The sequence below is a fragment of the Cupressus sempervirens genome, chromosome 3 (assembly GCF_028749045.1).
Source record: "Cupressus sempervirens isolate cs-2001-9-10 chromosome 3, ASM2874904v1, whole genome shotgun sequence".
Lineage (NCBI taxonomy): Eukaryota > Viridiplantae > Streptophyta > Pinopsida > Cupressales > Cupressaceae > Cupressus > Cupressus sempervirens.
In genome coordinates, this window is record NC_143120.1 from 506,842,213 (window position 1) to 506,914,301 (window position 72,089).

The following is a 72,089-nucleotide window of genomic DNA, read 5'->3' on the forward strand; positions in this document are numbered from 1 at the left end:
GGAAAAAGTAGATTGACGATGTTGAGATTCCTATCACAAGCTTCTACACTATTACAAGGAACAAGAGGAAAGTTCTATTTTGAAAATGTTGTGGAATATACAATAAATTAGTTCAAGTGGCTAAGTATGACTTGTTTATTTAGGTATGCTAGATATCAAAACATATTGCATCAGATACTGAACCTACAGCTTGTACTGGGATCAGAATGATAATGGGGTAAGTCATCACTACTGGAAATCTACTTATCTTGGACATCAGCATGGTTTGACTGGTTAATATTAACTTGAATCTGGAACCCACTGCAGTTACTATGATTATGAATACAAGTAATGATTCAATGTGATTCTGGGTAGATCGTTGTTCCTTCCATGATTATATTTACCATTAGTGGTCTGATTCATGTTTGCTGATATTGGTTTCGGGATTTCATTTCAAAGGTAATGTTGATTCTGTTTTGGGATTTCATTTCAAAGGCATATGGTAATGTTCATATTTATATGGTAATGTTTAGATTTATATTCATATATTGATGCTGTTTATACTTGGTCATATCTATATGGTAATGTTCAGATTTATATGATGTTGTTTATACTTAGTCATATTTATATGGTAATGTTCAGATTTATATGATGCTGTTTGTACTTAGTCATATTTATATGATAATGTTCAGATTTATATTTATATGTTGATGCTGTTTATACTTAGTCATATTTATATGGTAATGCTCAGATTTTGGTCTAAAGATACATTACTTGCAACACTTCCTTGGCTTTGTATCAGTCACAAAACTCAGAATTTGCTCCCTTCAATGATTGTGAATAACAACATGCAAGGTAATGTTCAGATTTTTGTCTAAAGATGCCTTATTTGCAGCCCTTTCTTGACTTTGTATCAGTCACAAAACTCGGGATTTTCCTCCCTTCAATGATTGTGAATGACAACATACAGGGTAATGTTCAGATTTTGGTCAAATTTGTGTCACTTTGATTGAGTAAACCACCTAAGAAAATCTCAAGTATTTATCTATTTTGCAGGGTTGTGTTTTTTTAATTTAGCTATAGCTTTCAGTGTCATCATAGAGGACTTTCACTGAGGAAGTAGTTGACCAAATCTTGTATGTAATTTCATTTGAAATTTTAACTCGAGAGATTATTTTCTTATTAGATCTTTATAATTCTAGTGAATTTTCCATTTCAGTCAAGTTTGATGACGAAGAATGATTTATGCAACTTAGTTTCGAGGTTAAAATTAATACAATTAATCAATGGACGTAAGCTTCTATAAGGAATGTTTCTTAAATAATATATCTTGCTAATTGAATGTTTCATTTTATTTGTATTTGTTCATATTTTATATAGGATTGATGGATTTGAACTTGCCAATGTGTGAGTGTGGTGTTGGCCATGTAGTGCTAAAGACCTCGCACACAACAACTAATCCGAAGCGTAAATTCCTCTGTTGTCCAAATGGAAAAAAGGTTATCACTAATTTTTGCTGTATGTTTAGTTTTTTTGTATCAACTAGTTGTTATGGAGACTACTAATTTAGATTTTGTATTGTAGGGGGATGGTGGATGTGGTTTCTTCCAGTGGGTCGATGATGTCTCATCGACATCTACCATAGCTAAATCTGTAGCTCCTGAAAGTACTAATTGCAAGTTGTGCAAGGTCAGAGAGAGTGAAAACATGTTTCTTCGAGGCATGTTGGGAGTAATAATTGTTTCCATATTACTAGTCTATTGGGACCATATGCGTTAAAAAGTCTTGTAAAAGGGTTTCAGGGACCCTTCAAAACCTTTTTTTCTTAGTAAAAAATTTGAACATTGTGAGCCATGTTTTATGGTTTTTAATAGAAATGATGGACATATTTAATAACAATTTGACTATTTTTTTTGTTTGAAACTTGTGTCTGATCGTATTGCGGTGACGAATTCTGTTAAAACGACGAATAAATTATACTAGTTGAAAAAATAATCTTTAAAAAAAAAAAAAGTAATACTAGTTTCATTACTATTTCAATTGATTGTAATTTAAAAAAAAAAAATCATAATTAAAAAATTATCCTTAAAAAAAGGCAATACTAGTTTCATTACTATTTCAATTGATTATCTCTTATTTAAAAAAAATAATTCATAATTTAAAAATTGAATTTTTTTTTTAAAAAATAAAAGTAATAGTAGTTTTATTACTATTTAAATTGATTGATTGTAATTTAAAAAAAAAATCATAATTAAAAAATAATTTAAAATAAAATAAAAGCAATACTAGTTTCATTACTATTTTGATTGTCAATTCATAATTTAAAAATTGAAAAAAAGTAATCCAAATCAATCAAATGTATAAATTAAAATATTAAATAATAATAAAAAATTATCTTATTTAAAAGTAGTCTTTAAAAAAAAAAAGTAATCCAAATCAATCAAATGTATAAATTAAATTATTAAATAACAATAAAGAATTATCTTATTTAAAAATAATCTTAAAAAAAAAAAGTAATCCAAATCAATCAAATGTATAAATTAAATCATTAAATAACAATAAAAAACTATCTTATTCCATTTCTGCTTTTGCACAATCAAACAGAGGTTATGGAAGAGGATAGATGGCCGAAAGTTGTCTTTAGTGACACACTATGTAAGCGAAAAAGGACATGGATGCAACAAAACATCAAGTGGATGAGTAAATGGAATATTCATTTCAATATGTGCCCCACAAGTAATAAAGAAATAAAGGTCTTTGTTATGGAGAAATTCTACAAGAGAAATTGGGGAAGCGAGATTGGGAGGAAGAAACTATATTATATAAATGAGTTCAACCCCACTTGTGATCAACTCGAAAAAGTGTACATAGGAGCCAACATTTCTTGGAGAGCTAAAATTCTTATTGCTCAGCTGAGAACCAACTCTCACCAACTTCGTTGTGAGACCGGGCGTTGGAAGAGGCCAAAGGAGGCTTGGGAAGAGAGAATTTGCAGATTTTGCAATTCTGGGAAAGTGGAAACTGAACAACACTTTATTCTAGAATGTGAGGCCTACAAGGATAGCAGGGATAAGTTTGCGGATACTATATGTGACAGTTCTTGGCATAACCTGTTCAACGAAGAGTACATTGAGCAATTGGGGGGGCTCATCATTAGTCTACACAAGAGGCGAACAGCGCTACTTAAGTCTGCTTGAGTTGTCTTGCTGTCCCATAGGCTATTTTTGGCCTCGTGGACGTTAAAATTTTATCTATCTATCTATCTATCTTCCCTATCAAATTCTAGGTGAACCAAACAGAGAATAGGAATATGTATTCCAATTTTGTATTCCTGGAATAACAAACTCGGAATAAGTATTCCTATTCCTGTATTCCTATTCCGCTCACCAAACAGACCCTAAAAGTATATGCCACTACGTGGCACTTGTTCATTCTAATTTCAAATCTAATAAAACATACATCTCCAATCCCAACATCTTTATCATAAATTACAAATTTTATTCAATATATTTTAATTGATGTATTAAATTATTTTTCATCAGTATATAATGTAAGCACCCACGTTAGATGTGATTCACGTCCATCTCTATCCAACATGCTGAACCCACCTTTAACAAAAGTAGTTATAAAATATAGTTGGAAAATAATGACAAGTGGATTTACAGATATATATATTTTTAATGTGTTTTCTCTATTATAACTTGCATCCATCGTACAATTTAGACGTTGTCCCTCAATTCAACGAAGCCGCCTAACGTTACCAGTCAATTTTGATACAAATATAGTGACAACTTTATTTCAAAAGATACTCTTTCTAGCAAAGAAAGCTAAAATAGCTTGCATGCTGCATAGTTTCCCACCAAAAACAGCACAAAACAAAATAATCGTATACTCCATAATTGCAGGTAGAGTACACGTATCAACCTCTACATTTCAAATCTTCTGGAAGCAACAGGACCATGAAAAATCTGTTATACAAATCCATAGAACAACCAAGTCAACCAAGGCACAAAATTTATGAACACAGATAAAAATTTTCTCATTCCGATTTTAAAATTGACTCTTGGATCTTTTCGTTTGATTATGATTTAACTTTGTTTTTTTCCGAACTTCCAGATGTTGTGGGCATTTTCAATCTTCGGTTGGTATATTTAATTATCTCCATATTCAACGTTGACAGCATGTGTTTTACTTTTATATCCATGGACGACCTCAAATCTACCCAACAAACCCATTTTTTAAACGATAAATTTGGTTTAGTTACCATTGGGTGTATCCCAAATTTATGTTTTCTTGCAAGTTTGTTCAGCCTTCTCAAAAACTACAAAAGCCATCGGATATTTTGGTTTCAGTTTTTGATTGGAAGAGAGCATTCAAATTGGAAACTGTACTGCACTTCGAAGTTCTTTGATAAGATTTTTGTCACAGATCACTAGGCTATGGTGATTTGCTTTCTAGGGATTTAGAAGAATGGCACATATTAGATGGATGTCCTGTCTCAGGGTTACTTATGTCGTCCTTGCCTTCTGTGCGGCGCTTTGTTTTGGAGCTTTGAAAGGTAATTTTAATTTCGTTATGCGTTTTGTATGCTTTGAGAAACATTCGGTTTAAGGGCTGCATTAGCTTAGATTTAAGGTCTTATGGGAATCTGTTCATCCTAAAATCACAGGGTCAGTAAAATAAATTAAGGACACGTCTGCAAGATTTTAGGAGTAAATTGTGTGAGGATTTTTAACATCAAGGGTTACAATCACACTAATGATCCATCATAACGGTGATAAAAGTCCATTAATAAGCTTCTAAATGCACCCTTGCCTTTAAATTTTTTTAATATCTGCTCCATTCTTTTTATCACCTTTTATACTGTACTAGGGATATATTAATGGGTATATCAGGGTAAACAGCATAAATAAAGCATGCCTCCCATGGGTTTCTACAGAAATTCATTCTTGGTCCTTTCTAATGAGCCCTTTAGAATGCTACAGTTCCCAAATATCAGTTAAATAACAAGTTCATGAATATTTATTCGTTTGCCAGTGAATTTCCTAATCATTTTCATCCTAATATTATTCTTCCATTGCTTCTAGGACCTGTCTAATAATTTTTGTAGATTATTAGTGTTTCCTATTTCCTATCAGATAACAAATTCAAAGATTATTCCTTTTTTCCCAGTGGATTTGATTTTGACATTTGTAATGATCAACTTTATGAGTAGTGCCAAAATCCAATAATGTATTTTTTTATCAAGTCCTAGAGCAATTCTGTGCCAGAGGTTATCTCCTTTGTTTCCTTTATTGTTATTTTTATTTTGGTGGTGTCTTTTTGCTCAGATGTATGAGTCTGATATAGGCGATACTGTTAAGAAGGCAGGTATTCTTAGTTTTAGATTGTGTTTTAAATTTTTAATTGTTCACGTATCTTCTTTTTATCTTGCAGGGCTTTTAGTGGGTCCTATTGCAGCCTCACTACTTATAATAGGGAACATCAGCATCATTTTGGGCTTATTTCCTGCTCACTTGGCATGGACAGGATATAGTATTGTAAAGTATAGTCTTATCTTTTCTAGTTCTTTGATAATGTACTCAGAAGAAGGCAAAATCTTAAGATTGTGAACGAAGCTTCTTTTACGTGCTATTTTTTCTTTAGACTCAATGGTCAATCATCTAATTGAAATGTTGGTTGACACAGGACCCCTTTTTGTATATTTGGTCTTAAAATACTCATGTTAGTAGCTCTTCCACTAGTAGCTTGCATATGGTTGGCCATTGGCATTGGTGGAAGCTTCTTGATTGGGGTGGGCTATGGCTTTTTCACTCCATGGATCGCAACTTTTGAGGCCTTCAGGCAGGAAACAGAACCTAGCAGGTTCATTCATTTCATACTGGTGAGAATGCTCTTGCAGCATGTTTTGTATCCTTACATCCTTATTAAACACGTGTGCCTGATGACTTCCTTTCTTTTCTTTTTAATCTTTTATAAGTTGTTCCTTTTTATAGGCTCTTTTGAGGACATTGTTTCTGGCTATACACATCACTCATATTAAACCTAGTTTGATTTTTTGTGGATGTAGTGTGTTTTGAACTTTCAATTTTTTTTTATACCTAAAAGACTTGGCCTGAGTAATTGTAGGGCTCTTAGCACTATCACAAAACATTGTAAAAGAATTTTTTTATCAGAGATTATTGACATTCTGTTTGGCATTTGTGCTTGGAATTAGGATGGGACATGGAGTACAATCAAAGGAAGTTGTACAGTAGTTCGGGATTTCTTAGATATCTCCTATCATTCCTATAATTCATACCTCAAGGAGTTCCGTGAGAAAGAGTCAAGGCCTTGTGATATGAGGTCAGTAATTTTTTTTAAGAATCTGTTATCCGTAATTTCTGGATTAATTTGCCACAATTCAATTTTTTTCTCTTTTTTTGTTGGTTATGGAGACTTGGGAAGAACTCAAACCTATGCCACTGAGGGTAAAATCTGTAGGATTTGCCACTGGACCACAGCCATCATGCGCCATGATCAAATATTTACTAGGTTATATTTTAATCAATTTTCCTCTCTCAGATGACACAAGTTTAATGGTTGCAAATATTTTTCAAACCAAAACAGCCTCTAAGATTAAAAAAGTCTGCTGGTAATTGTCCTTTGGACTTTGGTAACCTACAGAAGGCAATTATCTGATGACAGCCCATCTTTTCAGGACTGCGGTTGAAACTTGAAAGACACCCTCTTTCCAATGACAGTGTCAATCAGTTGAGTGTAGAATCATTAAAATTGCAGCAATCAATTTGGAATAGAATGGATTTTCGCTGATACTCAAATACCAAAATAGTGTACTAGATGAAATCTAATTGTGATTGAGGCAGCATTGCTATATAGTAAATATTAAAGGTGGACAAAAGCAGTAGCTATTCTTCTGATTAGAGTGATTGTATGAGCATCAAAATAATACACAAAAAATGCATCAGAAGAAGGTGACACTAAACTAGTCAAGTGATCCATGGGCTTAAGCTTGCACAGGATGTGTTGGACTAGTAGAGCTTCTAGGTTGAGTTCCAAGTGTCTAGCAATGTCCTGGAGACAGTAAAAAACTGTTTCAATAGCTGGAAAACTTGTGGTTAGATCTGAAATGTTTGTTTTTATCCTGAAAAATAATAGATATCTAAGTGCAAGTTGCATGCATAAGAAAATAATTAGTTTAAGATGACATAATGTGGTTAATTTACAGCCACCTTATCATCACTTATCACTATCCCTTGTTAGGTAGGTAGCAATTCATATGGAGCATTTTCTACGGTGTTCTTTGAAAAGGGAGTCCCATCAACACAACATCAAAAAAAAATAAAGGCAGGCACCAACAACGGTGCTAACGTGGAAGCTCTTCTACTAGGATTAAAATTTTGCAAGCCCAGCAGAATCAACACGATGCGAATTGGAGGAGACACTATTATAATCATTAATGTAGTAAAAAGAAGGGCTCCCCAAATTGGAAATTTAATAACATTCTACAAGAGGCATAGTTCCTGTTTGATTCCTTGATGAAATATTCTTTGCAACATGCTTACAGAGAGGTGAACAAGGAAGCATATTTGCTAAGTTGGACATAGATCACCAAGTTGATCATAAATTATGCAACAAAGTGGAAGCTTTGGACTCTTATGATTTGACATTTAACCTATAATTAAGTTCAAATTTTGATTTTCGTTAATATGAATTCAAGGCTCATATTGGCAACATTTTGTTAGAATAATGAACTGACAATCGTGATTTGAATGTAGCAGCCAAAATGAATCTTCAACCATATGATTAGCGGTACTCAACCTTTTGATGACTAATAATCACATATCTTTGATATAAGGGCAAAATACAAGAATAAGAATCTGGATTTTGTCGTAAACCAAAAATCTCGAAGTGTTTTCTCTTGGTATGCTGATTCTCTGAGCTAGTAGCAATGGGGACACATCTCAGATTCATAGCAAAAAAGACATGGATAGCCATCCTTGGGGATGTAACATGCCTTAGGTTGAAAATAATCCTAAAATGGGAGGTTTGGGATTGTTATCTTCATTTTTTTGTGAACTTTAGGAGAGGATTTCCTCGCAGCAGACCACAAATACTGTGCTAATACAAATATAGCCTCAATGTCGTGGGACTGTCACTAGATATAGGGGAAGAGAAGGAGGTTATTCATGTTTCAGCAGAGATTCTCTTCAGATGCAGCATTTTAGGTGGATTGAAGAATGTCTTAGTCAATGATAATTTTAGATGTGGCTTTTCCATGCCAAATGATAAATCAATCACTTTATATCAAAAATAGCATTGTAATGGGGTCTTGGCTTCTATTTCTTGACAATCCCAAGGCTCAGTCTAAGGTGGTTCAAAGGAAAAGTGTGGCAAAAGCTCTGAAGTTTTCAAAGGTAGCTGCAGGTTTAAATTCATCAATGATAGTTGATTTGGGCGTTGCTTTGGGAAAATAAACACAGTGATAGCTGGTCTTGGTGATTGTAGTCGTTCCAAATGGCCATGGCAAGGTCCTTCATTTCTTTTTAATTATAGCCTAGGTCTTTGTTTTTCAATAGCACGCTGTTTGGATGGTGGATGTGACCCTTAAGCACTTTTTTGGTTCCCTTATCACCCAGGCAAACAATTTATTTTATGTTTTGCTGATTTTAGTAAATACATTAGATCCCCAAGACCTCAATTCACTGATTAAAAAAACATTTAAACATAATCTCGTAAGTTTTAAATTTTTTTCTGGACATAGTGATATCAGAAAGCAATAATACATGTTTGAAGCCCAGGAGCAGGTTTGATTTTTATTACAAATTAAAAACACTTACCGTGGAGAACAACTTCTATACCTATGAGTAAATGAACAAGAAAGGACATATGGACTCATAGTCTGTAATAAGCAAAGAGGCATAACTTATCAATCTACATAGACATTAAGTGTTAACAAAACTAAACAGTTTGCCTTATAATGGGTGCATTTTGATATCTTCAATACTATCGCTTTAAACAATGTTCTAAGCAAAGCTTTAATTCACATTAAACAGGGCCACAAAATCAATTACTCTTATTAGAAACATCCGCTTTTTAAACCTCTCTTTGATTTTATCCATTTCATTCTTCACTGTGTTGATGAATCATTAAGGGATCCACAATCCCATACTACCGACTCCTTCCACTAGCTAGGGAGAATTAGGAAGCATGTATCCTTTCTCCAACGATTCATTGCTAAGATGGAGTCAAGTGCACCTTGGGATTTACTTTTTATCAAAGCCTCTACCATGATTTTTACCTCCTACTCTACATTGAAGTTGAGAAAAATCCAAAGCATCAAAATAGTATCAAAGTTTACGCTGTATGTGTAATTAGTTAACGAGATTTAATGGCGAGAATGGTGATTTCCACTGTGGGCTTGAAAAATTAAATATTATAATGAAAAATATATATAAACTTTTTTATTTGTATCTCATTCTAGTAACCTTACCTCCTTTTTGTTACAAATGTTGTGTTTTTTTTTTTTCAAAACCAATGTATATATTTTTTTCTAAAGTCTTAATTATAATAGATTTTTAAGTTTCTAACTGAAAAATCATTTTAATTTTTAATTGTGTGAGAAGAGAAAATTGGCCTTATGTGGCCTTGTTGGCAACCTTCCTTATTAGCTACTCTAGTCGATTGATATATAGTTTACACTATTCCATAATTGTTTCACTTGGCAATCTGGTGGCTAAGTTTACTAAAGGTAAATGGACAAAATCACATGAAATCTGATGCAGGAGCATCCGGTGGTGTAAGGGCTATCTTGTATCACCCAAAAATATGTTTAGTGTTAGTTTTTGTTTAAAGTGTTTTCATTTCTGGATACCCATTTGGGTCAAATAAAGATTCCAACTCTCATAGTTCCACTATTGGTTTTTTGGGTTAGAGTTTTTGAGCACCTTGGGATATGTGTCAATGCAAAAAATGGGTTATTTTGTAATTGAGCCATAACTATGATGAGTTAGAGGGTGTAAGTTGGAGGGATGATTATATTTGTAATTTAAAACACTCCAGAAAAAGAATCAGGTCAAAAGGCTTTATGGTTTGAAAGTTATTGCAGTTTTAAGTTGCTTAGAGACCTCTTAAGAGTGCTTCTGGGTTAGGTTTGAGGCATTAAACGACCTACTACGGGCCCGAAAAATGGGGGACGAGCAAAGCTGGTCCATAGGGCTATAGAGCGCTTCGAGAGCTTTTCGGAAATGTAAATGGTTCGTCAATTGGAGTCCCGGATCAAAAGTTATGCCTCCCAAAAGTTGGACTATCATTTTTGGATTCTTCTAATTTTACATTGTCTTCTAACGTGATTTCTAGAAACTTCTGTTTTGGCGGTGGATTCCAAATGGCATATTCTAGAATGTATTCTTAACCCTAAACCTAATTGGGGTTTATTTAAGAACATTTCTAGCATTGTAAAGGCAGTTCTCGGTGGAGTTTGAGAGAAGGCACCGTGAGGAGGATTTTTCTCCAGGATCTGACCATTGTAAGCCCATAGGGCATGTCTTTTGGTCTATTTACATGTACTGAATGTAGAGCATATTTTACTGATAATAATATTTCCCTTTATCCCCTATTGCATTCATTATGGTTGTGGTTTGTGTCTTCATCAAAATCAGGTATCTATGCAGAAACACAGTTAAAAGTTAGAACTCAACGGCTTTGTATTGTAATTCCAATACTCAAGGTAAAGTAGGAAGAAGGCAACCTATGTTGCCTTTATTGAAGTTCTTTGGTTATTCTTTATGTGCTGAACTTTGAATCCTTCGCATTTGCACCTTATAGTTATAATAGTGATTGCACAAGGAATTTTACAAGATTCATTTTCTAAGAGTTTTTAAAATCATCTTGCTTTAAATTTTAATCATCACAGGGATGAGAATGCCCAAGTTTGATTGAGTGTATGGTCTTATAAGGATTTGAACTAATGGTCATGTGTATGTCCTTGTGAATGCTTTTATCATTATGCCAATACAAATTGAATGGTAGTTCCTATGGATACCGTTTAAATATCATCAATGATGATTAGATATGCAATAATCTGGTAAAATTGAATAAATTCCTTTTCTATTTTCAAAGTTTTAGGTAATATGCCTAACATGCCGAGGAATAGAAGCTTCCAATACAGACCAAAGGGTTTTTGAAGAGTCATGCAATATGCTACAAAGTTTGAGAAACAAGATGCAAAACTACTTGGAAGAGTCGTTGCCACAAATTTCAACACTTGAATGCAGAACCCGAAAAGTCTTGCAGAAGATTAGGAAAAACAATAGGTCATATGCCTAGATGAAGCAGAACCACAAGGGTTATAGGTTGAGAATGTTCATGCAGATGAAGTTGTTGAGGATGAAAGTGACCTTCCATATTTAAATGCAGAGCACAGGGCGATCTGGAAAATATCTTGGCACACTTTTAGAATGAAGAAGTGGAGTCAGATCTGAATGAAGAGCAGAAGGAGAAGCATCAAACTGAAAAAACAGAAAAAGACGGGAAAATTGCAGTCTTCCCCAAGGATGTGTCCTAATTTCTTAACCCATCTTGATGCATCCTCATTTCTGATGTCAGAGATAGGGGGACGCATCAGGGATGTCCCCAGAAGTTTCCAAATGCCAAAAACAAAACATCTTGGAAACTTGGGGATGGCAGTGAGCTGCAGATGGGATGTCTTGGGGGAGGGGGGATGCATTATGGAGGTCAGCAGACCTGTTTTCAATTTTTTTCAAAATGCCAAAAATGTCCCAGGAACTCATTATCATTAATTCTCTAAATAGTTTTAATTCAGTTACAATGACTTCATTTTGAATATTTTAAGAATAATCTTTGTATGTGTGTAAATATGCTTGTATTTTTCCTTGTTTGTAAGATTTTCATAGGTAGTCAATAAAGGGAACCCTCCCCTGATAATAGATGCAAGACAGTCCCACAATCTGTCCTTAATCAATTTATACATACAAGTTTTAGGGCTAATAAGTTGCATTTTGTGTATTTAGAGGCTAGAGCCTTACTCATCAAAACTAGATAATGACAGTCACTAAATTTAGCTTGCCAAATCACTATTCTCAATCTTCTACTTATATTGAGTAATGAAGAAACTTGAAGACACTCTTAGAAAACATTGCAGGGTAATTCAACTGACAATAGAGATCCCAGAAGACACAAGTGCAAAATGGTTTAGGGATGATCTGGAACTCTAGGAGTTCAAGGAAGATGCTGAAAGAACACTCAACGAGTTGAGCTAGCATAACACAAGAAACCCAAGGAAAGCTTGACAATGCTTTTTACTTTAGTTTGTGGCTTCCAATATAACTCTTTTAACTGAAAGCCAAACTGATTTATTTATATGAGATTATTTCACCTACCAATGGAATTCTTTTTGTTATGTGAAGAGTATAGGTTATCTGTTTTGGGTTGGAAGCATTATGAGATTCTATGTGCTTCCTTTAGTTTCTGATTCTCACTATTGTCCATTTCCTATTGCCAAGATTGTAAGGCTTTATTTTAATGGATAGTCCCTTTTCTATCAATAAAATTATTAAAATTACATATTCACAAACCCCGCGAAAGTTCACATGGCACCAAGGTTGGAAAGCTATAAACTATTCATAAAAAAAATAGTAATAAAAGCCCTCAGGCTGCAAGAGCTGTGCTAGCGGGGGGAGGAGGACCATGGCGATCATCATAACCCCATACATCAACAGGGTTAATAGGTGGTTTGGGCAAAGACCACCCATCTTCAGCAACTTCCTCCTCTTTCTCTTTTTCCTCCTTGGTCTTGGGAGGCGAAATTGCCAAGACTAGGCGAGAGAACAACCATTCTGACAAAGTGGCCCCAGGCCACGCAGAGTGTAAGAATCCTTGCTTAGTTTAATCAGAGAATTTAAACTTGGACTAGCGGAATTTTGTCAAACAGTTGGTGTGCAATCAAGGATCTTAAGCAATGGTACTGCTGTAATACCACTTTACTGATTATCAACATGAATACCATGGAATAGTTATATTAACAATGAAATAGTGACCTTAAGAACGTACATTAATAGTGATTCGAGAACAACAATTTGTAATATCGATTTATAACAGTAACAACAAACTAAGATTTGTTATACAAGGCACCATTGACTGGACTCCAAATTCATGTAAAGATTAACCTAAACGTACAGCAATTGGATATGCGGTTTAGATAAATGTAGTACAGACCTGTTTTTAGCAATGGAGGATGCCGTAGTGGAGGCCCGGCTGTATTGTTTGTGCTTGCCCAACGTCCAACGTCTAGTCACCCATTCTTCCTATGCCATACATTGCTTGTAGTCTGCTCGGCCCAGCTGCTATAGACTTGATGTGTTTGATTACCTTCACTCCTACACGTCTAGTTCAGACGTTGGATTTATGCATCACAAGTGCCACCACCCGCAAATTGCTTGGAGTCGCGTGGTCTCAAACCCGAGCACCTTTCTAGCTACTACGGCTCCCGTCCACCAAATATCTCTATGGTGTATATCAGAAAGTGCCAACATTGCTATTTCCAAATGCTACAACTGCCCTACTGTATTCAGAATGAACTTCCACGTGTACTAATAAGATCCACTAGGCCGTACTTGCCTTAGCCAATGATTCTTCAGTTACTGTCCAAATATGAGTAATAAAATTTTCACCAATTCTTTCCAAGATAAATCTCCGAGAAATAGTTGGGGCTACGTTCAGCTCTTCCACTTTGCTAGGAAGGGTTTGCGTCCTTAAAGTAACCAGTCACATTCAAGCAACCACTTTTCGAAGCAATATGTTAATATATTTCATGGTTGCAAATCCCAATGCATATAGTTTTGTTATAATCTCAAAGTGAGGGGAGATGCAAACAACTAAGCAATGTGAGATAAAAACCTATTTTGTCTTTTAGTCACTTAAGTCATTTTGTCATAAAATGACGTTAAATAATAAAGTACTTTTATAAATCAACTTAATAAAATAATGTGAGTTAACCTTAGGAGTTCGCACTTAAATATCTCCTCTACTGAAACCAAAAAGACTCCTGTGACTGGCTGGCATCCTAAAATTAAATGTCGTTAGCCTGTCCAGATGGAAAGATAGACCAACAAGGCGCTATTAGGTCTAGCACGGAGAAGGGGACATTACACAGAGCCATTACCAGTGGTGTTCCAACTATCAACAGGAACAATAGGAGCACCTGAGGACCAACTAGAGCTGCGCCACAACAGAGAAGCCGAGCTGCGATGCGAGCCATCATTCCAACCACCAAGAGAGTGGTGGAGAGCTTGAGACTGAGCAGTTTGGGAGCGATAGGTGGAGGTAAGACTTTTTTTAAATATCACATGCATATTGACAATGAAATCTGAAAGCAGTTTGAATTATGTTTTGAGCTTGACATTTGGCATTTGCTAATTCATCTGACTTTGAATCTGAGGTTAACTCTCAACATAAAACAAATAGAGGTTCTATAATGTATATATGAATGCTTTACCAATTGTATTATATGAATAATTTTAATTTTCCTTATATATTTATACTATTGCATATCAAGAAAGTACATTGAGAGAAGTTCAAAAGTAATTAGAAGCTACCCGACTCAGCCTATTGAGCAAATGATAAGATCCCACCTACAATATAAAATCAGTCAAAGCTGAAAGTTATTGACAGAGTTTATATCTTGATACATTACAACCGTTACATATCAAATAGGAAAACTGTAACATAACATCATCATTGATCACCATTGGAGCTGGAACTGGAAGTAGTGCAGCTCGCAGGGGAGGGTGGCGCAAAAGGATTATTTGGCAACTCTTTTTCTTGGTTTCTCATCCTCCATTTCCCTTCATGCTTCAGTTTATGAATGAACTAGGCATTGGTGAGATCAAAGTCATCCTTGTCACGAATTGAGGTATAACCTAAGTCATAAGTTTCAAATTCAAATTCAAGTTCGTTGATCATAAAATTCGAATGAAATTCAGCAAGGGTAAAAATTCAGAAAAAAATCGACATTAAATTTAAGTTATATATATTTATGTATTTTTAAATATTAGTAATATTTCCACAAAATTGTCAATATTGTTTGACACTGCTAAATAATTTAACGAAATAACTCAAAATCATTTAAAAATAAAATAGTATTTTATTAAATACCATAAAATTCAAATGAAGCTCAGAAAGGGTAAAAATTCACTAAAACTCGAATCTCATAAAAGAAATCGGACATATCCTATGACTTGGGGTATAACCATGCACAATATCTCTCCTCTCCACAATCCCTTTCTCTTCATTTAGGATTTGAAGAAACTTACTTTCCTTTAGCTTTAGGACTGCCTTGACCTGTAAAACAACACAGAGTATATGAGTCTCCTCAAAGACTCAGTAAGGTGCCTAGGTTTTACTTGAAAAACATCATTGTTCCTATACTTCCAAATAAGCCAGAGCAAGATTGAAGATAGAATATACCAAAAAGTATTGCACCATTTGCTGCTTTTAACAATAGTTCCAAAAATAATGTTGTCAAAAGAAAAGTTATTGCCCATACTCAATCCAAACATGGTCTAAACTTCTTGGGCAAATATGTAGTAAAAAAAAGAACCATTGGTGTACAGGTTCATATTGTTTACAAACAAAGCAAGTATTGAACTCTCCTCACAGCTTTTTGAAGGGTAATTTGTGTAACAAAAATTCATTGAAACTCAAATCTCATAAAAGAAATTGGACGTATGCTGTGACTTAGGGTATAACAATGCACAATATTTGTCCTCTCCACAGTCCCTTTCCCTTTATTTAGGATTTGAAGAAACTTACTTTCCTTTAGCTTTAGGATTGCCCTGACCTGTAAAATAACACAGAGTATATGAGTCTCCTCAAAGACTCAGTAAGGTGCCTAGGTTTTACTTGAAAAACATCATAGTTCCTATACTTCCAAATGAGCTAGAGCAAGATAGAAGATAGAATAGACCAAAAAGTATTGCACCATTTTCTGCTTTTAACAATAGTTCCAAAAATAATTTTGTCAAAAGAAAAGTTATTGTCCAGACTTAATCCAAACATGGTCCAAACTTCCTGGGCAAATATGCAGTTAAAAAAAACATTGGTGTAAAGATTTATATTGTTTACAAACAAAGCAAGTATTGAACTCTCTTCGCAGATTTTTGAAGGGTAATTTGTGTGACAACAATCTCTAAAGGAAGAATAAAATCTTAAGCTCAACAGGTCTGGTCCAAAAATTGGTAATAAGTCTATATATTTTGAATTTTCCTTATATATTTAAAATTTTCCTTCTATATTATATAGCCATCACCACTGGCGTTTCCCGTCATCCCCAAAAAAGACCCAAAAAATTGGGGACCTTAAAATGTGTTCAACTAGTGAAGAAATTTAAGTATAGAACAATGATGGGAATGATTTCCAAAATCATTGGATTAAAGCCCTTTATTGTAAAGTTTCTGCAAATTCTAATGATCAGATCTGTGTAATACCTTTAATATGCTTTCTGTTCTGATCTTCTTTTATCTCTAATCTTGAAAAAATTGGATAACAATATTTATTGTCCTTTCTGAAATATAGTTATTATAGCATCTGTTTGTGGCAGAGTTGTTTATAGGAGTAGACTTGGTGTTCAATTGTGTGTCCTTTAACTACAACTACACCAACCTCATATACCATAACCAAAGGGCATGTCCCTTAAAGGGACATGACCCTATCTAGGTTGGCCCACAATACCTTCTATAAATCGGCGCATAGAAGGAGATGTTTAATGTTTAACAAACATAACAAATTTGTTAATGTTAATGCTTAACAAATGGTCATTACCAAGGATTGCCAATTCATGCTTTAACCAAGAGTAAAGTATTAATAGCCTTTAGAATAGTATACTATGAGAGAAGATGAATGTGCGGACTGCACAGTCAGACCAATCTAAGTATCAAAGTTAGAGTTTTAACACTCCCTCTTAACTTGATAATCATTTTGAGAGATAACATATATAGCATATGAAGAAGCATAGACTGATGCTCTACATCTATCATAATCTTCTGAGCATGTGGTATCATGGAACACATGATACTACGCCATATTACTATCTTGTGATATGACTTATACTAGTGATAACAGTATTGCATGGAATGAAACACACATGATAAAATTCGAAGAATAATTAAATTTTTCATTTATCCAAGTTGTGACTCATAGGTATTGGCATTCTTATATCACAACATGATCCTAAGTTAAGATCTACTAGAACATAGGATAAACTTCGAAGAATAATTAAATTCTTCCTTTATCCAAATTGTGACTTATAGGCATAAGAATATCTATATCACGATGTGATCTTAAGCTCATCTAGATCTGACAATAGATCTCTACTAATTAGCACATTATCTAAGAGATCGTCATCTTTCATAATGTCTTTCATACAAGTGTTCATTATCTTAGAGATCATCACCTCTAAAATAATGAATACAAATGGTGGAACCTATAATAGTCAATAGCCTAACAATAAAATTATTTTATTAATAATATAAAGAATACAAATGAATTACATTCAACCATTCCAAGTCTTTTCTTGAAGTGATCTATTTTCACTCGAGAGAGAGGTTTTGGTGAGAATATCTGTTGTCTGATCTGTAGTACAAATGTATTCTAATTTTACAATATTCCTATCTACCATATCTTTAACATAATGGTAAGGAATTTCAATATGCTTGGACCTGTCATGGAAAACTGGATTCACAAAAAGCTTGATGGAACTCTGATTATCACAATGAATAATCGTAGGATTCATAGCTTGACCAAATAATCCCACAAGTAACTTTCTAAGCCAAATTGCTTCCCGAGAGGCTATTGCTGTTGTAATGTATTCGGCTTTTGTGGAACTTTGTGTTACTTGAGACTGCTTTCTACATATCCAAGATTTGCTGATCCTAAATTGATGCAATATCCTGAAGTACTTTTTCTAGCCTTAACACTTCCACCCCAATCTGAGTCTGTGAATCCATGTAGATCTAAGTCAACTTTCTCATATTTGAGCCCAAGGTTAAGAATGCCTTGTAAGTATCTCATAATGTGTTTGACTGCAACTAGGTGAATCTCCTTTGGCTCACACATAAACTGACTTAAGGCATTAACAACATAGCAAATATCAGGTCTTGTATTTACCAAGTACATAAGGGACCCAATCATCTGTCTCTAAAGAGTAGAATCTATCGAAGGTGATTATGCTGCTGCTTTTTTTAGTTTATGTAGATTAGTCTCCATTGGAAAAGACAGACTTGCAGTTCCACATTCCAAATCTCTTCAAGATATCTAATGTATACTTCCCTTGATTAAGTATAATGCTATTAGAATTCTACCATACTTCCAGTCCTAGGAGTAATAAAGGAGTCCCAAATCTTTCATCTCGAATTCTATGATTAGATATTTCTTGCATTGATCTATGAGATGATCATCACCTGTTATTAGTAAATCATCAACATACAGTATCAAAATTACCTTTCATCTTTATCCCTTTTATAATATAGATTTGGATCAACTTCTTTTGGAGAATCTTAAGCCGATGAGATACTTATCAATTCTTTCATACCAAGCCCTTGGAGCTTGTTTTAGCCCATAGAGAGCTTTGTTGAGCCTGCAAACAAAAACTGTAGGATCATGAGTTTCAAAGCCTTTAGGTTGCTCCAAATATACCTCTTCTGTAATCTTTCCATTCAAAAATGCTGTTTTTACATCCATTTGATGTACTTTCCATCCCTTTGATGCTGCAATAGCTACAATTGCTCTTATAGAGGTGTATTTGGAAACAGGAGCAAAGGTTTCTTCATAATCAATCCCTTTTTCTAAGAGAATCCCCCGGTTACAAATCTGGCTTTATATTTTTCAATGCTACCATCAGCAACATACTTTATTTTAAATATCCACTTGGAAGAAACAATAGATTTTCCTTAAGGTCTTGGAACAATTTTCCAAACATCATTCTTCATAATGGATTGGTATTCTTCTGTCATAGCACCCTTCCAAGTTGTATGTTTAATAACATATGAAACATTGGTTGGTTCTGATTTAGATAAATCATTCATGTTTGTTGCATAACTAGAATATCTTTTGGGTCTTTTGCTTTCTCTGATTGTTCTGGATGGTGCAACGAAGTCTTTTGCTTCCTCTACTGTCTTAATGGCCCAAAGTGGTCTCTACTTAGAATTTTGAGTTTCTTCAAGATTGAGATTTTGAATTTCATCTTCAATTTCTTCAATATTCTCCTTCTGAGACTCAGATTCAGTATTTCCTTCAGAACTAGGTAAGGGAGAGGGTTTTTCAGAACTTCGGGCTCTTTTGAATGCTAAATCTTCTTCAAAAATTACATCCCTACTAAGTTCAATATTTTTTTGACTAGGTATGAAAATCCTATATGCTTTAGATGTTTCACTATACCCTACCAAAAGACCTTTCCTCTTGGCGGGTTCTAAGTTAGTTCTCTTTTTTTTTCGAACATGTATATATACTGGGCACCCAAAAATCCTTAGATGACTTATATTGGATATAACCTTAGTAAAGACTTCTTTAGGAGTTTTATCTCTAAGGTAGGACTGAGGACTTTTGTTTTGAATATAGACAGCAATACAAGAGGCTTCTACCCAAAGATAGTATTATAGGTTTTGATCAAATATCATAGCTCTTGCAGCTTCTATAATTGTTCTATTCTTCCTTTCTGCTACCCCATTTTGTTGTGGGTTATAAGGAACGGTATACTCCTTCTTAATTCTTGTTTCTTTACAAAACTCTTTAAGCAAATCTGAGGTATATTCCCCTCCATTATTTAGTCCTAAGAGTTTTAATTTTATGTCCTGATAAGTTTTCAATTAAGGTTTTAAATTCTTTAAATCTCTTTAGGATTTCTTTCGATTCTTTGCATTTTAAGAAGTAAATCCAAGTTTTTTTAGAGATGTTATCCATAAAAAGTATATAGTGCCAGAATCCTCCAAGAGAAGGAACAAACATAGGTCCACATAAATTTGAGTGGATTGATTCCAAAACATTGTTAGTTTTTCTAGTGCTATCATGAAATGGACTTTTGTGTTCTTACCCAGAGTGCATCCTTTGCATATGCTTGAGTGATCTTTATTTAGTTTAGGTAAACCAATAACTATCATCTCCATAGTTGATAAAGTTTTGAAATTTAGATTTCTTAACCTTTTGTGCCATATTTCGTTTATGTCAGCAGCTTCATGAATTAAGGCTTGAATAGATCAACTAGGTTCTGAATTTAATTCATACAAGTACCCTTTTCTTTGACCAATCAATTTTGCTTTCTTAAATGAGGAGTTCTTAGTCCAGGTTATTATTTTACCATCCATGAATGCAACATTATGTCCATTATCTTCAAGTGCTGTAACTGAAATTAGATTCCTTTTTATTCCTGGTACATAGAGTACTCCTTTGAGAAGAAGAGAATTACCTGACTTTAGTTTCAATGTGCAATTTCCAATTTCTTTGACGGAATGTGCTGAATTATCACCGATGGTGACTTTGCCATTAACCTTTTCTGGTATAGAGTCTAGTGCTTCTTTGTACCCTATAATATGTCGAGATGATCCACTATCAATCGCCCATGCCTTACTTGAGACTTCATTTGATAGTGCTGAATACAATACATGATTCTCAAGATCATAGTTATCTTTTTCCCTAGTAATGTTTGTACAATTCACTTGCTTTTTAGAATTCTCAAGGCAATTAGATTTGTAGTGTCCAAAATTCTCACATTTGAAGCATTTTATTTTGGATAATCTTTTTTAGGTTTGTCATTCTTTTGATTACCCTTTTTCTTCTTAAAATGCTTCTTCTTTCCTTTATAGGAATTTGTATTAAGAACATGAAATTCTTCATCTTCAGTTTTCAATTTTCCCCCTTTCTTAAGTTTTCTAGATTCTTCTTGAAGACAATCACCCTTAAGTCAATTGAAGTTAGGAAGATTATCTCTGGCACTTACTCCTTGTGTGAATGTTTCCCATGAATCTGGTAATCCATCTATAGCCATCAGTGTTAGTTCCATGTCATTAATGACGGTTCCTATATTAGCAAGTTCATCTCTTAGAGTGGCAACCCTTAGGAAGTAAGAATTCATTGATTCTCTCTTCTTTATTTGTATATGATTTAGTTGCCTTTTTAGTGCGAGAACTCTAGTTGCATTGTTAACCTCATATGCATTTAGTAATGCATTCATCATATCAAATGCTGTTTGATGTTTCGTTAGCATGGGTACTATATCATTTTTCACTCCATCTAATATGATTTGTATGACTTTCCTGTTTCCTTTACTCTAGATAGTTTAATGAGGTTCAATAGTAGGTTGTTTGGATGCTGAATCAACAAATTGTTTTACATCATTTTCTTCAAGAATCATCGTGATTCTGAATTTCAAGCATCAAAGTGTTCTTTCCCATCAAACCTGTCCTCCGGTCTGATTGTGTATGCCATTTGAAGATAGGAGAATGATGCTAGATATATATTAAGTCTGATTATTTAATTTGCAGAGCCTAGCTTCGACTACCAGAGCTTTGATACCATGTAAAGTTTCTGCAAATTCTAATGATCAGATCTGTGGTAATACCTTTAATATGCTTGCTGTTTTGATCTTCTTTTCTCTCTGATCTTGAAAATTGGATAACAATATTTATTGCCCCTTCTGAAATATATTTATTACAGCATCTGTTTGTGACAGAGTTGTTTATAGGAGCAGACTTGGTGTTCAATTGTGTGTCCTTTAACTACAACTACACCACCACATATACCATAACCAAAGGGCATGTCCCTTAAAGGGACATGACCCTATCTAGGTCGGCCCACAATACCTTCTATAAATCGGCACCTAGAAGGAGATGTTTAGTGTTTAACAAACATAACAAATTTATTAATGTTAATGCTTAACAAATGGTCATAACCAAGGATCACCGATTCATGCTTTAACCAAGAGCAAAGTATTAATAGCCTTTAGAATAGTATACTATGAGAGAAGATGAATGTGTGGACTGTACAGTCAGACCAGTCTGAGTATCAAAGTTAGAGTTTTAACATTTATTACTCTCCAAGATTTGACATTTTATCTTATTGATAATTTGATATTTGAATTCCATATTGTCTTGCTAGTACTTGTTGTCAGAAGGAAGCTTATGAAAAATTGATGATAGGAAGGAAATAGAAGAAATTCCATATGAATACTGCTTACTAGCCCAGTACTGAGTATCCAAGAAAAAAATACAGAGCCACTTCAAGCCATTTGGGAGGAAGAGTATGTAAGAAAGATAAATCATTTAGATGTTTGGGCTGGAACTCTAACAGTAATAGATTGTGGACAATACGTTTCAGGATTCTACAGTATTTTAACTGTTTATTTAACCATGATTTTGGGATCACTCTCCACCTTAATTTTGATTGTAGTATTTTCTTTTTGAGAAAAAGAAAAATAACATAAAATATTTTTTTGAAGTGCTTATTTGAATCTTGATGTTTGGGAAAAGTCTTCACATGGGTTTTAAGCTAATATGTAGCATACTCTCTAAAAATATTTCAGCTTTACATCTCTTGCGAATATCATCTTTTTGTCAAGATTAAATGCCGCATCTTTATCCTTAAATAATCCGGAGCTAACGTAAACCATTAAGATAATTAAAACAGACAAGAACATGAAATTACATAAACAACAAATACCATAACACCTAGAATTGTAACATACTATTTTTCCTAGCCTTAACTAACAACTAGTAAATCATCGAACACAGTTACTTTTCATATTCACATGCATGAAAAGACAGTTATAACAGATAATTTACATATTCATATGGAATAGGGGTTGATGGTTATAATAGATTAACTGAATTCTAAATAAAAGCCCTTACCAATGGGATGAAGGAAAGTTTAATTTAAATATTGGAAAAACTTCTTGAAATACTGAAAAGGAATATTACGTCAGCAACTACCTATAACATAATTCAACTGATTTTGAAGAACATAACAAAAGTAAAGTACCCGATAAATGAGGTAGACATGAATGTAAATCTGTTCTATGTTGAGCAAGTCCTAGCATCAGGCGGAGGGGAGAAGCATTGTCAGAGGCTTAACCTCCCAACCATGGACCCCAAGTATCCCCACACAATTTTAATTGAGAAAGGCCCTCCTTGTAAGGGATAAGGCACAAGAACACCACTTGTCCTGCCATTGAGCATGCTAGAATGTTAACTTCACAGTTGACTAGGCCGTGGACTTCTTCCATCAACCTATCCTTTCGACTGCAAGCTATCCTAACTTCTAGTGATCACATTAGCATCATGTCACTAAAACTACCTTGGTCAGGGATTTACATGGACACTATGTGCCCGATCACCCAGTGCTCGACTTGACAACAAGACCATACCCTTTTCCCACCACGAGCTGCCTCGGTTATAGATTTGGTTATTAAGTTCTTTTTAGTGCTTATCATGTTCTGACTCAACTCCTTTACTTGCAAGAATACTCCATGCGTATCAGTCTACACCTCTCATCAACACCATACTTGGTCATCCTGGATGATCTTGGGTGTGACTGTCCTTTATTCTTGAGTGGTTCCAGCTGTCTTTGCAATCATTGAAATTTTCTGCCCAAATAGGGGCTTGCATGGAAGCAAAAATAATGTGCGTGTATTTCAAGTATCACATCTTCTCCTTGAGATAAGTTTTCCCTCGTCTCAGAGGTATATGGTATAATACCTCTGTATGAGGGAAGTACAACTCGTGACATTATTAAATTCTGAACAAAAGTGACATATCAGATCAAGAGATTATAACTATAATACTAAAGCTGAAACTTTACTAGATGGCATGCATAAGAATTCGGCCATAAAATGATGGATAATAACATACAACTATTGGGCCGAGATATACTTGAGATTAAAACATCAATAAGATATATGATCTAATCTAGATATCATTGGCTGAAAGTACTTAAATTCAGACTTCAACAATGCATATGAACAACTTTTAACATCCCCAACTAAGAACACTTAAGATCATACATTGCTAATACAAACAATCTGGCCTTAACAATGCTGACCGACATTATGTAAGAATAAAATCGTAAGAAATGGTAAAGTCAAGGAAGGATGATGGCAGGTACAACTTGTCAGTAAATGGTGGATGATCAATGATTAACGTAGACTTCTTTTGCAGTAATTGAACCTTCCCACGAGCCTCTTGTATTACAATATCAATTGGCTAACAATTATCGCTGTTGGTTTCATGCTAACTTGCAGAGGAATGGATGTATCTCCCACGGCTGGGAGAGCTCAGAGAGATAAATTCTCCCACGGCTGGGAGAGCTCAGAGAGATAAAAAGATATGATGAGTGGAGACAAGATTTCCCGTTGAATGCTATGAGGTTCTTGGAGAGAGGAAGAAGGTAGTGGGTGGCATTGGGAACATATATGCTTAATGGCTCGATACTTGCTTGGAGGAGATATAGTTCTTGAAAGCTTTGCAAGGTGGCAATAGTTATATTATGCATTAAGTAAAAAAAAAGAAAAAGAAAAGGAGGTGGCAACATTTACATATGTGAAAAATAATAAAAGAGAAGGGTGGCGATGGACCCCATGATATTTTAAATTGCCACCAAATGAAATAATAATAGATAATAGTGTCTTTCCCCATGAATTATTTTAATAAGACTATAATATCTACATAAGTTTGCATGGATTATATACATCTGTGTGTGTGTGTGTGTGTGTACACGCTTTATTTCAAATATGCGTAACATTACATATACATCATATTTTAAATATACATATACATACATGTGTATATAACACATGCATCCTTGCATAAATACTATGGTGTTATTAGAGTAATTCATGTCTGACAAAGGAAGGAATCTAGTTCATCCAGATACTCAAGGTAATAACCGATTTATTTCATTTATTATTTTATAAGTATATTATGTTTGAACTTAGTTAGCTCATGGTGGGCACTTGGTATACTTTGTTGTCGGTAAATTCTATATTGTAGCTGACGGGTAGAATTGTATTTGAATGGGCGCGTGACAGTTGAGTCACCCCTTCGGGAAAGTATATGTACACCATCCAGAAATGACGTTATTAGAATCATTGTAATGCGCATAATCATATTGTAAGCATTGGAGTGCATATTGCGTAGATGAATAAAGTATCTGTTTTGTGTTATATCTTGCTATACTACATGTGATAAGTATCCTTTTACCTTGTACGGCAAATATTTGGCGCCGTTGCCAGTCGAACCTGGAATGAAGGAAAAGCTATGAAGATTAATGCCAAATTTGCTTAACAAGGATAGAAATAGGATAAAAGATAAGGATGAAATACACACAACAAAGGAAGTTCTAATTTTAGCACAACAGGCGGAGCGCAAACAGAAGCTCCAACAGATTGCTGAAGGGCATTGAGGGGGTGAAGGAGCATAGACGGAGGGAGTGCATTCACCTAGTAGATCGAGGAGTGCCAAGGAATTGCTAGAAGAGATTTGACAATGATTGAATTTGGTGGAAGAGACAAGGGAGGAGTTGTTTAACTTGTATACGCTGAGGGTAGACCGTCCGAATGGAAGGAAGGCAACTCGCATTGCTCGAAGTGCAGAAGGAGCACGAGTGTGGAGTGAACTCTTTGTTCCCGATACACCCAACGAACGGATATAGGCAGCTAATCAAACAACTTCGCTTGAGAAAGATCTTTCACCAGGTAATGCAGTTGTTGGAAGCAGGGCAGTTGTCCAAAGTAGCGCGGTTGTGCAGAATAGCGCGGGTGCTCAGAACAACGCGGGTACATAGTAGGCAAAACAAAACCAAAAGAAAGTAGCAATGACAAGACCAAAAGAGAAATTGCTGAAGTTTAATGGTGACAAGATGACAGACCCAATTAGACATTGCAAGATGTGTGAAACAATATGGACAGCAAATGGTGTAATGGACGAGGATGATTGGGTCCGGCAGTTTCTAGCGACCCTAGGGGGTGTAGCAATTGATTGGTTTGTAGACGTGGATCCCTAGAAATTGACTACATGGGCAGACGTCAGGAAAGAGTTCATAGCAGAGTTCCAACTGCTAAGAGACGATAACGAAATTGTAGCAGAAATATACAACACAAAGTAGGGAAAGAACGAAACGATCCGTGCTTATGCAAGACAACTGAAAGAGTTGGTGGGGAAGATGGAGAGCCAACTGGCTGACGGATTGAAGAAATGATGGTTTGTTGAGGGGCTACGACCGGTTGTGAAGAAGAAAATGAAGATTTTACCTCCAACATCGTATGCAGATGCATATAATCGAGTGATTGACTTGGAGAGTGCGCAAAAAAAAAGCAAGAAGAAGAAGCACAAATCATCGGATTCAGACGATTTATCGTTCGAAAGTAGCAGTAGCGATGAAGAATCAAGCAAAAATGTTCAAGCGTTGCAAAAAGATATGCTACGGATGATGAAAGAATATAAAAATCTGAAAAAGAACGCTGACTCAGTGAAGGGGAAATTGTGGTGTACGAATTATAAAGAGGAAGGCCGCACAAAGGGCTGGTGCCTGAAAAAACAATTTTGTGATATTTGCCAGATTGCGGAACATTCCCTAAAGGAATGCTTGTTCAATATGAAGTCAAAGGGACACCAACAAGTGTTACTAACGCAGGAATTGTCCATCGGAACAAACACGAATAATGATGCAACCTCAGGAGGATATCGCAACAATAATCGGTGCGGATGGGATAATAACAATGGAGACTGGAGTCGGATACAGTACGACGCGAGTGGACGGCCGATGATCTAGTGCCGTGTGTGCAACCTCTAGGGGCACTTCCCAGAGATTGTACCATGAAGGAGACGCTGCAACTGTTATGCAGATGGTGTGGTTCAGGAGACCATGAAGATTCAAAATGCTCGAAGCAGCGGGTGAATTTGTTAAGCATTGAAACATGTGAGGAAGCACTAGCCATTATGTGTGAGCAAGCTAAGAAGGCAAAGTAACCTGATGCAGAGGAGAAAAAAAAGAGGTTGTAGCAAACATGAATAGAGTTGGAAAAACAGATGGAAACAGGAAAGTTGCAAACTGCCGATACCTCGAAGAGCAACCTAGCTGAACAAAACATGATAAGGCAGGTAATGCAAATAGAAGTGCCTAAAAAATTAAATGACCTTACAATGCCTTAGTTACGGACGACGATTCTGAATATGACACCGCTTCCAATAGCAATGGAGGAAACGAGAAAGGACAGTAGTGGAACAATTGCAGTAGACCTAGTGCTATAGCACTCACGACGAGAAGGCATCCGACAATAGTGGAGATGGGTATTCTGGGAACTGTACTTACAGACACAATTGTTGACGGAAGGTTAGGCGTGAATGTGTTATCAAAAGATATACAGAAAAAGTTGGGACAACCTACGTTGTGGCCACCTACATTCCAGTTACTCATGGCGGATCAACACGAAATCAAACCGTTAAGAACCTTGATGGCACAACCAGTAACTATTTGAACGCAACCATTTTTATTAGATTTTGTGGTCATTCCACTAAAAAGAAAAGGGTATGACACTATCCTTGGATGGGGCTGGTTGGTGCAAGCAAAAGTGAAACATGACAGGAAACGAAATACCCTATCCATGGAACGTAGAGGCCGAAGATTTATAATTGACTTGCACACATAGATGGTAGGTAAGGAGGTAACGTTGTCAAATTCTGAAGGTGAAGGTGACGGTGACAATGAAGGAAAGAAGAGAATGGAGCCAGACAAAGGAGTGTTGAGATTAGGAGGGTCGAATGATGATGACCTAGACTACTCCATTGGCAGATGGAGGATTACGAGCTCTTTCTGAGCTGTAATATGTTAAGGGTCAAAGGTGAGAAAGGAGAAAAAAATGAATGTCCAAAGGAATACAGAGAAGCGGAAGAAGAAAGATTGTTATGGTTGAAGCTAAAGGGAAGAACATACCGTATGAACCCAACAAAAGGAAATATTCCACTGTATGGTACACTGTGAACGGACCGCGCAGAAAGAAAATGTTATGCCACACCACGGATATAGTAGAAAGGTGCCGGCAACAAGGAAAACACATTGTACTGTCTGCACAGGAAACAAAGAGGAAGGGTTTAATAAAAATTGCAGTAGTACGGAGTGAAGGTTCTAGAATCAAGAATACGGTTATTGATGGCAAGGAGTGGCAGCCGATGGAATTCATGGTACCAAGTTTAAGGATCGCAATCGAGAACAAACTAGGTGATATGGAAACCCTGAGGGAGAGATTGTATAACTTAAATAAACTTGATGGGTGACGATTGCAAGCCCAATGGACCATAGAGGTTATACAGAATAGGCAAAAAGTATGACATGACGAGCATTTGGAATTGAATAGATTTCAACCATGCTAGTTAGTTTTGAAGTATAATGGGCGAAACAAAACCAGACCAGGCAAATTTAAAGTTAAATGGGTCAGACCATGCAAGATACGCAAAGTTGGCGATAATGGAGCAATAAAATTATGGAGGCTCGATGGGAAGGAAGTAGCTGATTCAGTGAATGGGTCGAAGTTGAAAGTCTATCATGAAAGAAATAACGCACCTTTGTGGAAAAGCAACTAAGAGACAGTCTAAAAATAATAGATAAATAATGTATATATCTAAGATAAGTAATTATAATAAATATGTATAAATAAGAAGTCAAAGGGAAAATGAAAAAGTAAAGGAGAGATTATATAACACCATACAGACTTAAGAATGCAATGTACAGTGGCAATATTAGAAAAACACCGTACGGACTACATATAAAGGAGTACCATATGGATACACCATCGAAACTGGGAAGAAGTAAGCACTGTACGACTATACGGACAGGAGGAGAAGCAACACCGCACAAGTGAAGGAGGAAAAGGTATCGTACGGACAAGGAGAGCAAGGATGGAGACCATACGGCTTGGGAAAGGTGTGGAAGGGAAGTATACAGGATCATTGTACGGTCTGTATGACAACCATAAACAGGAAGGCAGAGACCATATGACAAAGGAGAGGGCGAAAGGAGTGACAAAAATACAGTACGACTTCAATAAATCATATGTATTGAGCAAAGGAGAAGAATATGACTGTATGGCTTAGTGGTTCACTAAGTGTATGACTCACATAACAACACCGTACAACTGTACAGACAAGAACCCAAGCAAAGCCGTGCAACTAAAGATTTTGTGCTGCCGTATGGACATTTAGTAAATGTAAAACATAATTGTTTGTACAACATGGAGTTAGGGAGTGCAGAATGACCGCTGCACGACCAGTTTAGTAGACCGTACGACCTTGCAAGGGGTTGTTAGCAAGCAATATAAAATCTACTGTGTGACCAATTGAGGCAACCATACGAACTAAGGAAGGTATGACCACTAGAGAGTAGAGGAAAAGTGCTGTATGACAATGAGGATTGTTAGGAGACAGTAATGTTGTAAATACCGTACAGACACCCTACGACCATCTAGCTGTTTGAAAAGCATCGTACAATCACAGAGCAAGAAAGTGTAGAAAGGGAGAACATTTCACTCCGTACAGAGATAGGGAAAGTGACCACCGCAGAACAAAGGGAAAGAGGATGCCACCATCGTACGGTCTGGGAGAAATCAAATGCAAGTAGGGAAAGTAAGGACATAGAAGAAGGGTGATAGAAGGTTCTAGAGAAAAAAAACGACAAATAAAAAATGTTCACAATGAATAACCTATGGTACTGAAGGGAAAGACATAAACAGGTAGTGAAGAAAACATAAACGATTGGCAGAAAGAGTATGGAATCAGAAGAAAATCATAAAAATGGTGTGTTCCATGGACTTCTGTGTGGGTTTGAGGGTGCTAATTTGGTCTTGGCGGCAGGGGCATTGCCCCTCGACCCCGCCCTGTATCATGAGCGTGCCTAGGGCTCTGCCCTAGGACCCTGCGAGGATGCTGCCCCTTGACCTTGCTAGCCCTGGACCCCCAGTCAATTCAGTTATCAGTCATGGGAAGTGTGACTAGTTGATGAGACTTGGAGTTGCTGTAGGCATAGAGTGTCTGTGTGCCAGAGGTAGAGAGAGAACTGGAGCAAGCCTTTCGAGAGGGGTGATACACTTTGAGGCACTTAGAGTAGGTGTTGGATGTGAGGTTGTTTTGGTGGATGCATAAAGAGCTCAGGAGGAGCTGATCATCCAGTTGGAGGCAGTAGAGTGACACTTGGCTCAGCGTATTGAGGAGTTGGAAGTAGAGAATGTGGCATGGGTGCTATCAAGGTCAAATTGGCTAAGGAGACAGTATTGTGTTAGCAAAGGCTACAGATGCAACGTGTTTTTGGAAACTAGTTTGGTGCAGGCACAGTAGGAATGTGAATGTGATGTGAAGGAAAAAGATCTATCTTGTTATAGTTAGTCATAGCTAGTGTATTCTATTTTGTTAATTTGTCTTAGATATTTTGTAATTGTCGTCTACTGACGACTTTACTTTTTGGGGGGGATGATGTTGTCGGTAAATTCTATATTGTAGCCGAAGGGTAGAATTGTATTCGAACGGGTGCGTGACGGTTGAGTCACCCCTTCGGGAAAGTATATGTACACCGTCTAGAAGGGACGTTATCAGAATCATTGTAATGAACATAATCATATTGTAAGCATTGGAGTGCATATTGCGTAGATGAATAAAGTATCTGTTCTGTGTTATATCTTGCTATACTACATGTGATAAGTATCCTTTTACCTTGTACGGTAAACATACTCTTGTTGCCTAGCTCACTTTTCCTTGACCATGGTGGCTTATGTTCATACTTGATGGTTCAGTAACAGTAGGTTGGTGCCCTCGTACCCTATTCCTTCTCTGGCAATGTTCCTCCCCCTTCTCTACATTCCTGCAAAAAGAGTTGACAGGGTGAAATCATTTGTCTTCCAAAGGAAGTTTAGTTATCATAACTATTACTAACTTGATTAACCATCAAAAAATATCATAACGACTAACCACATCTTTCTTTTCACAAGACAATAGATAACCAATATTCCCATTCATGTGAAAAAAAAAGTGAAGCAACTAATCTAGCCATCCATTCGAATTATCTTTACTATCAACAATTATCAAAATGGGGATTTAACATACCCTTCCCCTTGTGTTTACAATTTTAAAATACTAAAAGAACATTCGACATAAAAAGATGTAATTGATATAGTAGCATGAAATCATCATGTTCCAATTTAAATCATAATTTATTCATATCAATTCATAGTTCAAGTTCTTGGAAAAAGATGTGGAAATTTTTGGAAGATTTCATCATAATCTTCCCAAGTAGCATTCTCTTCAACATACTAGTCCCACTGAACCTTGTACTGAGTGATATCTCAATTTTGCAAGCGGAGCTTACGTACCTTGAGTATTTTAAGTGGTTCTATTTCCACCACCCCTGGATATCGTACCTGCAAGAGATTCCGAACAATAACATGTTCATGGCTGGCTATATACTTCTTAAGATAAGATATGTGAAACACATTATGGATCTTGACAAGGGTTGGAGGTAGGGAAATTTTGTAGGCCACAAGGTTTACGAATTCCAATACTTCAAAAGGTTCCACATATCTTGGGGCCAACTTGGCATTTCTACCAAATTTGATGGTACTTTTCTGGGGTTTTACTTTTAGGAGAACCTTTTCTTCTACTAAAAATTCTTTGGGAGTCCTTATTGAATTTGCATAACTCTTTTGTCAGTCATTTGCCTCCTTTAATCTTTGACGGATTTGAACTACACGTTCTTCCATCTCTAAAAGCATCTCGAGCCCAACAATAATTCAATCCTCAATCTTGTTCCAACTTATAGGGGTTCCATACAGAGCCTCAAAAGGTGCCATCTTAATAGAAGATTGATGTGAATTGGTGTAAGCAAATTCAACTAGGGGAAGATACATTTCCCATTGATATTATTGATCCATGCAATATACTCTCAAGAGATCTTCTAATACCTAGTCTACCCTTTCTGTTTGGCTGTCGGTTTCTAGATGGTAGGCTAAATTGATATTCAACTTTGTCACCAAGGAAGAGAACAAAGTTTGCCAAAATCTAGATGTTATCCTAGCATCTTTGTCTGATATAATCTTTTCTGGAACTCCTCAAAGTCTAAATTTCTCTTACAAACTTATGGGCAATCTCTGGCGCCCCATCAGTTAAGTTCCCCGGAATGTAATGTGCTACCTTTGTTAATCGATCCATCACCATGAGGATGGTGTTATGCCTATTTCTGGCCATAGGTAACCCCTAGATAAAATCCATAATGATTATTTACCATTTCCATTCTAGAACTTCCTTTGGGTGTAGTAGCCCAACTGGGTACCTGTGTTCATCCTTGACCCTCTGACACTTGAGACAACCTGCTACATACTCAATTATTTCTTTCTTCATGCCAACATTTTAGTTACTATAGGGTGCCTTGAGTAAGGAGCAACATGGAAATCATTCTCCGAATTTTTGAGACTTTAGATATGTACATCCTTCCCTTATATCTTAGAAGTCCATCTGTTTCTAGTTGATATCCTTTGCATCTGATGTCTTGAGGATCTTTTTGGACTGCTTGACGCACTTCATTATAGAACCCATCTCTTGGTAGACACTCAAGTACTTGCTCCCTAAGTCCAGTATTTATTGCTATTATAGCCAAAACATGCCTTCTTCACCTTCTTTAGGCATCAGCTACTTGGTTTTCCTTACCCTTGATATAAATGATCTCAAAATCATAGTCTGCTAAGAACGCTAACCACCTCCTTTGGTGAGTGTTAAGATTGAGTTGAGTGAATATGTACTTCAATCCATGATGGTTAGATTTGATTTCAAATGGTTTCCCAATTAGGTAGTGCCTCCACATTTGGAGAGTGTGTATGATGGTTACCAGTTCTAAGTCGTGAGGTGCATAATTTTGCTCATAGTTCTTTAGCATCCTAGACTCATATGCAATGACTTGATCTTCTTGCATTGGAACGCCTCTCAATTCTTCTCCCAATGCATCAAAATTAACCATAAAGTGATCCTCAGAGTTTGGTACTCTCAGTATTGGTGCGGTAGTTAGCTTCTCTTTTAAATATTCAAAAGCTGTTTGACATTTTTCCGACTAGATAAACTTCTTCCCTTTCCTTTGCAATGTAGTGATGGGGTGTGCTATCTGAGAACTTCTAAACCAGCTAAACCCATGAAACTTCTGATTTCTGACACATTCCAAGGCATTGGCTATTCCTTGATTGCCTTGATTTGAGCAAGATCTACTACAATCCCCTTAGCTGATATAATATGCCCTAAATACTGAGTCTCCTTTTGATAGAAGGAGCACTTAGATAATTTCCCATACAACTTATGCTCACACAACCCCTGTAAAACTATCTTGGGGTGTTTTTGGGGCTCCTTATTCTGAGAGTAGATAGGAATATCATCAGTGAAAACCAACACAAACTTGTCTAAACAATCTTGAAATATGCTATTCATAAGGTCCGTGAAGGATGCAAGAGCGTTGGTTGGCCCAAAAGGTAGAACCGTGAATTCATAATGTCCATAATGGGTTCTCAAAGTAGTTTTATGAATGTCCTCCTTGATCTTGAGTTGGTGATAACCTGATCAAAGATCAGTTTTAGAAAACACCTTTGCTCCTCTCATTTGATCAAATAAATCATCAATCTGGAGGAGTGGATATATGTTTTTGATGGTGACCTTGTTGAGCATCCTATAGTCTATGCACACCTCATGTTTCCTTCCTTTTTCTTAACAAATAATATTGGGGCTCGCCAAAGAGAAATGCTAGTTCGGTAGTGGTCATTATGTATGGTGCCCTTGATATGGGTTCCGCTCTAGGTACCAACTCCATGGTAAAATCAAATACTCTAGAAGCGGGTAAGCCTAACATTTATTCTGTAAATACATCCTGATAGCTCCTAAGATAAGGGTATCTTTTTTCAAAGGAGTCTTTTATTCTTTCCCTAATCTACCCATCTTCTAAAATGTATTCATCTAGATACATGGTTTCCTGGGGTTCCCTCAGATCTTCTATTTTTATTGCAAAAGATTTTGCACCCTTTTCTTCTACATCTCTTAACTTGCATAGCTGATATATGACATGGCTTCACTTCATGCAATATTCCTTGAATGTTCATAGGATTTCCTTAGTCATCTGGGCATTTTGCCGTCTTTACAAGACAATCCTTTTTTGCCTTATGTTTGCTAAGCCAATTTATTCGGACCCCAGAGGTGCTACATACAAGTCGACCTTAGTAGAGAAGATTGGAAAGTCTACCTGAGCCTCAAACAAACATTAACCTACCCAAGCCTTTGATTGGCTTGCATATTCAATAGTCGAGGGTTTTGCCATAGATCTGATTCTTTTTGGAAATCTACTCAACAATTTAGGGGATATAAAACATACAATGACTCCATTATCAATTCATGTAGAAATGTTGTTTCCATAAATCTTACTCGAGGTTTCTATGGGTCCTAATTGCTTCTTTGCATAGCGGTTATCCAATGTTGCATGAATCCTCTATTGGAACATAGTTTGTTGAGGAGGTAAGGAAGTTTGTGTTTTCTGGTTGGAGGTGCCCTTGTTAGGACATTGATTGGCATAGTGGTCTCCGTCACAAGTGAAACAACCTTTGGCTGGTCCCTCCCTCTCATTTCCCTTGTTGCCATTGTTACCATTGGAATTTCTTTTTGAATCTTTACTGATATTCCCTTTGAAATTAGATTTGTTGCACTTAAAGTTCTTTTTGTGAGCCCTTGGTTCAGAACTAGATGTCCTTCAAAATCTTGGACGGAATCATCCTTCTTTACATTTTGTTCCTAATAGATTGCCCTTTCAAATCCCAACCTTTAGATTCCCATCTTGATGATAGACATGAACATATTTCAACACTCGAGTGAATTTTTCCCAATATCCATGCACTATTAGGTCCCCTTGTTCGAGGTTTTGGAATTCTAACAACTTCTGATCGTAGAAGATTTGTGGTAACCATCAGTTCTTAAAGATAGTGACAGACTTATTCCAAGTGATGTCAGATGTTTTAATATTCATTTCTATTTTACTATTCCCCCACCATGTAGTAGCTTCCCCAGCAAGGTGATAGATTCCCCAAATAGCCTTGGAGGATTAAGAGAAACTTTTGATGTCAAAATATTTCTCCATTTTAGTCAACCATGCCTCACCGGCTTCATCGGATTCAGATCCTAAAAATTTAGGGGGTTTAATCTTCTTAATATCATCAGACAACTCATTGACTATTTCCTTTTTCTTTTGCATTTCAAATGGTGTTAGAGGAGGTCTGGTTTCTTGTTCGCTGCGAGTAGATAATTCTGGCTCAGTTCTTGGATGAGGTGAGGAGTGAATGTCTTCCTGTCCTTGCCCAAGCTGGGTTACTAAATCATTCATCCTTTTTACCATATTCTCCATTTTAGTTTGAGTGTCCCATAAGACTTGGACTAGCAAGTCCATGGAACTCTGAGGATTGTCCTCTTTGGATACCTCATTTTCTATGAAGTCATTATTCCCATTGTCTATCATAGTGTATGTTTTTGCTTTCCTAATAATATATAGTTGGCTCATTCACCAGTTATACATTGATGCATATGTTTGTTAAATGAAGACGAGAATTTTATTGCTTACTAGAAGAGACAAAATATATAATTTTTTGAAGTTCCAATAATTCTCATTACTTACCTTTCAAAAAATAGTGAATTTATGTTGCAACTGCAACTTTACTTATTTAAAAACTTTCTCACTGCTGTGAGAAATTAGACACCCTATCCCTGGGCATCTTATCTGTTTCCTTCCTTGGGCTTATCTTTCCCTTTACAAGATACATGATAAACATAAGTGGATCAGTTTGTTTAGCATCCAAGTTTGGATAAGTTCATAATTGCCTTCCTGATAGGAATCCACCCGACTCTTTCCTTCTTGATCCAGAGCAAGGCATGGGCTAGAGTCTCATCATCCTTAGGCATGGAACAATAGGAGTAGTCAAATTTTGGCATGTTCTTTATTAGAAAGAAAAATACAAGGTGGCGGGGTTTCTTTCAAGGTGTAATTCGGGTTTTCATCCTGCCCCATTTCAACATTACATCTTTTTGTTTCCTTGAAAACAATGATGAGCCCAAGTTTCAGTGTTGAACCTAGAGCTTTGATATCATATGTAACATACATATTTTTCTTAGCCTTAAGTAATAACTAGTAAATCATTGAACATAGTTACTTTTCATATTCACATGCATGAAAAGACAATTATAACAGATAATTTACATATTCATATGGAAAAGGGGTTAATGGTTATAACAAATTAACTGAATTCTAATAAAATCCCTTACCAACAAAATGATGGAAAGTTTAATTTAAATACTTGACTAATTGCTTGAAATACTAAAAAGGAATATTACATCAGCAACTAACTATAACATAATTCAGTTGATCTTGAAGAACATAACAAAAGTAAAATACCCAATAAATGAGGGAGGCAATGAATGCATTTCCATATGTTGAGCAAGTCTTGGCATTAGGTGGATAGGCGAAGCATTGTTAGAGGCTTAAGCTCCCAACCACGAACCTTAAGTATCCTTGCACAATCTCAACTGAGAAAGGCCATCCTTGCTTGGGATATGGCACGGGAACACCACTTCTCCTACCATTGAGCTTCCTGGTGTTAAGAGTGCCAACTTCACAACCAGCTAGGCTATGGACTCCTTCCATCAACCTATCCTTTCGACTGCAAGCTATCTTGACCTTTAGTGATCACAACAACCATCATATGGCACCAAACCTACCTTGACCAGAGATTTATATGGACACTATGTGCCCGATCACCCACTGCTCGACTTGACAACAAGACCATGCCCTTTGCCCACTCTGAGCTGACTCAGTTATGGATTTGATTATTAAGTTCTTTTAATGCTTATCGTGTTAACATTCAATTCCTTTAGTTGCAGGAATACTCCATCGTCATCAGTCCACACCTCTCATCTCGATCATACTTGGTCATCCTAGATGATCTTGGGTGTGACTGTCCTTTATTCTTGAGTAGTTCCAGCTGTCTTTGCAATCGTTGAAATTTTCTGCCCAAACAGGGGCTTGCATGGAAGCAAAAATAATGTGCATGTATTTCAGGTATTACATCTCATTGAGATATGGCTTCCCTCGTCTCAAAGGTATATGGTATAATATCTCTGTACAAGGAAAGTACAACTTGTGACATTATTAATATCAGATCAAGAGATTATAACAATAATACTAAAGCCAAAACTTTACTGGATGGCATGCATAAGAATTCTGCCATGAAATGATTGAAAATAGGCCAGACAACTATTGGGCCGAGATATACTTGAGATCAAAACATCAACAAGATATACAATCTAATTTGGATTTCATTGAATGAAAGCACTTAAATTCAGACTTCAACAATGCATATGAACAACTCTTAACATCATTGGCTGAGAACACTTAAGATCATACATTGTTAATGCAAACAATCTGACCTTAACAATGTTAGACTACATTATGTAAGAATAAAATCGTAAGAAATGGTAAAGTCAAGGAAGGATGATACTAAGTATGACCTGTTAGTAAATGGTGGACGATGAATGATTAACTTAGACATTTTTTGCAGTAATCGAGCCTTCCCATGAGCCCCTTATATTATAATATCAGTCGGTTAGCAATTATTGCTGTTGGTTCCATGCTAACTTGCAGAGGGATGGATGTATCTGCTGCGACTAGGAGAGCTTAGAGAGATAAAAAGATATGATGAGTGGAGTATTTTCTGCTGAATGTTTTGAGGTTCTTGGAGAGGGGAAGAAGGTAGTAGGTGGCATTGGGAACATATATGCTTAATGGCTTGATACTTGCTTGGAGGAGTTACGGTTCTTGAAAGCTTTGCAAGGTGGCAGTAGTTATATTATGTATTAAGTCAAAAAAGAAAAAAGAAAAGAAAAGAAAATAAGGTGGTGGCATTTACATATTTGAACTAAGTCGAAAATAATAAAAGAGAAGGGTGGCGATGGACTCCATGATATTTTAAATTGCACCAAATGAAATAATAATAGATAATAGTGTCCTTCTCCATGAATTATTTTAATAAGACTATAGTATCTGCATAAGTTTGCACAGATTATGCACACTTGTGTGTCTATATATATATATATATATGTATGTATGTATGTATGTTATATTTCAAATATGCATATCATTACATATACATCATATTTTAAATATATGTAAACATAAATATATGTGTATGTAACACATGCATCCTTTTGTAAATAATATGGTGTTATTAGTGTAATTCATGTTTGACAAAGGAAGGATTCCAGTTCATGCAAATACTCGATTCAAAGGTAACAACTTTTTTCTTTCATTTATTATTTTAAGAGTATTATTTTTCAACCTAGTTAGCTCATGGTGGACACTTGGTATACTCTTGTTGCCTAGCCCGCTTTTCCCTAACTACGGTGGCTTAGGTTCATACTTGATGGTTCACTAACAGTAGGTTGGTGACTTCATACCCTATTCCCTCTCTGGCCATGCTCCTCCCCCTTCGTTGCATTCCTGCCAAAAGAGTTGACAGGGTGAAAAACATTTGTCTTTTAAAGGATATCTAGTTATCATAACTAATAACAAACTTGATTAGCCATCAAAACATATCATGATGACTTTCACATCTTTCTTTTCACAAGACATAACAGATAACCAATATTCCCATTCATGTGAAAAACAAATGAAGCAACTAATCTAACCATCCATTTCGAATTATCTTAAATATAAAAAATTATCAAAAATTGGTATGTAACAGGAATTAATGTGGAAACCCAAGATGGGTAAAGCCACGGTGAAACTAATTCTCATAAATATAACATTGGTTAAGGTGATTTTTACAAGAGCTCACTGCCGGTTTGCTCACTATAGGTAAGGCTCACTGCTGGTTGGGCTAACTGCCCTTATACAAAATCACTAAATACAAAAAGGTCTTACAAACAAAACATAAACTAACAATGTTGCGTCTGTATATGCATGAAACAGTTTTAATTAATGGCACAACATCAACTAATTGCAATTTTGTAGAAGAACCAGTTAGAGACCTTCTGCCTGCCTTCACAATTATCCTTTGCACATGTTATTCTGCTTGCACACTTCACCACAGTATCTTTGTTCATATATCCATACCCTTACACACAATCACCTTCAACATGAACACATCCACTTCACCCTATTTCGGATTAAGATAGATGTTCAATATATGTTTATATCCATTGAACTATATACACATGTCAGCCTAGAAAAACAGGTCAGATTGAATACAAAGAGGTATCTTGAGATGTACAATACATTTCAACATGCTAGAACTGGACCTAAAACATAGGTCACACATATGAGAACTTAATGTCATGCTACCTGGGGACTTAAAGATAGGTCATACATAAGCACGTTACACAACACAATCACACAAAGATAACTATATTTTGGGGCCAATAGGAATGCCACATCCAAGACCATGTCTTGGTCCACAAAATTCATCACCAACCAAAAGATAACTCAAGATAGCATCTATCCAAAATTAAATACAACTGTCATTCCAATATCTGCTGATAGACTACATGAATGTCCGGATAGCAGACATACTCGGAATGAACTCTGAATACAACAACCAATAATATCCATCCAATCATCACATTTCTATATTCACTGAACAATGAATACAATAGATGTACCAAAAAGATATATCACAATTATCAGAGCAGGAACATCCATCTACATAATTCATTACTGTAATTTGCTACATACAATAGATCAGAATTGTTCAACACCCGTAATACAACCATCTGATGCAAGGGTTTTGAGTCTTGACATTAATGACAATAATGCCAACAACAGCTCAACATAGGTTGTGTACTCTTAACACATTTCATGGTTTAATATTACAAATGTTTTTCTACGAAGCTCCTTGATTTGTCATGCAGTCCAGGCAGTTATTGAGAAGTGTTCAGGCATTCACTTGCCCCTTTTATTATAAACGAGGATTCTTATTTCATAATTGTATCAATCTATATGAAAGTCGCATGGAAACAGATACTATATTGGATTCTTACCCCAAACTGGATACAACATTATATGGCATGGCAATCAGAATCAGATGCATTGATGTGGCCCAAATATGGACGTGTTTATAGATATCTATGGATATGGTATTTCTTCCATATCTAGGAGTTTTTAATCCATTTCTAGTGTCTGATACACAGATACCTGTATCTAGACAATGGAGGGGAAAAATCTGACAACTCTTTATTATAACAATATTATCCTACATGTTTATCACATTTGTTGGAGAAAGCATGATTCCTCTTAACTAGAGCTTGCAGGTGACCCAATTTATCTGTTACATGTAGTTGTTCCTCCCGTTGTTGTAAGCATAATATAGTTACCTTCCTTGTGCACTTTAAAGTGCTTACGAATCTAAAAATACTCTTAAGTTTTGTTGAATGTTTTGAACAGATTAATAGTGGGGATACCTTAATTTCCTCTCATTGTTAGTGACAAAATATTTACTTGTAAAGATTAGGCCAAATATGCATCTCTTAAATTCTAGGTATAAGTTGGAGAATCAGGACAATATTAAGAGATGTTAAGCCAAATGGAAGAAAGTATACCCTTGCCATCTTGAGTTCTTGGCCCTTTGCTGACTAGGCATAGTTTAATTTTCATTAGTTAATCAGTACCTAATGGGATATGCTATGGACGAGGAATAAATGGGACAACAAAATCTCAGATGGGAAAATTTGTAGATTATTGTGGAACAGAATCCCATTGGATATGTAACTTGTTTTCTTTGGCCTCTATGTTGAAAGAGGTGCATTTGGGTTAGTTTACAAATGATCAAGCAACATGGATTTGAACAAAATAAATAGATTTTGGAAGGACCTTTTTGAACCTCTATATTATTAATTTTGTGTTTTGGAGTGATATATAAATGTTTTGCTCTTAAATTTTTGCCTATGAGAGTTGTCTCCCTTAAAAATGCACCCAATGACTAAGGATTTAAACAAAATTGGAAGGACATTCTTGGTTTTGAGCTTGATTTAGATAAGGTCAATATGTCAATCATTATCAACTATACTTGGGAGAGATCTATAATGATACAATGCCCTTAAGCGCACTCAAGGTTGCTTATCCCCACCCTCTTTTGGGACAAAGATCCATTGCTTGGAAATTTACACAAGCCTCTCCTTGGTAGCATTTCAACTCCTTTAAAAGTCATATATATATATATATATATATATATATATAAGCTTATCATTAATATGTATGTATATGACTGTATGATGACTTTTAATCCTTAATATCACATATATATATATTTTTTTATAATTTAATATCTAATTCAGATCCTTTATCATCTATTATATTATGCTTACAGCATAATAAACAGCATTGTAACTTTACTGGAGACTATTCGCTGTATTTTATAGTATTCTCTCCTTTTTTATTTCTTATTTTCTTTCCTAATCCATTTACCGATTTCTTTATATATTCTCCCATACTCAATGGCACTCCTTAATAAATGTATCAAAAATTACTTTGCATGGACGAGAAACATGTTCTGCGTACCTTATATATGATAATTTTATCCACAGAATTCACCAGTACTTGCCACTGCTTCTACAATCACTACAACAGATTCTCTTTTCCTTTCACAGTAAAACCCAATGCTTATTCCTCCATGCCCTTCTATATTTTCCAACCTTATTCATATATATTGTCAGGAGTCGTAACGTTTTCCTTAGCCATATCAATCCTCATACTTTAGTTATATCAGCGTTTCCAAACTAATATTTGTACTGCTGCTTATGTATTATAGACACTTGATATGTATATTTATTTATACCTCCAAGTTATCTAGTATATGTATTGGAGATGTAATTGTTAACAGTGAACACCATCAACTTCCATGATCCGTGTTTGATTTTATTTAAGTCGATTATGTTGTCAATTAATATAATGTGGATAATAAAATAATTAGTATTATTAATATATTGACTATTATAGATGGCAATTGCAATTTATTATATTAATTGATTATTTTGATAACTAATATGGTTTTAGTGATAATAATATTAATTATTATTTAACTCATTTCATAGAATAACTAATATAGTTTAGTCATTAATAATATTGATTATTAATTAATTCATTTCATATATTAACTAATTATTGTTATTTCGAATATCAACATATTTAAGATGGCCTAAGTAATTTAAACAAGTATATATGCATTAATATATTTGTGCATACATCAATAATGGTTCGTGAGAGTTCGCCCCTCCCACATTTGTTTGTCCCCAAGCAAATATATATTTTCTTCTTATAATTTAATTCAACAATTTAAGATGATCTTATAGACTGCTTTGTAATGGTGCCCATTAATTTTGTCAAAAACTACGTCTGTATGATATCTCTTTTGGATTATTATTTTAGATAGACCAAGTAGAATCATCATAGAGTATACATTTGAAGAGACAAAGTATACACATAGCAAACACATTAATCCATGAATACACAAAGTATACACAGTGAGCACACAAAGCATACACATAATATACACATTATGTAATTAATTTCAATCCTCAAATCTCATATTTCATATTAAGTAATGCTATCTGATTTCTTGTTGCTAGGCTTGATCTAATATTACTTTTGTTCTAAAGAGAGAGGAGGTCTGAATGCAACCTAAGGTGCTTAGAGACCACTTGATAAATTCCCTCAAATTTTACAGATCCAAGCCCTCCTTTGGGATTTTTGTCCTCAAGGATTAGAGCATTGTTGATCCATGTCCTATCTTGGGACCTATCCTTTTGGGATTTGGACTGTCATTCCTTGAATTGCTTCAGCCACCCTTTGTAATTACTAAGGCAATATGAGGATTTTAGCCGTACTTCGTGTGTGTGTGTGTGTGTGTGTGTGTGTGTGTGTGTGTGTGTGTGTGTGTATCACTTATTTGATTATGTTTCAGGCTTCAATATTACCTGATATAGTAAGATATGTTTATCACTCCGATCCCTCTTATTGAAAAAATGTTTCATTGATTTGTATTTACCTTGTATGATAGACATGATCATAGCTGTGATACCATTTGTAATGTCCCCTATTGGGACCTTAATGCATTTTATATTTCTCAATTAGGGTTTGGATTCTAATGTTCCCTGATAGGTCTAGTTGTTCATCTTATTAGATTTAAGTTAGATTTAACGCTCATATCTAACCTTATTACTAATTCTCGAAGGTGGAAGAAGTTGATGTTATCCAAGTTGCCTAGATACCAACTATTAATGAATTCCTTCCAAGTTCACAGATCACGCCCTTAAGCCTCTCTTGGTACAATGCCCTTGCTGATCCCCACCCTATTTTGGGACAAGATCCATTTCTTGGAATTTACACAAGCCCCTCCTTGTAACATTACAACTTCTCTTTTATAAGTCAAATAGTAATAGGTTCTATACATATGTACTAATTATGAGTTTATAATTCTGATTTATGAATTTATATTATAATTGTAAGCTTATTGTTATATAATATATATGACTATTTGATAACCTTTCATCCTTAATATTACATATATGACCTTTCATCCTTAATATTACATACATAAATAAAATTCTATAATTCAGTGTCTAATTCAGATGCTTTATCATCTGTCATATCGTGCCCACAGCATAAAAAATAACTTTGTATCTTTACTGAAGAGTATTCTCTATATTTTATAGTATTCTCTCCTTTCTTATTTCTTATTTTCTTTTATAATCCATTTACCAATTTCTTTGTATATTCTTTAGTGCTAGGTGGCAGTCCTTAATATATGTATCAGAAATTACTTTGTATGGACGAGAAACAGGTTTTTCGTACCTTGTATATAATAATTCTATTTGCAGACTTCACCAGTACTTGCTGGTGCTTCCAAAGTCAATACAGAAGATACTCTTATTTTTTCCTTTCACAATAAAACCCAATGCTTATTCCTCCATGCCTTCTTATATTTTCCAACCTTATTCATATATGCTGTCAGTAGTCACGATGTTTTCCTTAGCTGAGTTATGGCAGATACTCTTCTCGTTTTCCTTTCACAGTAAAACCCAATGCTTATTCCTCCATGCCTTCCTATATTTTCCATCCTTATTCATATATGCTTTCAAGAGTCACAATGTTTTCCTTAGCCATGTTACAACAGCTACTCTTCTCTTTTCCTATCACAGTAAAATCCAATGCTTATTCCTCCATGCCTTCCTATATTTTCCAACCTTATTTGTATATGCTATCAGGATTCACAACGTTTTCGTTAGCCGAGTCAATCATCATTGGCTGGTTATATCAGCATTTCCAAACTAATATTAACACCACTGCTTATGTATCGTAGACATTTGGTATGTATGCTTATTAATACAATCGAGTTATGTTAAATATGCCTTGGATATGTAATCATGAACACTGTTGACTTGTATGATCTGCATTTGATAGTAATCAAGTAGCTTATATTGGCAGTTGATATAATGTGGAAAACTAAATAATTAGTATTATTAACATCATTGACTATTATAGATGGCAATTTATTTTATTATATTAATTGATTAATTTGATAACTAATATGGTTTAGTTATAATAAAATCAATTTTTAATTAATTCATTTCAGAGATTAACTAATATAGTTTAGCCATTAATAATATTGATCATTAATTAATTCATTCCATAAATTATCTGATTATTGGTATTTTGAATATCAACATATTTATGATGGCCTTTGTAATAATTAAACTAGTATATGTGCATTAATATATTTGTACATACATCAATAATGGTTCGTGATGGTTTGCATGGTTGTGTGCCCGTAACATATTTGAGGAGGTTGGAGATACTTAGTGGTTTCCATTTTTTCCAACAATTGAACTGATGTTACCAAAAGATCTCTTGTTACCATTTTGGCGACCTCTTTCTAGAGATGCAATTGAACAAATTGATAAGAAGACTATAGTGGCTATTATCATTACTAACAGATAAATAATAATGAGTTTGCAAGGTTGATGCTAGAGGATAAGAATCAGAGTTTTTAACACATTGTGCCCTAAATTTTCTAATGGTTGACACCAAATTCTAGTTGGGAGACTTAGGAGGCGGTGGCCAAAATAAATCTGTGTCAGGATGCTCCCAGCAATGCCTCCAGTATCTAAGATGTGTTGGTCTCCAAGATGCATCTCAAGTGGTAGGAGACACGTCTTCGGGTAACCATGGATAATATTTACTCAAAATATGATAATAGCTTGTCCAAGAATACTAAGGTATGATATATAATTGGGTTGATAAATCATAGCGCAATGCCTGAAGTTGACCAAATTGTGTAATTCTTTGGAAATTCTTTGCAATATTGTTGAATGAAAGGACCCATTCCTAAGTCAGCAGTGACAATACCAACGACCCTGTCTTTCCAACACTTAGCCGACTTCATGGGCCTGGACCTCTTGCGATTTGCAAATGCTATCTAAAGCTCAAATTCGGTAACATTTTATAGTTTCTAGATCATTGCCGATTAATATTTCTTGATGGATTAATATGTCAATCCCTATATAATCCTTGAGTGCTTCCAAACTGGGTGCTTCTTGAATTTATTTTTGTGAATTAAAATCCTTGACTGGGTATATATTTGAAATTTTGTTTTTGAATTGATTAGTGGTTGGTTTGTTTGATTCCTTTTTTCTTATTTAAAGATATCTGGATGATCGAATGATTTTCTTTCATGGATTCATAGGTGTTGATTTAATAATTGACTATTTGATGCATTGGTGAGTGATGATTGAACGGAATCTGATTTAATGTATTGGTGACAGATTATTTTATAAATGGATTCTTGAATGGATTTCTGATTTTGTATATAGCTGAATGAGTTCATATTTGATTATGAGTTTCTGAATTGACGATTCTCTTAATGAAATGATTTTCTCCTTATCCATCTCTTGAAGGACACCCTTCACAAGTAATGAGTCACCACCCTTCATTGTTGCCTTTGAAAATATTAATTTATTACCAAATTGATTTCCTGCATTCCCATATGATGATTGATGGATGTCCTCAAATGAAATGATCTCCTTTTTCTATCTTATTTTATGAGGGAGTGACAACTCTTCATTTCATGTCTTTTGACCATTCATTAAACTTAATTATATTTCAATTATCATTTTTCATACTTTCATTTTTTCATTATTTATTATATTCCATTTCAAAAAGAGGACATTACATAAGATTTTAAATTTACAATGGTTTGTTAAAAAATATGAGAAATATGGCTGTGTTATTTACAATGGTTTGTTAAAAAATATGAGAAATATGGCTATGCATAACACATATTTTCTGTGAAAAATTTGTAGGTTGAGGCAAGTACCTGCTTGCATTGTGGTGGGCTTGATGGGAATCATAGTCGATGTGCCTCTCTTCACTGTTGTTGCTATAAGCAAGAGCCCTTACCTGCTTCTTAGAGGTTGGCACCGTTTAATATGTGATCTAATAAGCAGAGAAGGGCCCTTCTTTGAAACTGCTTGTTTGCCCATAGCTGGCATTGTCATTCTTCTATGGCCACTTCTTGTGATTGGGGGTGTCCTATTAGCCATCTTCTCGAGCTTTTTTGTTGGATTGTATGGTGCGGTCATTGTTTATCAGGTTGCTATCTGCCTCCATATGTTTTCAGTTGTGCAACTAGATGTTTGAGATGTGGGATAACGGGTGCTCCTAACTGCCCGTTACTAGTTCCACAAGTCAGATTTATTTCCAGAAATCATATTCATCAAGAGAAGATTCAGTTGATTTCATGATTAATTGAGTACTAAAAATATTAAATTTGACAATGAAATCAGGAAAGCTCTTTCTTGCGGGGCATGGCTTACACTATTGCCATGGTAGCGGATTTTGATGAATATACTAATGATCTTCTTTATCTGAGGGAGGGGACTTGTTTTCCAAGGTATATTCATTTTATTTTCTTCTGAGAAGTAAATGATTAATGGCAACTGGACCATGTATAGCATCTGAAAGACCGCATACATACTCGTGTGTCTCAATTTTAGACGTGTGATTTTGATTGCATCATCTTTATGGCAATAAAATTCTGTTGTTCCCACAGCCAGGCCCAACTACAGAAAGAAGAGGATTTCAAAATCTTTGGAGCCATCAACAAAACTTGGCCATTCTTCAGACGTTTCAGTCAATCCTCAATTTTTTCGAAGGGCTAATGCCACCGCTGAGCATGAGCTTGTACCTAACCTTACTGCATCAAGGTCAATCAGAGAAACAATTCAAGAAGTGAAAATGGTTCAGGTACTCTCCAGCTTGGAGCAGTTTTAGTTAAGTTTTTATTTTCAATTGTCTTGGAAATTGCCATTGCAAATGCAGATTCTCAGCTTTAAGTTGACAGTTGAAATGCAAGACAAACAAATAAATAAAACAATAGTTGCAAAGATCATTCAGAGTTTAAGCTTTTTGAGATTATTAATTATTTCCACATTCATTTCCAGACTGTGATATCTGGATATCACACTGGGAAAGTTTAAATGGATTTAACATGATGATATCCAGATAAATATTTTGAAAACCATTGAAGCATTTGTGACACATGTTAAGCATTGTGGCCTTAAGATACAAATTTAGTTTTAGTTGATTCTCACAAAAATTCACTAGTTAAATGCTCTTGGAAAATGCATTGATTTCCCCACAAAAGTATTATTTGAGCAGTTGCCAGCTTTCTACTTTGCGTGGTTCTCATTTTTTGAGGATCTGTGACAGGTATGGGAAAACATTATGAAAAATTGTGAGATGAGGGGCAAAGAACTTGTGGATCTAAATATCGTAACAGCTGCAGATTGCGAAGAATGGATTCGTTCTAGCACAAATGTCAAAAGCACAATTATTGGTGTTGGGCTTCCTTCTTACAGCATGCTCTGTGGCCTTCTTCATAGCATAAGAGCTGGAACACTTGGACTTCTGATGGGTAAGAGAATGTTTCATTGATTGTCACTTATCATGTTTAATAATCTCTCTCCTTTTTTGTGTTTTTTATTGGCTCGTACAATCATACATTTTTATTACTTAAAAGAAGAAGCTTGTCTTCTGAGAGATCCTTTGCACACAAAATTAAGGCAACTAGAGTGCCGAACATTATTTATGAGGGTGGTAATCTAATTTCACGGGAACATGAAAAGGCCATAATTATTTCCTCTTGTGTTTTACAGTTGATGGAACAGAAGTTACCTACTTCAACCGTCCAAAAGATCGTATTATGGACTGGTTTTTTCATCCAATAATTGTCTTAAAAGATCAGATTGATGCTGCTAAGATAATAGATAGTGAATTACGGTTTATAGAGAAGCTGATACTGATGTCTGATGGCAACATGGAGCGTATGGAAGCATGGGATAATGGAGCAATTGCCCCCGACAATGCGATGAGAAATGGGGAGATACAAGCTATCAGCAGAAGGTAATCTCCATCATATTATTTGGATAGGCTATTTTTTAAAACAAATTATTATTTCCAGCTGCTTGTCTTGAAAAACAGTCCATTCTCTCTGCACTGTCATCTTCTGTAGGAACACCTTGCTGCAGCAAGCTGCTCATTGCAATGCGTGTTTTAGGTGCAGTCCATTTTTATAGCATTACCTGTTTGAGGCTTTACACCTTTCCATAAATATTACGTGTTACATTATTGATATGAATTATTTTAGCGACTCATGGGCTATCTTTATTTACCAAACTTAGTCCCACTGCCCTATTGTGGTCATTCATGGACATTAACCCTTTTCTATTTGTTTCTGATTTCTTGATGCCTTCTATCGACTACTTGTAGGTTACAAGGCTTGGTCAGAAATATGTCCAGATATCCAACATATCGGAGACGCTACCAGCAGGTTGTAAAGGTCCTCCTCTGTTATGCAAGAGAGAAGGAATGCGGAACAAAATCACGAAAAACAGGCAGTACCAGAGGGTCCCGGGAATCATCTCAGCATTTTACATCCATTGATATCATTTCGATTGTTTAGAATTGAAGTGCTGTTTGAGATGTATTTTCTCTGTTATGGACCTACTTTTCCGAATTGAAATCAAGCTTCTCTCAAGAATTCATATAGAAGCTTGTTGGAGACATGCCACAAACGTACAAAGTTCAGTTCCAGTGGTTATTTAAAGGGTGGGTGGTGCGTTGGTTTCTTAGTCATGGTCTTGGATTGAAAATTTCTCGAACTGTTTTTTCAATTGTTGTAAATGTTTGTGGGCAATTGTTGTTGTGAGTTGCTTATGTGAATATAGGTTAAATTCCCAGTAGTTGTTGGAATCATGCGTTTATAGAATTGGTTGGGATTTGGAGAACATGTAAGGTCATGTAACTAATAAAAACGTTGATCTTAGTAGGCTTGACAACTTCTCGCTATTGTAACTATATGGGCTTTGGATGAAATGAGAAGAGTCTTGTTACTCTGACGAGTTCTCGCACTCACTCGTTTGCTTTTTGGTGAGTTGGGAAATTGTATAATTTGTAGAAAATAATGGAAGAATCTTTTTTCCTCCTTTCCTTCGACGGCTAGTTTTGCTCTCTTTGCAATCCTAGTTGAGCATTTTGTGGTGAAAAAGTAAAAGCTACACATGACAATATGATCCATTCTCGATGGAGAATTTGAAAGGATGAGAATTTGTAAACTTGTATTTTACTATTTACTGTGATCTTATGACATCTAGGTTCAAATGAAAAATATCTTTAGACGATAGTTTTCCTGCAATGCTTTGATAAATCTAATATTTAGAGATTAAGTACCTTTGTTCCATGTCAAATATAAGTAATACACTAATAGTGAGAATTTTTTGTTTTCAGAGCAAACAAAAGGAAGGCTTAGTGATGCCTATTGATAGTAGATATTGAATTTATTTGAAGTAAAACATGCACCAAAAAATATCTTTAGAAAACAGTTTTTCCCAATGCTTTGATAAATCTAATATTTAGAAATTAAGTACCTTTATTCCATGTCAAATATAAGTAATACACTAGTAGTGAGAATTTTTTGTTTTCAGAGCAAACAAAGGGAAGGCTTAGTGATGCCTATTGATAGTAGATATTGAATTTATTCGAAGTAAAACATGCACCTATAAGTGTTTTGGCACATCATATATGAATAAAAAGCCAAAGCTGCAAAAAGTTTTTTTTTTGTCAATGTTTATGTTGAATATTATCAACACAAGCTCTTAGATTTGTTAATAGTAGACTCATGCTTTCTTATTTTCTATTTTAGATTTTAGATTCACTTGCGGACATCTGAACATTCCTAAGTTTTAGTGTTGGAAGCTAAAAATATTCATCCTATAGTACAAAGGAGTATAATTTCAAGATAAAATTATAACAGCATGAAATCGAATAATGTCACAAGCATAACAAGTTGATGAAAGTCCTTTTTGAAAGTAATGATTGAAAACCATGCAAGAATCAGTCGCCAAATATGGAGAGGGAGACTATTTGATTCAGGTAATAAGAGTAGAAGAGTGAGTATGCACTATTATATAGTGATTGAAAATAGTCACCATGTGTTGTAAGACTTTATCCTTGCTAATTATTGAAAGAACTAATCCTCATTTCAGTCTTCAATTTTTTATAAAATCACATGAATGTTGTAATTTTAAAAAAAATGGTTTTTAGTAGAACTACAAATTATCCACAAGAATTCATCAACTAAATTGTTAGTGTATCAAACTAAGTGTGTAATATAATTCTGATGGTTTCTCAAGATAATTATTTAATATGAGATTGTAAGTCGATCAGGGAGACAAAATAACAATGATGTTAAGTGTGCTGATATATATAAGCTGGAAGACTATATAATGTTTGTGTTCTGTGTATTAGAGTAATCAGCAAAGATGTTGAATTTATATGTGTGCGGTTTGGCTATGACTCACGACTGAGAGCCGTGACTCATACATCTATTGGGCATGGCTCATTAGTCAAACGACACACATATTAACCATTACAAATGTTGATAATCGTTTCCAATATATCGATGAGAGTAATAAGATTCGTAAGACAATCAGTAACTCAATTTGTTTATATATATATATGAGTTATTAACAAATCTTCAACTAATCTATACATTAACACTCCCTCTTAGATTAGTAAGAAAAATACACAGAAGAAGTCTTTGATCAAAAGACTTCTTAATATCAAATAAGGGTTGATTCATCAATGAAATGATATTCATCAACTTATATTTGACATCATATAACATGAGAGTTGGCCTGTCACAATATCTACAATATGATATTCACCAAGCTCTCTAGAGTAATGGCCTATCAGAACATCAATTGAATGATGATCACCAAGGACTCAGTGTGGTATTGGCCTATCAAAATATCAGAGCAAGATATTCACCAAGTACCGAAAGTATATATATACAAGCAACTTGTAGATAATCAAATTAATGATATCAAACACCTAGTTGTTGATTTATAAGATAAATCCTTTACATGAAACAATTTCACAAAATGAATCATGCTACAAGTTACTGTAAGGACACCACTTTACAACAACTTCTCCTGATACGAGTGAATCATTTTGAAGTCGTCACTTCTTAATGATTAACACAGGTTTTTATAAATTTGTAATATATAAAATGTACAATAATCAATTTCTCTGAGACATTTCCTCAAATTTTACAATCATACCAAGTTCTTTACGAAAATGCTCCGCTTTTGTCTTAGCAAGTGGTTTGGTAAGAGTGTCTGCAATTTGATCCTTTGTACTAATATATTCCAACTTGATTACATCCTTCTTAACCATGTCTCAAACATAGTGACATGCTATCTCGATGTGTTTTCATATGTTATGAAACACTGGATTAAGAGATAGCTTGATGCAGCTCTGGTTATCACAATAAATAATAGTAGGTGGAAGTGGCTTCCCAAATAATCCAAATAGAAGTTTCCTCAACCATACAGCTTCTCTTGCTCTCATAGATGCAGCTATGTACTTTGCTTCTCTAGAACTCTGTGCTATCGAAGACTGCTTCCGAGTAAACCAAGATATCATTGTTGAACCCAAGCTAAAACAACATCCTGAAGTGCTCTTACAATTCTCTGAATTTCCTGCCCAATCAGAATTTGTATATCCTCTTAGATTTAGTTCAGTTTTAGTGTATTTGAGACCATATCCAATTGTACCACTGAGATACCTGAGAATGTGTTTTGCTGATACTAAATGAGTTTGTTTAGGTTTGCACATGAACTGACTGGGAACATTTACAACATAACAAATGTCAGGTCTTGTGTTTACCAAATACATTAAAGAACCAATTATCTGTCGATATAGAGTAGGATCAACACTTTCGAAATCTTTAGTTGCTTCTTTTAGTTTCTGGAGGTTTATTTCCATAGGAGTTTTCATTGCCTTGCTATCCAACATGCCAAATCTATTGAGTAGGTCCAAAGTATACTTCCCTTGATTTAAGAAGATTCCTTTTGAGTGTTGCCATACTTCTAGTCCCAAGAAGTAGTGCAGTATTCCTAGGTCTCTCATTTCAAATTCAGATATGAGATCTTGTTTACATTTTTTCAATTAGATGATCATCTCCTATAATCAAAAGATCATCAACATATAAAACCATAATTAACATATCCCCCTATATTATCTTGTAATACAAATTTGGATCTACAATGTTTTTAGAGAAATCAAGTTTAGTTAGATGATGATCTATCCGTTCATACCAAGCTCAAGGAGCTTGTTTCAATCCATATAAAGCCTTTTTTAATTTGCATACATGAAATTGTCTATTGTTTACTTCAAATCCTTCTAGTTGTTCAAGATAAACTTCCTCTTCTATAACACCATTTAGAAATGTAGTCTTTACATCCATTTGATGAATTTTCCATCCCTTGGATGCAACAATGGCCAAAATAGTTCTAACTAAAGTATATCTGGCTATTGGGGCAAAAGTTTCCTCATAGTCTATTCCTTCCTTTTGAGAAAATCCTCTTGCTACAAATCTTGCTTTGTACTTGTTGATACATCCATCTGCAACATGTTTAATTTTAAATAGCTATTTTGAGGAGACACTGATTTATTTTTGGGTCTAGGAACAATATCCCAAACATCATTTTTAAGTATTGAATTATATTCTTGTGTCATGGCATCTTTCCAATGTTGATGTTTTATTGCTTCTTTTACATCAGATGGTTCAGATTTAGAGATTTCACTCATTAATGCAATATAACTTGAGTATATGTTAGGATGTTTTCTTCCCCTAATGAAATATAAGGAAATGGAATTGTTTCCTTCAATTAGCTTTCTGGCCCATAGTGGTTTTCTTTTCCTTAGAAGTGTGAGTAATGCCCATGGGTTCAATTGATTTATCTTCCTCCATTAGAACCTCCCTCTCATTATCATAGTTTTGTTCTTCTAGAGTTTCTTCTAGGGTTTCTTCTGAATTTGATTCATTTTCATCCTTAGATCTTTTGAAGAAAAAATCTTCATCAAATATTACATCTTGACTTAGTTCAATATTTCTTTGTCCAAGGATATAGATATGATAAGCTTTGGAGGTTTCATTGTAACCTACAAAGATTCCTTTTTTTCCTAAGGGCTCTAGTTTGGTTCTCTTCTCTTTAGGAATATGTACATAGACAGGGCAACCAAAAATTCTTAGATATTTAAGATTTGCTTTCTTCCTAGTAAATGCCTCTTCAAGGGTCTTGAATTCAAGATGAGAGCATGGACATCTATTTTGAAGGAAAACAACAGTATTTGAGGCTTCTCCCCAAAGAAAAGTTTCAAGATTTTGATCATGAAGCATTGCTTTAGTAGATTGAACTATGGATCTATTCTTTCTCTTAGCTATTCCATTCTGTTGAGGATTATAGGGAACATAACACTCCCTCTTGATCCCAACAGTTTTACAATAATTTATAAAGATATCATAAATGTATTCTTTACCATTGTCTGTTCTTAAGACTTTTATTTTCTTTCTAGAAAGGTTTTCTACAAGGGCTTTAAACTCTTTAATGGCTTTAAGCATTGCGTTTAGAATTTCCATTTGAGTTTTGGGTGGTTACAAATGAAGCTTTTGGCTTAATTCTATTAGGACATCTAGATGCCGAATGTCCAATTTTATCACATCTAAAACATTGCATTTTAGAGAAGTCAGGTTGCTTTCTCTTTCCTTTGAATTTTCTTTTCTTCTTATTTACTTGAATGGAGAGAACTTGTAAATCTTCTTTTGAGGAGGACACATTTTGGCCTCGAGCTACTTGCATACACTCTTCTTGTATACAGTTAGCTTTAAGTCTTTCAAATTTAGGAAGTTTTGACAGAGAGCATACCCCTTGTTTGAAGGTATCCCATGATGATGGAAGGCCTTTTAGAGACATTACTGTTAACTCCTTTCCATCACAGATGTGTCCTATGGAAGAGAGTTGATTTCAAAGTCAAGTTATACTCATAAAGTATGAGGAAATTTTCTCTCCTTTATTCATTTTAATATTTGACATTTCGTCCTTTAATGTACTGATCTGAACAACATTATTTATCTCAAACATATTTCCAAGAGCATTGTACATCTCATGTGCAGTGTCTAGTTCTGAGATTACAGGAGTAGATGAGTTTTAACACCATCCACAATAAGTTTCATAGCTTTATTGTTGTCACTCTCCCATTTTTCCAATTCATCATTTCCTTTGGGTGGTTGTCATGTCCCCTTTTCAAATAATTAAAAAAATAATAAACTTTGCTAAGGCAGGCAGGCTCCAAAAAGGTGAAGTTTCAGCAAAAAGGGCTAATTTTTGGAAACCAATGGACTAATAAATAAAAATTATTATTAAATTATATTTTATTAACCCCTCTTGGACGTGAGTTAGGGTTATGCCTTCTTTTAAAGGGGTTTGAAGGCATTTTGGGCTCATTCCAGAACTTGATTTTTGCTCATTTTCTTTGTTGTTCTTCAGAGGCTGCCAAACCTGTGGAGAAGGAGACCCAAGAACAGGAGTTTGCAGGTTTCCAAGAAGGCTAAGAATGGGAGTTTGAAGCCATTCCATGTGCATGCTCATACAGAGTTTTCCTTTGTGCTGAACAGTGCAGATTTGTGAGTTTTCGGGTGTGTTTTTTGTATGAGTTTGGTGTTTTTAGTTGAGTATTTCATATCAGTTTGGGTTGCTGCTGTATTTCAGAATTTAAGGTGTTAAAATAGCACTGAATATATGTATTGGGATGTGATTAAACTTTTGAGATAGATTATTAGTGTTTTTGTGGTGTTTTCGGGCATTTTTGTGTTAATTTCGGGAGCCCGATGAGCATAGTTTTTGTCCTACATTTGAGAACTGTTGTGTAAAGGCTATATGGATCTAGAAATGCCATTTTTTAGGCTGTTATGCTGCTGAAATTTATGTAAAAATTTCCACTTTCAGATTTATTAATAATAGGTGAAGCTGTGAAGCTTTTGGCACAATTTCTGGCATACCCGATTTGGGGTTTCTTGAGAAATTTGGTGGATCTTTGTGATATTAGTTGTTTGATCTTGAAAATATGATTAGAGGTTGGAAATATCATACAAAATCAGAAAAGGGACATTTCAGTGGTATCAGAGCCATGATCTTGCCAGCCTGAGGGTTTGTAGAAGTTTGCATGTCAGTTTTGACAACTACCCAGATCTTGCATGTCATATTCTATGGTTGCATGTTGCTTCTAATCAGTTGCATGTCAAAATTTATGGTCGCATGCAACTAAGTGAAAGAGAAAAAAAATATTTGCAGCGAGAAAAGAATAAAGAAATTTTGATCAAACCTCCAGTTGGAAGTAAAAGTACAAAATCCAAGGAAGGGAAAAGTATGGCTGATCCAGATGAGATGGCAAAGAAATTTTTCCAAGAGATCCAAAATACTCAGAAATAAACAGTGGATAGTTTGGCAGAAACTAGAGAGGCCTTGCGAATATTGACAGAAAAACTACAAGGAGTTGCATCTATTAATGAGAAAGGGAGCACTTCAGAGGAGCCAAGAAATCTGAAATCCACACCATCTAAATCAACTAAAACTATTTTCTTGCCTACAGATGAGCCACCAGTACCAAATCCAGCGATTAATCCCGTGGAAGAGGTTACAGGTAACTTGATTACATTAAGAGCTACTTATAATGGCTTAGATGATGACTTTCGTAGTTTGGTTCCTTTTAGAGAATATGTGGATATGATGAACACTTTGATGCCCAAGAAAGAGAATAGGAGGGAGCATGACATAAGTGGAAGAGAGCTCAAAAATAAAATAAGCAAGTTTACAGCACCTACTTTTGATGGAACAAACAAAATTTCAGCTAGAGCATGGCTACAAAAATTACAGACTTTCTTCACACTTAACCCCATGAAGGAGAGTGATGCTGTTCAATTTGCAAGTCTACACTTGGAAGATGCAGCCTATGATTGGTGGTATCATGGAATGACTACTCAAGGTCATGATTAGGTAACTACATTTGATGATTTCAGTCAAAGAGTGATAGACAGATTTGACCTCAAGGATGATGAAGAGTACTTTAAAGAATTGTCAAAGTTGAAGCAAACCAAATCAGTTAATGAGTATATAGAAGAGTTTCAAAAAGTGTTTGTTATGGTACCTGATATGAGTGAAAAGAGGATTGTTTATCTTTTTCTTGATGGTTTAGAAGATTCTGTTAAGGGTTTGGTTAAGGCTTTCTCACCCTCAACCTTACAGGAAGCTATCAAAAGAAGCTTGCAACTTGAAACTTGCGTGCCTAGGAAATCAATCACTAATCAAAAACCCTCAAATCTTTGGCAACATAAGGGAAATTTTCAGAAAAAGACTTTCCCAACACTACCACCAAAAGATGTGATAAATGTGGCAAAAAAGAAGGTAGATGAAGAGACTAGGAGTGAATTACGAAGGAAAAAGCTTTGTTTTACTTGTAGAGAACCATGGGCTCTAGGACACAGATGTTTGGGGAAAGGTCAAGTGCACTATATTGAAGTTGCTTCAGAATCTGATACAGATGAGCATGAGGAATTTCATGATACTAAGGAGGAGGTAGAAGAAGAGAAAGAAAAAGAAACCAGCAAGGGTGGCACTTTAGCAACATTATCGGGAGTCCCAAGATACCATCCCTTTCGAATTCGAGGGGTACTAGCAGGGCAAAGGTTGACAGTTCTTCTTGATAGTGGGGCAACTCACAATTTTATTGATGAGGGATTTGTCATGAAAAGAGGGCTTAAAGCAGAAGATTTTGAGGGATTCAATGTTACGGTAGTTGATGGATTCACTATGCCTTGCACACGGGTGGTGAAACAACTCAAGATGACCTTAGGAGATTATGAGTTATGTGATGACTTCTATGTGGTTGGTATTGGGGAGACAGATCTTGTATTGGGTGTTCAATGGTTGCACTCTATCGGAGGCTATTACATGAATCATCAAACTATGGAGTTTAAATTTCATTCCAATGGGAAAGAAGTCATATTGAGAGGTTTATCGAATGGAGCACCTAAGGCGGTCTCTGCAAAGAGGATGGAGAGGAATTTTCGAAGAGGACAAGTAACATGGGTAGCAGGAGTCATAATCCAACCAACAAGCTCTCCAAAGAATCAAGGTAATTTCCATTTTGAAATTCAAAATATTCTTGATAAGCATAGTATAGTTTTCAATGATTTGCCTCCAGGATTACCACCAGATAGAGGTTTTGAGCATGCTATAGAGTTAGAATAGGGTGCCAAACCAGTTATAACAACCCCATACTGCCATCCAAGAGGTTATAAGGAAGAAATTGAAAAAACTATTAAAGAACTCCTGGACATGGGATTCATAAGGCCTAGCTCTAGTCCATTTGCATCATCTGTGGTACTTGTCAAGAAAAAGGATGGTACAATGAGAATGTGTATAGACTACAGGGCTCTAAACAAGAAGACCATTAAAAATAGGTATCCTATACCATGCATAGATGAACTCATTGATGAGTTACATGGTGCTGTATACTTCTCAAAAATTGACTTAAGATCAGGGTACCATCAAATCCAAATAAGGAGTGAAGATGTGGAAAAGACTGCTTTCAGATGTCACTATGGGCACTTTGAATTTCTTGTTATGCCATTTGGACTCACTAATGCACCTGCAACATTCCAATCTTGTATGAATAAGGTATTCAACCAGCATCTTCAAAAATTTGTTTTGGTATTTTTTGATGATATCTTGTTATACAGTAAAACATGGGAAGAGCATCTAAAGCACATAGACACTGTTTTGGGAATCTTGGAGCAGCAATCCTTCTATGCTAAGCTATCTAAATGTGAGTTTGGTCTGATAGAGATCCTATATTTGGGACATATTATAAACTCTAAAGGAGTACATGTTGATCAACAAAAAATTCAGGCAATTTTGGATTGGCCTCCACCCACTAATCTTACACAGTTGAGAGGTTTCTTCGGGTTGTGTAGCTACTATAGGAGATTTGCCAAGGGATTTTCTCAGCTTGCTGCCCCCTTGACTGATTTGAAAAAGAAAGGAGCTTTTGTTTGGACAGAAGAGGCACAAAAAACATTTGATAAGCTTAAGGAGGTAATGAGTTCATGCCCTGTGCTTGCAATTCCAGATTTCTCTTTACCTTTTGTTGTTGAATGTGATGCTTCTGGAGAAGGTATAGGGCTGTCCTAACTCAAAGGGGACATCCAATAACATTTGAGAGTAGAAAATTAAATCAATTAGAGAGAGGTTACTCCATCTATGATAAGGAAATGTTGGCAATCATGCATGCACTTCATAAGTTTAGACAATATTTGGTATGTGGGAGATTCATTGTAAAGACAGACCATAATAGCCTCAGGTTCTTCTTGAACCAAAGGGATTTGAATGATCGTCAACAAAAATGGGTAAGCAAATTGCAAGATTATGATTTTGATATTGAATACATGAAAGGAAAGAATAATGTGGTTGCTGATGCTCTCTCAAGAAAGCCCACTTTGTGTTCCTTATCATCTATCTCTGCTGATTGGAAAGTCTCCATAATTTTAGAGTATGCTAAAGATTCCTTTGCCACAAAGATTTTGGATAAGTTAGTGGATGATAACAGGTACAAGGTTGTTGATGAATTGATTTATTACAAGAACAGGATCTTCCTAGTGCCAGGATAAAAAACTAAGGAGAGGATATTGAGGGCCTTTCATGACACACCTTTGGCTGGTCATCAGGGATACTTCAAGACATACAGGCAAATTCGAGAGCGGTTTTCATGGAAGGGTATGAAGGAGGATGTCCTTAAACACATTAAGGAATGTATGGTATGCCAACAAAGCAAGAGTGAGCAAAATTTTTCTGCAAGGTTGTTGCAGCCACTTCCTATTCCTGAACAAAAATGGGAAAGTATTTCCATGGACTTCATCACTGGGTTGCCCAAGGTTCAAGGTAAGGACTGCATATATGTGGTGGTAGATAGACTAACTAAGTATGCACATTTCTTTCCTATCACATCTGATTTCAAGGCATCACAAGTGGCCGAATTGTTCTTCAAGGAAATTTTTGGATTACATGGTTTGCCTAGAAACATTGTTAGTGACCGAGACAGTAGATTCCTCAGCTCTTTTTGGAAGGAGCTCTTTCATTTGGCAGGAACTGAACTCACTCCCAGTACTAGCTATCACCCTCAAATAGATGGACAAACAGAGATAGTTAATAAATGGATAGAGGGATATTTGAGGAACTATGTTTCAAATCAACAACATGCTTGGGTGAAATGGTTACACCTAGGGGAGTATTGTTACAATACATCTCATCACATGTCTATTGGTATGCCTCCTTTTCGTGCTCTTTATGGTTATGATGCCCTTTCCTTTGTTGATCTAATACTTTTTGATAGCAGAGTACCCGCAGCAAGTGATTTCATCAAGCAAAGACAAGACATAATAAGGTCCCTCAAGGATAACCTACAACATGCACATAACCAACAAAAGATATATGCTGACAGGAAAAGGATTGAAAGATCTTTTGAGGTGGGAGATTTGGTATTTGTTAGGTTGCAGCCATATAAGCAAAGCACCTTGAAGAGGAGTGGGGCAGAGAAAATCAAGCCAAGGTTCTATGGGCCTTATAAAATCATCAAGAAAGTAGGAGATGTAGCTTATGAATTGGAGCTCCCACCAAATAGCAAAATACATAATACTTTCCATGTATCTTGCCTAAAGAAGGTTCTAGGCCACCAAACCATAGTATCTACAAAATTACCACCTCTTGATGATGAAGGGAAATTAGTTTTGATACCAGAAGAGATTTTGGATACAAGAGAGAAAAGATTGAGAAACAGGAGCGTCATAGAGCATTTGGTCAAATGGAAATGATTACCACTAGAGGATGCAACTTGGGAAGGAGCACATATTCTTGAGAATCCCAACCTTCATTGCTTGAGGACAAGCAATATTTGGGAGGGGAGGACTTGTCATGTCCTCTTTTCAAATAATTAAAAAAATAATAAACTTTGCTAAGGCAGGCAGGCTCCAAAAAGGTGAAGTTTTAGCAAAAGGGGCTAATCTTTGGAAACCAATGGACTAATAAATAAAAGTTATTATTAAATTATATTTTATTAACCCCTCTTGGATGTGAGTTAGGGTTATGCCCTCTTTTAAGGGGGTTTGGAGGCATTTTGGGCTCATTCCAGAACTTGATTTTTGCTCATTTTCTTTGTTGTTCTTCAGAGGCTGCCAAACCTGTGGAGAAGGAGACCCAAGAACAGGAGTTTGCAAGTTTTCAAGAAGGCTAAGAATGGGATTTTGAAGCCATTCCATGTGCATGCTCATACAGAGTTTGCCTTTGTGCTGAACAGTGCAGATTTGTGAGTTTTCGGGTGTGTTTTTTGTATGAGTTTGGTGTTTTCAGTTGAGTATTTCATATCAGTTTGGGTTGCTGCTGTATTTCAGACTTTAAGGTGTTAAAATAGCACTGAATATATGTATTAGGATGTGATTAAACTTCTACGATAGATTATTAGTATTTTTGTGGTGTTTCCGAGCATTTTTGTGTTAATTTTGGGAGCCCAATGAGCATAGTTTTTGTCCTACATTTGAGAAATGTTGTGTAAAGGCTATATGGATATGAAAATATCATTTTGTAGGCTGTTATGCTGCTGAAATTTCTGTAAAAATTTCCACTTTCAGATTTATTAATAATAGGTGAAGCTGTGAAGCTTTTGGCACAATTTCTGGCATACCCGATTTGGGGTTTCTTGAGAAATTTGGTGGATCTTTGTGATATTAGTTGTTTGATCTTGAAAATCTGATTAGAGGTTGGAAATATCATACAAAATCAGAAAAGGGACATTTCAGTGGTGGGTCAGGATTTTCAATAAACTTATTCAGGCCATGCTCTTTCGGTATGAGTTTTAGTCATAATTTCCAGCTTGCAAAATCTGAATCACCTTCTAATCTATCTTCCAACCTCATGTTGTTCACCATTTTTTTTGAATAATATTTGACTAAAGTTTGATTTCAGGATCACTTCTTTAAACCTGCTTTGATACCATGTTAGTGTATCGGACTGAGTGTGTAATATAATTCTGATGGTTTCTCAAGATAATTATTTAATGAGACTATAAGTCGATCAGGGAGACAAAATGACACTGATGTTAAGTGTGCTAATATATATAAGCTAGAAGACTATATAATTCTTGTGTTCCGTGTATTATATTAATCAGAAAAGATGTTGAATTTATATGTGTGTGATTTGGCTACAAGTCATGACTGATAGCCGTGACTCATACTTGAGTCATGTTTATTAGGTGTGACTCATTAGTCAAACGACACACATATTAACCATTACAAATGCCGATAATTATTTCCAATATATCGACAGGAGTAATAAGATTCGTAAGAAAATCGGTAACTCAATTTGTTTATTCATATATGTATTTTAGTGTCTGTAAATAAAAAGAAGTTCTCTCTTTTTATAGACAAGTTTAGGTTTGTAGTGAAAAAAAGGGTACCACACAGAAGCAAACTGAAGTTGTCAAATAAAGCCCAAGAATAATCGGTCTGTATAGTTGAGTTGAGGTTTTCTTAGACTACATTATCCATTCAAAATATTGACCAAGTCATGAGAGGTATCATAACCGCAGTAAATTAGGAATTTAGGAATGCTAATCTTTCAAAATTTTCAACTGGCAAGGATCTATTGTATGACCTCCATAGGGCAAAGAAAAAACTGGCTCTCCAAGGTCAACATAATAGGTTTCATAGAATGGAAGAATTCTTGTATTTAGAAAATTCAAATTCAATTTTTTTCTTTCCACCAAACTAATCATCAGGATTATGTCCATTCAGCTCCCCTGCAGTTCAAAGATTCAATCTACCCCAACGCTATCATTTGTTAAGAACATAGCAGTTTCCTTAAAGATTGGTAGATTTTGGATGGAATTCATTACACGGAAAGTCACAAAATCGTCGACTATATTATAAAATGATAATAATTAGTATAGAATTTCCTTGTATCTCTATTTGTTATTTTTTGCACGGACTTAATTTTTTTTAAAAAAATTGATTATTTATATCTTCAATGTTTATAATTTTAACAAATATTTTATATGGTGTTAATTAAATTATTTTTAAAAATTATATTTCATTTATAATAAATATTAAAATTTTGACATGTAGATGGTTAACATGAATAGACTCACACCATCCCACTCCACATTTTCTGCCATTGTAGAATGCCTCTCAACATTAATTTATAAAAAAGAGCATAGGAAGGATCTTTGAAATTAGATATTAATAAAATCAATGATTGGTGTCGTAGAGTTTCTGAATTGAAGTTAGGAGAAAGTTTGATTTCATTAAATGGTTGTAATGTCTTATTTCACGCACACACACAAAAATATATAAATGTACACATTATAAATTTGGTCACTTCTATATTAATATTTTTAATACCTTCCTTTAATGTGGATAGGTATTCACATTAACAATTGTGATCCAGTTGCACCCTTAGTCTCACATTTCATCTCTCCTCTTCCCTCTTTTGCATAGGTTTTGGTTCTATCAAGTTTCATTTTTTCGTATGACCTTTTCAAGGACAATCTGTCATAATTACACACTGTCTCAGTTTTGAAAATGACATCATTTATCTGGATGCCATTATCCAGGTGCTTTGTACGCATAATTATTCTCATCTTTCTTGATTAAGGAAACATATAGATCTCTCTAAGAGGTTTATTCTACTTTCAAGTTTTTATTCCTCATTTTTGTAGGAGTTTTGTCATGGATACCTATATAGTTTATTTCACTCTTCTGGAGCTCAAACTATAAGGGGAAGTTAAACTAGAGAGGTGGAATCATATTCTCATTCATTTGGATGATTCAACTGGACATGCAGTAGAGAGATTCTTAGGTGGAAAGGCACTTTGATTACGGATGCACTTAAAGAACTAATAGTGATATCATTAAGATTTTCATAGGCTGTCTCTTCTTGGCCAAATAATTGAATTGGGATTTCACAACTTTGTGTAATGCAGTGTTTGTAAAAGAATGATTAAAAGGACTTGTTATTGTTGTCTTCATTGTCAATTGAAATTCCATACCTAGAGGCTTATATGGACACCCAATTGGCAGTCTTGAGTTTGCTAAAATGATTTGGCATCCTATTCTAGTTATCAAAAACTCCACTACCTTAGAAAAACATTGGCTTGATATGAAAAAACTTATATTTCCTTCTGCATTGGTTTTACGTTATAAGGGAAGAGTGTAAAAGTTATGAAAACCAACTCCATAGGGTCAAAGTAATCAATTGCAAGCAAAAAACCTATTACAAGGAAGAATGAAGCAAAAGAAAGAAGATTGCTCTTAAAGATGAAAAATAAATAAATTCAGAATTGAGTTTTTAAAATACAAATGATCAAATCCTAATAAAAGGAGATCATGCAACCCTAAATGAACCTTAAAGGAAAAATACATTTAATAATGAAAATAATTGTTAAATGTCAACAAAGCATAAAGGGAAATCTTGATAAGGGATAAAAGCTAATTTATACCTTTTACTCTAACACCCCTACTTAAGATGAGCAACAATGCAACTACAAACAATACATGAAAATTAAAAAAACTTGGGTTTGGACAACATGGCCTATGAGGTACCCAATCACAACCAAATCTCTCTAAAGTGGAGAAATAGAGAAAACCTCATGGGAAAAACTCTACTTCAAAAAGAGATGAAGAAGCATACTAGAAAAAAGGAAGGAAGGAAGACCTCACCAAGACCCTCCAGGACAACTTCCTTCACCCCAAGAATGGTGTGCATCTAAAGATGGCATACTGATGCCAAAGGTTTAGTGAATATATCTATAACCTTCTCTCATATAGGAATGTACTCCAAGATGAGAAAACCATCCTGAATCAATTGTTTGATGAAGTTCATGTAAATCTCAATGTGCTTAGTACATTGATGCTCCACTAGGTTGCAGGAAATGTGAATGACACTATGATTGTCATGCCAAAGAATAATGAGACTATCAAGAGGAAGCCCAAACTCAGTCATCAACTATTGAAGACACAAAATCTACTAACTAGCTAACAATGTTGCTTGGTATTCAAATTTTCTAGATGATAATGCAACAATAGAATGCTTCTTGCAAGATCATGTGATAGGACCAGAGCTAAGACAAAAATGAAGCTAGAAGTGGAATTGTGATCATCAACATTATCAACCCAATCTAAGTCAGTAAAGCCAATAATGTATGAGGATCCTATAGTGTAGTGAATGCCATAATGTGAAGTGCCCTCAATGTACCTCAAAATACGTTTGGCCGCTTGTCAATGATGCTCATGAGGATCATGGAAAAAACATGAAACAAGGCCAACTGCAAAGGAAATATTAGGAAGCGTATATGTCAGGTACAACAAGTTTCCAACCAACTGCATGTATACAGTAGAATCCACAGAAGTAGTAGAACAAGAGGAAGACAAAGAAACACCTGACTAGAATGGGGTGGGGGAAGGCTTGCAATCAAGCATGCCAAATCATTGGAGTATATCAAGAACACGCTTTGCTGAAAAATGAAAATACCATCAGAAGTCTAAGTAACTTGTAGGCCCAAAAAATAATGAATAAGACCAAGATCTATCATCTCAAAGTGCTCCATCAAAGCTCTCTAAACACTCTGAATCATGGAGGATGAGCTACTTGTAATGATGAGATCATCAATGTATAGCACAAGAATCATAATATCACCCCCTGACGCTAAATGTACACTATATGATCAAAATGACAATGTGTAAAGAGTGAAGAAAGAAATAAAATGTCCATATTCTCATACCAAGCCTGAGGGACTTGTCTAAGACCATACACTAAACATCGAAGCTTGCAAATTAAGGAAGAGTCCTACAAAAAACCTTGAGGCTGCTCCATATAGATCTCCTCAAGTAGGTCTCCATGCAAGAACACACTCTTCACATCCATTTGATATACTGCTCATCCCTGGGATGATGCTTGTGAAAGTAGAAAGCGAATAGAACTCATCTTGGCAACATGAGCAAAGGTTGTTGGAAACTACAATTGAAACAATTGTTATGTTGTCATTGATGTCAAACCTATTGGTGAGACAATTTGCTATCTAATCTAAGTGTAATATCTTTTTGATTGATGAAGAGGATTTGAGAAGCTTCTCATAACAAAAGCATCTAGAGGATAGGTTGAGATTTGAAAAGGAAACTACAAATGGACATTTGATTAGTTAGACTTTGACAAGATAAATTGATTGTTTAAATCATGTTACAAGAGGAGACGATAGTGATGTTCAAGTCTTGGAAGTGTGAGCATAGATAGATCTAATGCATAGGCTTGACCTAGTAAAATAGTAGAAGACAAAAGAATTTTGATGTACATGCCGAGTGATGTTAGTGTCAACTGAGCTACAATAAGTACTGATCAAAGTTAGTGTTGACTGAGCATTAGTATCATTTGAGTGATAGTGTATATGTCGAGAAAAATATTTAATAGTGACCGAGTAATCCAGTGATGACCAAGTGTTGGCCAAGGAACAACATTTTAACTATTTGTGAGGAATCATAATTTCCAGCTGACTAAGTTGATTTATTGGGATATGGAAAGCATGTTGAAGATAAGGTTTGATGAGTTGGATCATTTAATTCTAGGATAGGATTAGGTAAATGATCTAAGAGATGGATTCCAAGAGAATTTTCTAGAAAAGAAGAGAAAAAAAATGGTGAACCTATACATAGTTCAGTAGTACACAAGAATCAAAGAGGTTGTCAATGCTAGTCGATGAGAAAATGGAAAAATTGAGGATGAAACAATAATAAGCAAGGTATTGAGAACTCTACTTCCTATCTATGCAATTAGGGCTTCCACAATACAAGAATTGAGATGTACTCCAGGTAATGACCTAACTCTGGAAGGTGTAATTGGTAGGCTTGCTGCTTTTGAGATGTCTAATTTTGATAATTACACAACTACTACTATTTAATGTGCATTTAAATCACAACAAATTCTTAGCGAGGAAAGGAAAAGGAAAACATGTGAAAAGTGATAGTGATTATTGTGATGATGAACTTTATGAACTTGAAGCACTGATTGTTAGGAGATTTGGAAGAGACAAAGGAAAATACAAAGGTAATATTCTCATAATTTATTTTCTATGCAATAATGTTGGTCATATTGTTGCTAGGTGTCCTGATAGAGAAGACACGAATGAAAGGAAGGAAAGAAAGTACAAAGGAAGAAGAGATGACCGAGACTTCAAGAAGAATAAGGACTACAAAGAAAAAGGTAAGAAATATTGTTATATTGCTGAAGAAGAAACTCATATTGAATCAGAAAGTAATGATGAAGAGGTAGTCTATGTTGCCATGAAAGATGATTCTGATGAAGATGAGAAAAATGATTTAATCTCTTATGCAAGTAAAGCTGATATATGGATAATTGATAGTGATTGTTCAAATCACATGACTGGTGATAGACGTAAATTTGAGGACATTGGACCAGATAAGGGTAGCTGTGTTAAAAATGGTAATGATGTTCCATGTCTTGTGAAAGGTAATGGGTCAATTCAACTAATTGATAAGATCAAATGTGACAACTTTTATTGTGTTGATAGACTTAACTATGATCTGTTGAGTGTTTCCTAGTTAAAAAAATTAGGTTATAGAGTTATATTCTATCACATAAAGGCCAAAATATTTGATGCTGATGGTCAATTGATTAGAAGTGACAATCAAACAAGAGGTAACTTGTTCTATATAAATTTATCTGATAAGATATGTATGTTTGCACAACATGAATATATTTGGTTATGGCACAAAAGTTTATGTCATGTAAATCTTGACAATTTGGTTAGCATTAGCAAAATGAAAAGAGTAAGAGGTTTTCCAAAGCTAAAGAAACATGATAATGATGTGTAAACAATGTCAATTGGGAAAAATGACAAAGTCTAGTTTCAAGAGCAAAACATATTCATTTGATGATACTTTGGAATTGGTTCATATTGACTTATGTGGACCCATTAGTGTTCAAAGCTATTGTGGAGACACATATTTCATTCTATTTGTTTATGACTATTATAGAATGATGACTGTGATGTTTCTTAAAGAAAAATATGATGCTTTTAAACTATTTAAGTGGTATTTGGCTAGAGTTGAAAGGTAAACATGCAAGAGTCTAAAGTGTTTGAGATTTGATAGAGGTGGTGAATTAATTTCCAATGAGTTCAACATATTCTGCAATGACAGAGGAATCCAAAGGCAAATGTCTGCACCTAGGATCCCTCCTCATAATAGAATAGCTAAAAGAAGGAATAGATCAATAATGAAGTGTGCTAGAACATTGAAGATAGAGAAGAATGTGTCACAAATATATTGGAGATTAATCTATAAGTAAAACTATTTATACTTTGAAGAGAGTGCAAGTTAAAAAAGGTACAAATGCTACACCTTTTGAATTATGGTATGGATATGCACCTAATGTGAAATATTTCAAAGTTGTTGAAAGAAAATGTTACATACTTAAAGATAATATAAATGGAAAAGTTGATGCTAAAAGTGATGAGGGTATATTCCTATGATATTCAACTAAGATAAAAGCTTATAAGTGTTTGAACTCTAACACTAACAAAGTTGTGAAAAGTGCAAATGTGAAAATTGATCAATATACAAAGAAAAATGAAGTTGAATGTAAGATATAACCCGAAGACTACAATTCAATCATATATGTGAATGATAGTGCTTCAAGAACTCTACTTGAACAAGAAAACAAAGTTGTAGATCCTCAATAGACTGGGATGTCGAGTTGCAACAACTAGTTATTGAGCAAAAAGGAAATGATGCCAAGTCACAGATAGAGGAAGCCAGACATTAGGAAGGTAATGTTGAGTGCAAAACATGAACTAGAACCTAGACAAGAGAGAGATAATGAGCTTGAAATCATTTTTCAAGATGAACCTTTTGAAGAACAAAGAAGAAAAGATCCTGTGTTAGCACAATATGTGAGAAGACACAAATCATTGGAGATAAAGAGTCTGATGTTATGAAAAGAAAAAGTCTTAGAAGTGATACATGCTTACTTTCAGAGTTTGAGCCAAATATGTGAAAGATTCTTTCGAGAATGAAGATTGGATATAAACAATAAATGAAGAAGTTAAATAGATTGAAAAGAATAAAATGTGGTCCCTAGTACCTAGGCCTAAAGAAAAAAATGTTATTGGAACAAAGTGGGTATTCAGGAACAAGCTGAATGAAAAAGGTGAGGTCACAAGGAACAAGGCTAGATTGGTATGCAAAGCATATGCACAAGAGAAAGGTGTTGACTACGGGGAAACATTTTCCCCTATAGAAAGATTAGAAGGATTTAAAACACTACTTGCATATTCTTCTTATAAAGGATTTAAGGTATATCAAATGGATGTCAAATCTACATTTCTGAATGGGATACTTGAAGAAGAAGTATACATAGAACAAACTGAAAGATTTGTGGATCCCAACAAGAATAATATGGTGTGAAAGCTGCACAAATATTTATATGATTTTAAACAAGCCCCAAGACCATGGTATGAAAGACTGCATAATTATTTGGTGAAGATTGGTTTCACAAGAACAAATGATAACAATAATATGTATTTGAAGATGATGCAGGAGCATTGAGCTTGGATTTTGGTGGATTTATGATTTTCATGGTTATGGATGTGTTGGAGACACATTGGGGAAACTTTCCTCATGAGTGCATAGAGATTGGACTTATCGTGTTGAAGTTAGAGTTGTTTTACCTTGCAGCTAGAACTGTATTTTCTGGTTTCTGCAGGAAACTTACGAGTGGTGTAACTAATTATCCTTAATGAATGAGATGATTCTTATTATAAGTATTGAAGAGAGCCTATATTAATACCTTCTTTCAAATATGCAAGTCATAATTCATTATGAGTTCGGAGATATGACCATTCTCCTGGGACATCAATTTTTTGTCAATTTAAACGTTAGGTTTTTGTGCATGACTTTCGTGATGAATGCGTAGTTATCCTTAACGAATCAATATTTTCAAACTTAAGGGTTTTTATAGGACCTAAATTAATACCTTCATTTAAGAGAACAAGTCTTGATTTAATTAGAGTGAGGAGATATCATGATTTTGCTTGGGTATCAATTTTCAGATAGTTTTCACAAAATGTGTGGAGTTTTCATCTTGCACAATTTTGTATGATGAACTGGGATATTTTTAAGTTGGGGAAATGTTATTGGGTTATGTGTGGACCTAAATATAACTTTTCATTGAGTTTTGATCCTATTTTTTACAGTTTTGGTTTACTCTTCCAAGGTGGACCTATAATGTAATTAAATGCTTGACTAGCCGAGTGGCTTAGCTAGCTATTTAAGGAGGGCTTGGGTAGTGTCTTAAGAAATAAGAAGAAGGAAATTAAATTCAATGTGGGAGCTAGAGAAAAAATATTTGAGTTAGAATATGTAATGGGAGTTTGTGAGAAGCGCTAGTGGCTATGATTTAGAAACAAGGAGGTTGCTTGGTGGCTTGCGAGCACAAGTTGAGATCTTGGAGGTTTCTATCAGATTGCTATTGTGTTATAGATCTGGGCTAGCTAGGAATTGAGTTGGATCTTGAGGGATCTTGGATAACTATTGTAATTTCTTTTTATTTGGCCATAACTGGGAAGGTCTTACAGATGGACACATTATATGTAACAATTATTTTATGAATAAAGAGTTATGAATTGGTACCAGATCTTGTGTTATTGTTTATACCTTGATGTGTGGTTAATTGTTGGGGGTTAGGAAATCTCACTTGGGGACTCTCCTACCTTGCACTACATCAGAAGATTGGAATGAACAATGAGGTATCATTATCTGATGTTTTTGTTGATGATATCATATTTGGAGGTAAGGAATCATTATACAAATCATTTACTGATGAAATGATGAAGGAATTTGAAATGTCAATGTTTGGTGAGATCAAATTCTTTGTTTGTTTACAACTATATCAAATGAAGAAAAGTATCTTCATTACTTAGTCCAAATATATCAAGGAGATACTAAATTTTTTTGGAATGAAAAATTCAAAACCAATGAGTACACCTGTCAACTAAACATAAATGATCTAAGAATGATGATTCTAATGATGTGAATAAAACACAATACAAATCAATGATTGATAAACTACAATATGTTGTTCATAGCAGACTTGATATTGCATTAGTAGTTGGGATAGTTGTAGATTTTCAACAAGTCCTAAGGAGATTCACATGATGGTAGTGAAAAGGATACTGAGAAATCTGAAAGGAACAAAAGATTATGGATTTTATTATAAGAAGAATGATATATTTGAATAGAAGGTATTCACTTAATCTGATTGGGAAGGAAATATTGATGACAAGAAGAGAACAAGTGGTAGTGCATTGTTTCTAGGAAATAGATTGATTTCATGGACAAATAAGAAGCAAAATTATATTTCCCAATCAACAATTGAAGCCGAGTATGTGTCAACAACAATGAATTGTTCAAATATCATATGGATCAGATAATTGTTGAAAGGTATTAAGGAAGAAATGTATGATGTAGTGGTTAGCTATTGTGATAACACAAGTGCTATTAACATATCAAAGAACCCTATTATGCATACAAAGACAAAGCACATTGCTATCAAGTATCATTAATTGAGAGATCTGGTTCAAGACCAAGAAATGAAATTGGAGTATTTGAACACAAAAGAGAAAATAGTTGATATATTCACTAAAGCCTTATCTAAGGATGCTCATGAATATCTTAGAGGTAAATTGGGTGTGATTCCCCTAAACAAAGCTACTTAAGCATAAGTGAAGCATTGCATCAAATGTGATGATTAGACTATCTTACACATTGATATAGGCAATTCTACTTTAGGAGTTGCATAAGGTAGTAGTAAAGAAGGACATAATGATGGATTAGTCATATGAAGATGACTGATGAAGAACTCGGAACTGACATGAAGATAACTACATGAGAAATATGTATGAGACATAGATAATGTCTTTGGCATTGTTGTCAAAGAGGGAGAGAGTATCTAAGACACCAAGAGGGAGAGATGAAAATGTCATAATGATAGAGGGAGAAAGTGAAAGCTGGTAGAGACATGCTAAGTAAGAGGGAGTGATTACTTAAAGGGAGTTCATAAGATTTATTTGAGGTGTTTCCAGAGATATGAATAAGAATGAAACTAAGGATATTATTGAAGATCTGATACATTGAGGGTGTTTCTAGTGTATTTACAAGTTTTAGATTGTATGATAACTTGAAGTATTCCTAAAATATTTTAAGAGGTGTTACCATCAATACTAAAGAGGGAGATTATTGGAAACTATAATTGTTATGTTGTCATTGATGTCAAACCTATTGGAGAGACAATTTTTTATTTGATCTAGGTGTCATATCTATTTGATTCATGAAGAGGATTTGAGAAGCTACTCATAAAAAAAAGAATCTAGAGGATAGGTTGAGTTATGAAAAGGGAACTACAAATGAAAATTTTAATAGTTAAACTTTGACAAGATAAATTGAT

At 35.1% G+C, this 72,089-nt stretch overlaps 1 protein-coding gene across 1 annotated transcript; it reads left to right on the forward strand.

The window, feature by feature from the left end:
- Window positions 1–3,982: 3,982 nt before the first annotated feature.
- LOC149567407 (putative membrane protein At3g27390) lies at window positions 3,983–49,617 on the forward strand. The gene is made up of 10 exons (XM_089820584.1): window positions 3,983–4,537; window positions 5,416–5,524; window positions 5,668–5,863; window positions 6,197–6,324; window positions 46,431–46,719; window positions 46,914–47,020; window positions 47,184–47,373; window positions 47,839–48,043; window positions 48,285–48,531; window positions 48,898–49,617. Exons 1-10 carry the CDS (start codon window positions 4,450–4,452, stop codon window positions 49,088–49,090), a joined length of 1,752 nt encoding a protein of 583 aa, XP_089676710.1. The 5' UTR covers window positions 3,983–4,449; the 3' UTR covers window positions 49,091–49,617.
- Window positions 49,618–72,089: the final 22,472 nt, after the last annotated feature.

What these genes read in the sequence shown, in the direction of transcription:
- LOC149567407 (XM_089820584.1), top strand. Translation starts at nt 4,450, where the DNA reads ATGGCACATATTAGATGGATGTCCTGTCTCAGGGTTACTTATGTCGTC. An exon ending in GGTTCATTCATTTCATACTG is followed by an intron (nt 5,864 to 6,196) that starts GTGAGAATGCTC and finishes GCTTGGAATTAG; the next exon opens with GATGGGACATGGAGTACAAT. An exon ending in AACACTTGGACTTCTGATGG is followed by an intron (nt 48,044 to 48,284) that starts GTAAGAGAATGT and finishes TGTGTTTTACAG; the next exon opens with TTGATGGAACAGAAGTTACC.